Raw genomic sequence first — 72,089 nt, 5'->3', positions numbered from 1 at the left:
GCGCCCATGCACACATAGACCAACCTAAATATAGGCAGCCATGGGCACATAGACCAACATACATGAAGGCAGCCATGCACACATAGACAAACATACATAAAGCCACCCATGCACACGTAGACCAACATACATAAAGGCAGCCAAGCATACATAGACCAGCAAACATAAAGGCTCCATGCACACATAGACCAACATACATAAAGGCGCCCATGGACACATAGACCAACCTAAATAAAGGCAGCCATGCACACATAGACTAACATACATAAGGACACCCATGCACATATAGACCAAAATACATAAAGGCACCCATGCACACATAGACCAACTTAAATAAAGGCAGCCATGCACACATACACCAACATGCATACAAGCACCCGTGCATACATAGACCAACCTAAATAAAGGCAGCCATGCACACTTAGACCAACATACATAAAGACACCCATGCACACAGAGACCAAAATACATAAAGGCACACATGCACACATAGACCCGCCTAAATAAAGGCATCCATGTGCACGTAGACCAACATACATAAAGGGACCCATGTACACATAGGACAAAATAAATAAAGGTACCTATGCACACATAGACCAACCGAATGCATTGTGGAAGTTGGTCTTTGTTGTAGTGGGGTCTGCTGAGAGTGAGAGGATGAGCAGAGTGTTGTCGGCATGCAATATGATGTTGATGTTGTGGGAACTGGCGATGTTGGCTAATGCACAAATAGACCAACATACATAAAAGCACCCATGAGCACAGAGACCAACATACATAAAGGCACCCATACGCACAGAGATCAACATACATAAAGGCACCCACACACAAATAGACCAACCTAAATAAAGGCACCCATGCACACATAGACCAACATATATAAAGGCACCCATGCGCACAGAGACCAACATACATAAAGGCAGCCATGTGCACAGAGACCAGCATACATAAAGGCACCCATGCACACGTAGGCCAACATACATAAAGACACCTATGCACACATACACCAACATACATAAAGGTACCCATGCCCACATAGACCAACATACAGAAAGGCAGCCATGCGCACATAGACCAACATACATAAAGGCACCCATGCACACAGAGACCAACATACATAAAGGCACCCACGCGCACACAGACCAACATTCATAAAGGTATCCACGCACACACATAGACCAACATAAATAAAGGCACCCATGCACACATAGACCAACATACATAAAGACACCCATGTACACTCAGACAAACATTCATAAAGGCATCCACACACATACATAGGCCAACATAAATAAAGACACCAATGCACACATAGACCAAAATACAGAAAGGCACCCATGCACACACAGACCAACATACATAAAGGCACCCACGTGCACATATACCAACCTAAATAAAGGTACCCATGTGCATAGACCAACCTAAATAAAGGCGCCCATTCTCACATAGACCAACAAACATAAAGGCACCCATGCAGACGTAGACCAACATACATAAAGGCATCCACCAGCACACAGACTAACATTCATAAAGGCACCCATGCGCACATAGACCAACTAAAATACAGGCGCCCATGCATACGTAGAACAACATACATAAAGGCACCCACGGGCACACAGACGAACATACATAAAGGCACCCACATGCACATAAACCAACCTAAATATTGGTACCCATGTGCACATAGACCAACCTAAATAAAGGCGGCCATTCACACATAGACCAACATACATAAAGGCACCCATGCACACATAGACCAACATACATAAAGGCACCCATTCACACATAGACCAACCTAAATAAAGGAAGCCAGAGGCACATAGACCAACATACATAAAGGCACACATGCACACAAAGACCAACCTAATTAAAAGCAGCTATGCGCACATAGACCAACATACATAAAGGCACTCATGCACACACAGACCAACCTAAATAAAGGCAGCCATGCACACATAGACCAACATACATAAAGGCACCCATGCACACATAGACCAACATACATAAAGGCACCCATGCAAACATAGACGAAAATACATAAAGGCCCCCATGCACACATAGACCAACCTAAATAAAGGCAGCCATAGGCACATAGATCAACATACATAAAGGCACCCATGCACACATAGATGAAAATACATAAAGGCACCCATGTGCACAGAGACCAACATACATTAAGGCACCCATACGCACAGAGACCAACATACATAAAGGCACCCTTGCACATGTAGACCAACATACATAAAGGCACCCATGCGCACAGAGACCAACATACATAAAGGTAGCCATGCGCACAGAGACCAACATACATAAAGGCACCCATGCACACGTAGACCAACATACATAAAGGTACCCTTGCCCACATAGACCAACATACATTAAGGCAGCCATGCACACATAGACCAACATACATAAAGGCACCATGCGCACAGAGACCAACATATATATAGGTACCCACGCGCACACAGACCAACATTCATAAAGGCATCCACGCACACATAGACCAACATAAATAAAGGCACCCATGCACACACAGACCAACATACATAAAGACACCCACATGCACATAGACCAACCTAAATAAAGGCACTCATGTGCACATAGACCAACCTAAATAAAGGCGCCCATTCACACATAGACCAACATACATAAAGGCACCCATGCACACGTAGACCAACATACATAAAGGCATTCACGCGCACACAGACCAACATTCATAAAGGCACCCACGCGCACATAGACTAACCTAAAAGAAGGTGCCCATGCACACGTAGACCAACATACATAAAGGCACCCACGTGCACATAGACCAACCTAAATAATGGTACCCATGTGCACATAGACCAACCTAAATAAAGGCGCCCATTGACACATAGGCCAACATGCATAAAAGCACCCATGCACACCTAGACCAACATACATAAAGGCACCCATTCACACATAGACCAACCTATATAAAGGCAGCCAGGCGCACATAGACCGACATACATAAAGGCACACATGCACACAAAGATCAACCTAAATAAAAGCAGCTATGCGCACATAGACCAACTTACATAAAGGCACTCATGCACACACAGACCAATCTAAATAAAGGCAGCCATGCTCACCTAGACCAACATACATAAAGGCACCCATGCACACATAGACCAACATACATAAAGGCACCCATGCACACTTAGACAAAAATACATAAAGGCCCCCATGCACACATAGATCAACCTAAATAAAGGCAGCCATAGGCACATAGATCAACATACATAAAGGCACCCATGCACACATAGATGAAAATACATAAAGGCACTCATGCACACATAGACCAACATACATAAAGGCAGCCATGCACACCTAGACCAACATACATAATGGCAGGCATGCACACATAGACCAACATACATAAAGGCACCCGCGTGCACATAGACCAACATACATAAAGGCACCCATGCGCACATAGACCAACATACATAAAGGCAATTATGCGCACATAGACCAACATATATAAAGGCACCCATGCGCACACAGACCAACATGCATAAAGGCACCCAGACGCACACAGACCAACCTAAATAAGGGCACCGATGCACACATAGAACAACAAACATAACAGCACCCATGCACACGTAGATCAACATACATAAAGGCACCCACGTGCACATAGACCAACATACATAAAGGCGCACATGCACATATAGACCAACATATATAAAGGCACCCATGCACATGTAGACTAACATACATAAAAGCACCCACGTGCATATAGACCAACATATATGAAGGCACCAATGTGCACACAGACCAGCATATTTAAAGGCACCTGTGCACTCATAGACCAACATACATAAAGGCACTCACGAGCAGACAGACCAACATACATAAAGGCACTAATGCGCACATACAAACAGAGATATAGACACATATACACGTGCACAGAAACGCAAAAGCACACAAGCAATCATTCAGACTTACAAAGAGCTAAACACATACAGACATTCATAAATGATTGTGCCTTGAGATCGGTTTGCAAGCAAGCAACACACATAGAAGGATTAATACAAACACAGACAACACTCATGCAGGTACTCATACAGTGTCAGACTACATGCAAGAGGTATACACTCACTTAGAGGTAGATATTTATGCATGGACGTGCAAGTGAATTATCAGTACATTCACAAGTCTGTGGCAATACCTGGATGACTGGATAAAAACATGACTGTGGGTCAATACATGGATGCTGGGGTAGTATAGGGAAATGCATGGTAGGAAGGGTGCATGCATGAATAAGTGTGGGTTCATGGATGGATGAATATATGTGAGTGGGTGGGTAGATAGACAGATTGGACTGTCATGAATAGGTTTTTTACCTGTCCAGTCTTGCAGTCAACCATTTGGCCATCAGTTTGCCGACTAATTAATCGAGCATGCATTTATTCGCCCATTTCTCCATCCATGCCCCTACTGTAGGAAGGTGGATACCTCACTATGGTTGCCCCCCAACTTTTTGCCTGGTGTTTTCCTGGTTTTCCGACTTAGTTGACCTGGGGCCCTGCCAATCAGGACCCCAGGCCTACTGCTCTCTCTCTAAAATGGATTCCATGTACCTTAGGTACATTTCCAATTGGTACTGGGCCCCCATATCAGACCCTGTAACTCAGGGCATAGGTGTACCCAGGGCCTTCCAGGGGCTGAAGCATGTATTATGCCACCCCTGGATGGCCATCTAAATCTGACACAACTGGCTGCACGACAGCTGGGGCAAGGTGGTGTAGTCACCCTTTGCTTGAGATATAGTATACCTATATCTAACCCTAAAAATGGACACACAGATTCCTATCAGTCACTCCTATGGCAGGCCTTGACAATCCTGAAGGCAGAGTGCTTGGAATCGTGTGAGATGGTGCTCTGGCATGAGCTGAGCCCGTTTGCAGCTTGCGGAACCAAGTCCTAATAGCTGTTCCATGATAACGCATACCATATACTCTTAAGTGCATTATAATCCTCGCGGTTAAATGCTATCTCTGGTATCGCTTTATCAAAACATGTCGAGTAAGGTGTCATACGAATTGGAATACTAACCCCTCGCCAATTCTGGCGACGGGGTTAGCATTCCACCCTTCTAGAGGGACACGACATGTATGTAACTGTGAACCCCGGTTAAAGTTAACTCAAGCCTCAGCATCACAAAATGGATGCTGCCACCACAGACACGAGTCTGACCCCCTGCAGCTGGGAGTCATTCCAGCGAGGGGAGCTTGGACAAAGGGTTTCCTGTCAGGGGCGGTGCTAGCACCATCCCAGACAGGGTTTTGTGTATCCTGGGTAGGCAGGGCTTTACAGGAAGGTGACTGCAAGTGGCACCCCGGTGCTCACTACGCATCTGCCAGCTAGAACCAGTTCCAGGGGCACACCAGCCCCTGGCCTGGGGAAAGTCCGGCATGGGAGAGGGGTGTAACCACCCCCCTTCCTGGTCCCACCCCTAGGGCAGGACCTAGTCACATACCCACCCCTTTCTTTAGGATAAAGGCAGGAGCGGGGACCCTTCCAAATTAGATCATCTTTGAATCAAGAAACTACTTTCTACGAAAGGAACTCTCGACTTCTTCTCAAGATTTCTCCCTTGTGGCTAAGGAGTAGTCACCCTGCATCCGCAGGCACCATCTAAGAACTCTGCGGTTTGCTGCACGTCCTTCCTCCGGAATCCGACTGACTAGCTCGACGAGACCCGGCTTCCCTGGCACCGCTGACCTCTACCTACCTCTACAGCTAAGCTGAGAACCGTAGGTGCGACGAGACCTCGAGGGACAGGCCATCATCAGAACTGCACGACTTCTATCCAGCAAGACCGCCGGGGGATCCTCTGGTGAGTGCTTTGGGGTCCGAGAAGCCCCGACCCTGAGCAGCTCCAGCACCGAAGTCCAGCCCCCCAGCATCCACGAGATCTGCGTGGGGCCCTTCTGCTTTTTGGCTGCTCACCACGTTGTCTGGCTACTAGCCCGCTGGCTTGTGGCCTTCCCGACGACGACCGACGACGACAACACTGCTGGTCTGGTTGCTCCAGACTGGCCCTTGCTAACTTCCAAAAGAGGAGCACCCCGGACCCTCCTGGTCCACTCCAGACGCCATTTTAGGTCCACCGCGTGGGCTTAAATCTGCCAAGACTTGTTGCCCCAATCCTGGGTCCAGCGACGTCGACAGCATCAACCATCGTGGGACAGCTGGCACCTCCATCCTGGTCGCCGACAACGCCTCCTGGTCCGTGAGACTGCAGAGCCCAGCGTCGCCCACTCACCTGGTCGAGGTGACTACCATCCGGTGCCATCCTGGTGCCCATCTGATCACTGGCTAGTGGTTAAGAACTTGGTCCCCTCTGCTTTCAGGTGTCATCCATCTTCGATCCAGGCTTGGATCACTTCGAACAATCTTCACTGGTCGCCTGCCAGCAACTCTTTCTTCAGGCTCCTGGTTCGTCAACGAGGATTCCCGACGTCTTTTCAGACCTATGCAGCCGCAGTCCCTGGGCTAGGTAACTTCGGCATTTGGGTGTCCCAGCATAGCCTCACTATCCAAGGGTCCAGATCCACATTCGTTTTCGACCTACCTTATCGGGTTCGCCCGAGAACACTAACTTTGCCTTTTACTAGCTCCCATAGACTTTGTCCCGCATCCCGCGTGAGAGTGCACACTCTGCACCAGAGGCCTCCTACTAGTAATCTGAAGGTTCAGTAACGTAGTCCTAGCAATTCCAAAGCCTATTAGTACAGTACTTACCTGCTAGTAATTTGGCATTTCACTTTCATAGTATATGGTTATTCGTGCCCCTCGGGCATTTGTGTGAATTGTGCAACTTAAAGTATTTTCGGAAGAGTTTTGTTGTGTGCTTAGTACCCTGTCCTCATAAAGAGTACAGGGCTGTTGTGATTTAAATAAATACACTGTTTATTTTCATAACACTTGTGTGGTGTCCTTTCACTTGGTGTTGAAGGGGTATATGTGATGGTATAACAGCTGGCTTAACACGCCCTCTAGAGTTTAGCCCGAAGACTGCTCTTGTCCATGCTACTAGGATAGCTGGTCTATCGGTTGACTTACAACCAATCACCATAAGGGTTGTTTGGACTGATACATAGTGATCACTAGAATAGTGAACACTGAATATCAGGCCAACTTCTCACACCTACTCCCTTTTCATCCATCCTTCTGCACTCTGTCACCCATCACTCCCTTTTCCTTTCACACACGCACTCAGCCAGCTGTCATCCAACCTTTGATTTATTATTTTATTCTCCCACTCAGCCATCAACACACCTACCCACAGAAACTCGACAACTAATGGAGAAGCATTTTCAGTCATGAATGCAGATCTATTGGCTACGTCATTGGTTGTTTTCCTGTATGAAGGAGAGGTTAATTTGATTATTTGTGAATTGAGGGGAGCTGTAGACTTCCTCTTGGGACGTGCCTCACACACCACCGTTTGACAGGAGAGGCCATCTATTAATTAGTAGGCACTAACCCTGCTCTCTATTCCATTTAATCAGGGCTGAGTTAGGAGCTAAAAGCAACTCACGAAAACATTGAGATACCAATCCCATTTTTCTTTGAGTGAACACAATATCCTACCTAACCAGCTTCCTGGGGAAGTGGGGGAGTCACCCTGAAGTAGTTTAGTTTTGTCTCAATGGAGTAAAACATGCTGATTTCATGTGAGACATTTGCAAATATGTTTGCTAAAGAGCCAATGAATGTATAGATATATCTGATTAGGAATTCATGCAATATTCCAATTCATCGGCACCTTGCGCTGTGCCCAGAAACAGTATTTCTCAATCAGGTGTGTGATGTACATAAATGGCGTGTTCCTTCAATGCTGCTTCCGGTCACCTGCCCCGGAAGCAGACTTTGCTGCCCATCCTGTTTAGGGCTTGCTCTGCGCTAGGTGACGTTGGTCCATATATAATCAGCAAATGTCCCCACTGTGACCTCTCTGTCCCTTAACTGCAAAGCCAGTTCGTTTGGGAGACCAGCAAAAAGAGATGTAGAAGGGGAAATGATAGTGAAAGAGAGAGGGGACCAGACATGTTTCCATTCCAACTGACTGCACAGATTAGTTCTCCCCGGAGCATGTATCTTAAATACTCATGGGAGGCATTTCTGCAGGTCCCTGCATTCAAAATAAGAATCTACCAAAACGAAATATTCAGTACTACAAATTCGAGAATGAAGAGGAAAAAAACGGGACTGGATGAGCTGGTTCTGCACAGGAAACCCGAGAGCTGTGGAGCTGCCTAAACCTGCTAGCGGAAAGCGTGCACCAGCAAGAGCCCTTGAGCACTGCACGCACTGCAGGCAGAGGTCCAGCACTGCACTTACAGGGCGCTCCTGGGACGAGATCCACTCGCCTGGGCTCTTTACACCGGCAGGAAACCTTCACCCTACAAGGGTGGAGTAATAAAGCACCGAGTGCTGTGCTAGCAACTGATGCCAAGCGCACTCACACCGGCCCAGCACTACTTCACGGGAGATGTCCAGCTGCGGATTCAGGATGTGAGAGGGATATAAAGAAAAGAGTGCTATGACAAGACAGACACACACAACACTGACTCAGTGAACACATCTGCAGCTCTATTCATTCACACACACACTCTATGCACATCATTCAGGTCATATTACCACATCCACCATAAAAACATTGTCCACATTTGCACCAGCGACACACAACCCCTTCACGCACACCATTCATATTTAGACATTTACACACACAACATTAACTTAATTTACATAATGCACGCTCAGACTTCTCATACCCATGAAAAGGGTGATTACGGTAGGAATCTGAAGGAGCAGACGCAAGTCCCAAGGTAATTCTGCATTTTGCATGCATGCCACCTGTTGATTTCACCAGCTCTAGCTGGTGAATTGGCTGGGGGGAAAATGATGTTCCCACATGACTTGTCATCAGGGCCACTGGAATTATGTAGCAGGAGAGCACCACATTTATGTATGGGGCAGGTTTGACTAAATAATGCAGCAAGAAAAGGTAAATTATACCGCATAATGTGGCATCTTTATTTTTACACTATTATTACATTATTTTGAATTTTTATAAATGGTAATACTCTCAGCACAAAGATTTCACCTCATTAGTACCAGTTTAATAGCCAAATACAGAATTAACCTATTGAAAGATGACCAATTAATCTGTGCCAAGAGCCTTTCATTCCACTGCCTGCGAAAACATGTCGAAACGTTTTTAGGAACTTTTGATCCACTTGAGCTATAAACAAATTATTTCGTTAAAATCTGCAGATTAAGCAGCAGGTGATGGATTACGTGGTAAAATGTGGCAAATCCATAACTCTGATGAAAAAAAAGCCAATGCAGCAGTATCCCATATTTCCAGTGGCCCTGACTGTAATTCCTGATTTGGCTGGTAACGACGTTTACGCCACCAAATCAGAAATGACACCAACATCAGAATGGAGGCCTTAGTATGTGTGCACGCCAACAAAACAACATTAATGGGCCTGATTCACAGAAATAATCTGAGACGACAGTCTAGCTTTATGACTTTCGGTATTCACAAAGGGCCTTTACGAGTAGTAAAGTCAGACTTTTGGTCTAAGTTTAGACCTAACGTCTAACTTGGCCCAAAAGTCTAACTTTACTACTACTAAAGTTAGACTTTTGGTCTAAGATTAGAAAAGTCTAATTTAAACCAAAAGTCTAACTTTACTACTACTAATGTTAGACTTTTGGTCTAAGATTAGAACAAACGTCTAATTTAAACCAAAATTCTAACTTTAGTAGTAGTAAAGTTAGGCTTTTGGTCTAAGTTGGACTTTTGGTCTAAACTTAGATCACAAGTTTAACTTTACTACTCGTAAAGGCCCTTTGTGAATACCGAAAGTTATAAAGTTAGACTTTCGTCTCAGATCACTTCTATAAATAAGGCCCCATGACTTTCCAGAGTGCGCTCTTGATTGAATAGTCCTTCCTTTCATGCTGGTCTCCTATTGCATTGTCTATCTTTACCTGTTTTGAAGCTCATTCGCTACCTGACATTTGCATTCAGTTAATGGCTTGATAGCCGATATTCACAATCCCAATGAACAATGATAGTGTGATTATTCATGTTTTCTCTTGTGCACACGAATACCATGCCCTCTTTATTAGCCCCAATGGCACTCTTTACTGTAATTATGCAGTTCCAGTTTATGCAATTAAAAGGCAACAGCTCATTCTTATTAGCTATTTTACCTTGAAAATTCCCTCCCGTTACCTATTAAGTTGTATCTTTATTGGCAGTATGTTTATTTATTGCAAACTAGACTGGGAAGTAGGACTCTGCTCTTCATGCTGCTTTTCTGTTCTCAGAATGCTGGCTGAAGCCTTCACATAGCTTCCAAAGAGCATCTGTAAAACAGTTATTCAGGCCCTTGTTACTTGTTCTTGGACTACAGCAATGCTCTACTCTAAGGCATTCCTAAGCAACTGAGCATAGACTTCAGATCACCCAAATCTCTACAGACACGACCACTCTGAATCTTTTCCGTACAATCAGATATCTCTCAGCAGCTCGTGAACAATCACTGGCTTCCGATACACAAATGGGTGCACTTTAGTACTTACTCTGTTTTCCTCATAAATCTTTATTGAAATTTGGGCCTTTCTATCACAACTCTAAGATCAATTTCTACCATATTTCCCACGCTCCAAACTAATCGGACCTTCGTCTATCAAAGGTTTCCAACATTAAGCTTGTCAGGCTAAGCCGCAGATCTTTCTTCTTCTTAGGAGCCAAACACTGGAATCTTCTTCGCAAAACTGATGGCCTTCCCGCGTTTTAGGAAATCTCTTAAAACCTACTAATTCCAGACTTGCTAACCACTTTTGGCTCTCCCTGTCTAGATCTTGATCCTCAGCACCACGACAACTTTAAGAGAGCAGCAGTCACTCGCTAAATAAATAAATAAATAGTTTCATGATATAATGAATTCTGAACAACAGAGGCAACCTGTCTCATTCTTTTTGTCTATCCGTTACCTTAGTCTCTCTTATATAAGAAGTAGCAAGACATCAATACATTTGAGGGTTAGGGTACGGACAAAAGTGTGACCTGAAGGGGCGTGGTCAAGGCGCCAAGCAAGATGGCAGCACTGTGCTTAGCTCTGCAGACGCGGGAGCTTTTTCGTCACTTGGGGAAGGTTTCAGCACTCGCCAGGCTGTGAGACAAGTATACGTCTCAAGCCCTCATTATGGTGAGTTGTGGGAACCCATTTTGAAGGCTCTGTGTTTCTTTTTTTTTCTATCAGCTGGCCTCAGGGGATTTCTCCATGACTTGGAAAGGTCGCACCATCCATTTTGGAATGTGGAGGGCGTATTCCCAGTCAGCTTAATTTTCTCCCCACAGGGGACTAAATTATCCCTGAAATTAACGCTTTCAGCATTCTATATACCAAAATGGTACTTAATACTTTTGAAAAGAGTGTTACCTCTATTAATGAATGCTTGTGTGCCTTCTTTTTCTCATATAATGCATTTGAAATGAGCTATTGTTTTTTAACATTTTTCTTTGACAACCTCAACTTTAAGCTCATGTTGAATAGCTATTACTTAATTCTTTAGCCTTTGCAAATGCTTGATGAAAGGGTTTCCATGGTTTTGCATTTGACTCATGAGGGACATCTAGTTACGAATAGTGGAACTGCAGCTTGATGTAAGAATAATTTTAATGCTTTTCCATTAGACTCGTGAGTGACATCTAGTAACGACTAGTTGAACTGCAGCTCTTTGTAGAATTATTTTGATATTGTATACTATAATATTCACTGACCACTGCTAATCTCGTCCCATAATGCTTTGCAGGACCTTTGGTTGGGATTGTTTTTTTGCCAATAACTGTGCTTGAGTTGGTCCTAAAAGGATGGGACCACTACCGAAGTTCAACAAGATGTGCTTTTTGTTTATGCTCTTTGTGTTCAAGGCATCTGCTTGGTCCTCCGCCTATGTTAGGGGGGGTCCCCAAAACCATCACCTCTCTCATTGCCTTATGTTTTCATTGAAAAAGTTCACTTTTGTGAATTGGTTATATGCTTTTAAGCATGTAAAATTGTTTTATCAAATCATCTGAGGATGTTGATTTAGCTGGTACACTACATGCAATCTATAAATCGGATTGTTGGAAATTATGAAGATGCAATGAAAACAATGATTGATATGTTTTCTTTATTTATCTTATTATTTCAGCCCTGATGATGCCCTTTTAGGACAAAACACGTTGGCTGTTTTATATTTTGGAATCTGGTCTAAATCATGGACACAGCTCAGCTACTGGAAATGAGAGTGTAGCATTTTTAAATGAATTTCAATTGATTTGCAATAAAGAACAAGAACTTTTGTATTGCATTCACTGCCTGAAGACTGATCATTTTGAAGGATTTCAATAATTGATTGTTATATGAACTGATAGTTGTGTAGCTCCTTCTCTCTATAGTCTAGCTCATAGACTAGCTCCTAAAGTTTCAGCGAAACAAGAGGACTTCTTAAATTTTTCTTTCAGTATACTGATTTGTTACAAGTGTTATCTGCTGTTAAATAAAAAAAACAAATTATCGGGGATGGTCATAAGCCGTCTTTGTCTCAGGATGTTGCTAAAGTTACTTCAGATCGTCTGAAACAATTTCTGGATATGTGCCCTCAGTTGAGAGCCATGAATGCACGTTATGGTCTAATTCATCCCTGCTTCTTTAAAGTGAATTATAAGGATAAAACAACAACTTACAATGAGCCTGCTTCACTCAAGAATTTTCTTCAGTTGTATAAGGGGGATGTTATGGACATTTCGAGAATTATTTGACATATTTTTGTATTTTCTGTCCTTGTACTTTGTTTGAGGATTATATATGATCTTGTCTTTCTCTAACGTTTTCTAATCTGATATTGTTTCCTCTTTTATCACAGGTTGTTTGTCCTTGTACTTTGTCCCCATAAATATATATTATTCTCATGTGGTATACCCTGTCGTCTGATGTAGTTTGGATATTGTTGCTGTTGTCTCTTAATGTCACCGACCCCCTCCACCTTGATGTGTTTGTAGGTATGTCCCTCAGTCGTCATTTGTATGGCTTGTACTGACTTTTTGTGTCCTGTTTTTCTGTTTCCCTGTCACTACTACATCTCCTCCTCCTACTCAATTTTCTCATTCTCTCCTTCTTTCCCTCTTTCTGATTATGGGATCTTCCTCTCTCCCCTTTCTTTCTTCATTTTTCTCATTTATTTGCTAATATTTTATTCTCTTTTGCTATTTTGTTCTTTTTCCCTTTATGCATTACACTGCAGACGGAATATTTGTAGGTCCTATTACTTTAATATTCCATTCAAGGTCACTTCATGGAATATTAAAGGGTTAAATAACCCTATTAAATGGCAGAGAGTATTGTCTCATTTAACCAGACTAAACACAGATGTTGCCTTGTTACAAGAAACTGACCTTTCAGAGACAGAATCAGCTAAGTTGTAAAAATGTTGGGTAGGCAATTTGTTTGCTGCAGCTGCTAAGGGGAAGAAAAATGGAGTACTTGTCCTCTGCCATAAGAAACTTCATATTTCTGTTGTTTCTCAGGAGGCTGACCCTGACGATTGTTGGATTGTTGTTAAATTACTGATTGATAAGATACCTTTAACAATTTTTAACGTTTATGGTCCAGTTTCAGTTGACATACTTTTTGGACAAAAATATTGGATAAATTCATAACGTATGATGATGATTATATTATTTTTGGTGGTGATTGTAATCCGTAATTCACTGATTGATAGCTGGAGGTTATGCCACCCAGACCTTCAAGAGTATACCTTCTACTCAAACGCACACCAATCACAATCCCATATAGACTATATATTTCTTAGTAAATCCCTGACTTAACAACTCATTCATTCTGACATAGGGCCTATACTAATTTCTTACCATGCACCATAGTGTACATATCTTTATCTCATTCCTTTCTTCCCCCATGCAGGCAGATGGCGTTTCAATATTTCACTTCTACTAGATAATACATTAACCTCTCAATTTGAATCCTTTATTTCTGATTTTTTTTCTTTTTAATAATACCTCAGATACTTCCTTTGTAATGATTTGGGTCTCTTTTAAAGCAGCAGCCAGAGGATTTATAAATAGTTTTGTTTCACAAAAGATAAAGCATATGCCGTCCCAATCAGACAAATTACTCTCCAACATTAAATCTCTGAAACATGCTTATTATAATTCTAAAAATGATAATTCTCTAAGACAGTTAATCAACGCTAAAATGCAATTTAATAGGCTGACGAGGAATGCTGCTTCCAATTTTTTATTAAAAAGCAGTATGTGTTATTACGTGATCAAAATAAGATGGGGAAGTTCTTTGCAAACGATTAAAAAATTAGGAAAGATAGAAACAAAATTTAATCTGTCCGAAATGTTGCTCGGAGTACTCTCTTTAAGGTAAAGATATTCTACAAGAACTTGTCAATTTTTATACTACATTATTTTTTTCAGAGTTACTACCTACAGAATATGAATGATTATTTTCAGTCCATTCCTTCTCCTCCTTCTCATCAGATTAATTTTGATTTATTAGAAGCTGATATTGCAATTCCAAAGATATCTCATGCAGTTTCATCTTACGTAGAGGGAAGGCGCCGGGCCCTGATGGCTTCACTGTAGAATTTTAGAGTCATTTTTCTAAACTGCTTCTTCCATATCTTCTACTTTTTTCTACTTTCTTTGTTAATGAAGGGGTTTCCTGTGGTTCATTTCAAGAAGCTATGATTAGGTTTAATCCCTAAAGAGAATAAGGACCCCTCTCAATGTAAAAATGATGATCCTATTTCTTTAGTGTATACTGATTACAAAATCTTTGCTAAGATTTTGGCTTTACATATTGATCCTATTTTACCTGATTTAATAGGATATGAACAATCAGGTTGTATTAAGGGTCGCTTGGTTTCAGATAACGAATAGCTATCCCAATGCTTGCACCATGAGTATCTATCCCAGTGCTTGCACCATGAGTAGCTATCCCAATGCTTGCATAAATCTATCACAAAGCATCTTAATCCTGACGTGCAACATGAATTGCTATACCAGTACTATGAATCACACAAACCACTCACATTGCATCTCTATCCTCACTTGCACGATGTATTGCTATCTCCCTACTTAGGGTTGTACTACAAGATGTCTGTAATTAAAGGTTGACCATACCAGGTTTAAAGCAGTGATTGCGAATGGTGTCTTCACCCCTCATAACTGCAACGCAAGTTAAAGTGTCGCAAGGAAAACATGTGATTCTGGGAATAGTAGGTCCTTTGCCACATATGGATTCCTAATTCCGGGGACTTTACAATTTATATGATTTTTCTAATGCTGTGGACTGGTACAACATTTTAGCAGACAAGTAGATTTAGCAGGTGTGGATGTACACAGGTTAAAATTGGGCCTTACACTATTAATTTAGGATTCATTGGCACCAGGCTACTGAGAATGAGACGGTGCAGAATCCCCCCGTGGATATTGCTCCAGCCGACCTGGAATGATAACTAAAACGTTCATGAAGCTCTTGTAATGCATCCATATCTTCACTTGCAGCAGGCATTGCTATCCTAGCTCCAAGATTTCCCTGGATCTCTCGCAATGCCTTTCTAGCATGCCTTGTATTATGCACTACTCTGCTAGCTCTGAGATATCTCCATAGCCTTCACATTGCGCCTCTGTAAGTAGTATTAACAGCATCTAATCTGCCATATGCCCCATTATACTTCTAACCAGACATCTGGTGAGCTTTCCCATTTCACCTCACTCCTGATTTACAGTATGCACTGACATGCCAGTATGGGCATCCAATCAGCTCTCGCAAGCTGGACCTCTTCTGACTTGGACTGTACACTGGGATCACAGCATTGATGCAAGAACAACACTGCTAAACAGTAATTATGCTCAACACCCCTATTGCTTAGCCTAAGCAGCAGTACAGCTCTTTCTGTGTCTGTCTTGTATGGTGGGGGAGGGGCTTACACTCCTGATGCCTCTGCTATGCCCATTCTGTAAGTATGAGGGAGGCCAGCACTACTGCAGCCCATGCTGTCCCTAATCTGTGTACCTGATGGAGGCTGCCAGTTGTAATGGTGCCTGAGCATTTGGGGGCTTTGTTTAGCATGTGAGGCTTTAATTAAGCTGTCTGGCATAAGGTGCCTACCCCTTAGCATGTGATGGCTGCATGTCTGACATAACAAGTTGACATCCTAATGAATATGTGTGTTGTGATTAAAATAGGCTTATACTTGTTTTAACATCTTTGTTATTTTTTTTATTTGAACGTATTGTTTCCTTCTGTTCGTATTTCGGTTTTTTATTTTATTGATGGCACCTCCTGTGATGCCATCAGGGCATAAACTCACATGATATCACTTCCTGTAATACGAGCAAGACCAATGTTATGTGATGTCACTTCCGGTGGTGTCATCACAGGTCAAAGGGCGCATGATGGCACTTCCGTCCATGTTGTTTCTCTTACATTTGTCTCATGTCCATAAAAATAGCTGAGTTCAGGCTGGTGGGTGCTAAATATACACAGCTGTCCTCATCCATTGTCTGCTAGTGTAACAGGAAATGACTGTCTCGCTTTTACAATTTCCTCACTTAAAACTATCTCGGTTTTGAAAACGGAAATAGATATTGCATGTAAATGTTTGTTAATTAATTGGGAAAATATTTGGGCCGGGACTCTCAACACCTGCCCAAAAAGTATACACTATTTTTTTTTATTTTGAAAAAATATATATCAATAAAAGTGGTTCAAAAGTATCAATTGCACTATATGTTTTGTTTTAACCTGTCAGCTTGGCTGGATTCTAGCCCACGCCCTCGATGTTTCGAAGTTTTCATTCTTGCCCCTGCTCCGGGCCCACGTCCCTTGGTTATGCCCCCACTGTCAAGAAATCCCAGTCTCACTGCTGTCTGCAGCCTGTGACTGCAGCATCCGCTCTGTGAACAGCCAGCAGCCGCCATATGTTTGGCCTTTTTCCTGACACCGTTTAGAAGCTTCTCCGGGAACTGCAGCCTCTGGGACTCCCGCCAAGTCTTACATCCTGCGTAGCACAGTGAAGCAGACGTCTGCAGCCTTCCAAAGGGCTTTCAAGCACTGACTCCCCCAGCGCGTGCTTCGCTTCTTCAGCCTGGGCCAGCGCAGAGAGGCTGAGGGAAATCTAGCAAGGCCTGGTGGGGCAGAAGAGGCTCACGTCTGTTTCTTCCAGATTCATCCCAGACTAGTTCTGTAGTTCAGATCTGCAATTAGAGTCCCATCGATCTGAATTTTCAAAGCCGCACAAAGCTGCAATATACTCCACCTCCTTGAGACAATTTGCCGTGCGCGAGCCCTCGCAGACTCATCTGTGGAACTGAAATAATGGCCTGGTCTATTCGACATTGACTTCCAATGTGTCCTTCTGTGAGAGATAGACCCCTATTTCTTCCTAGCAATCCGCACTTTTCCCATAAGTATTTTAATTTACCATCTCTCCAGCGCCCCAGTCACCAACTCTTTTTGTCACATGTTAAAATGACTGCAGTGCACGCACAATTAGATAAGAGGGTGAAACCGCACAGGCAAATCTTTAAGTGTGAAAGAGGCCACTCTACTGAAACGGGTCTGTTCCTACCTCAATATAAAACAAGTTTCTCGCACACATTAAAGCCCACAAACCAGGGCCGCGCTAATACAAAAATACTATAACCCGCAAAGATTCTCCACTACTAATAGCAGTTATTAATAGTTAGTAGAGAGTGACTAGTTGATTAATAGAGAGCATACTTGTATAGAGTAGAGTAGGAGTGAGTTGTAGGCAATAGTAGTTAGTGAGTGGTGTAGATTAGTGGGGAGTAGTATAGAGTGAGTAGTAGATAGTGTGTAGAGAGTGTGTAGGATTTAGTGAGTAGTAGAGACAGAGTAGTAGTGAGTAATGAAAAGTACTAGATAGAAATAGATGTAGTGTAGTGAGTTATAGATAGTATGTGGAGTAGTATATGTATTTAGTAGAGTGAGTAGCGAATTACTTTTAAACTAGAGTATATATTAGAGAGCAGTAGTTAGTACTTTTTAGTATTAGAGTGTAGTAGAGAGTAGTAGAGTAGTAGAGAGTGAGTATAAAATTGTGGATAGTTTAATTTAGTGAGTTGTGAGGAGTGTGACTTGTATGTAGTAGAGAGTAGTTAGAGGGTGTATTAGAGTGTGATTAGTTGAGTTAGTAGTAAAGTGTGAATTGAGAGTATTAGAGAGTAGTAGAGATTGAGTAATGTGTGAGTAACTTACAGTAGTAGTAGTAGATTGAGTAGTTAGTAAAGTGTAGTAGAGTATTAGATAGCTATAATACAGAGTTTTATAGTGAGTAGTAATGAGTGAGTAGTATTTTTTAGATATTGTTTTTAGAATAGTTTGAGTAGGGTAATATAAAGAGACACACACACACACATAGAGCCCCACACACTGAGCCACACACACACACACAGAGCCACACACACACACACAGAGCCACACACACACACAGAGCCACACACACACACAGAGCCACACACACACACACACACACAGAGCCACACACATACACACAGAGCCACACACACACAGAGCCACAATTACACACACAGAGCCACAGAGACACAGAGATTCACACACATACACACAGAGCCACACACACACACACACACAGCCACACACACATACACAGCCACAAACTGCCATCCTTCCCTCCTTAAATATTTAAGATACAGCGTCACCAGACAGGCTCCAGTATCCTTCTTCAATAAAGATTCACGGATCCCCTATCCTCAGAGGTATGTGGGGACTTGCTATTTATCCTCGGAGTGGGACCCTTTCCCCTCAGGTAAAGGTCAGGCTCGCCATATTTTCATAAAGTACCCCCCTGCTCGCTTTATCCTCAGAGATAGAGAGAGACCTGATTATTTATGGAGACAGATCCTGACACGTTTTCAAAGTCGCTCCATTTCAAAACAGGGCCCTCTTCTTTTAAAGAAGTCCGCTTGGCCTAGGCGTTATATTTCCTTAGGCGCTATTGCCAACCCATTACCATTAAACAGTGGTCCTAGACCTATTGATCACAGTAATTGCCAAAATCAATCCTCGTTCAATCATTTAAACATTCCAGAGCAATTCAGCCGAATCTGCTCCAATTCTAATCAATAGTCTTAAGTGAAAAAACATGAACAAGCCACTACAACCCAAAGCAGAGATACAATGTATTTAATTCATTGTCTCATATTTGGAATACATTTTATACAATAATATTTCAATAAATAAAAACCAACAGATAGGATGCCCAAATGGAGCGTGCAAAAAGAGAATGATCAGAGTGTTAAGTGAATAAGGGAAGAAAGGAAAATTCATAGCAATACATATCACAAATCCAAATTGTTTATCAATCAATAACGGTGTTCTAGTTTTGCCGTATTGAGTACCTGGCCATATAGAAATTGCTATAGAACTATTACATTCAAGATTTTACAGGGACATTTATGTCCTTAGTGAGCACTGTATTAGGTCAAGAAATGTGGTCCCAAGTAAATGGGGGGTGAGCGTCGACGTTTCGACTCGACTTAAGGCCGACCAGTCATTTGAACCTGGGGCATGCAAGTCTTCATCAGGACAAAGAGATGGGCAACCCAGGGGATGTCGATGTCCCCTAAGTTGGAGAACCAACGAAGTATGTATCCTTTATATAATAGTGTGTGCTCCTTAAATGTAGATTCATCAATCATCCAAATAAGGGGTGGGCACAACTTCCATATATGTACCAAGGTGGGGTTGATATTACCTTATAGTCTTTATAATCTTTTGGTACATCCAAAGCTCCTGTCAACACAGTTCAGGTAGCATTAGGAGGCGTAATCAGAAGTCGCAAGAAGTCAAGCCTGAGCTCTATCTGGACGCAGCCACGAAGCGCTTACATCCCAAACTCCTGTGAGTACAATTCAAGTCGCGTTTAGGCAGCGTTATCAATCGTTGCAGAGGACAAAAATCTAAGTTCCACCAAGACGCAGCATCCAGTGGCAAAGTGAGAAAGGGACTCACATCTGAGCATACCCTGCCACACTTATGGCGGCCAAAAGTGGGTGGCCGCCATAAGTGTGGCAGGGTATGCTGAGACGTGAGTCCCTTGCTCACTTTGCCACTGGATTCAAGCAAGCCGGCTGGAATGCCTGAAACCGGTCCTCAGAAGCTTGTTTCCGGTCCAGGAAAGGCATGGCTTAGCAGTTCGGGCTGGACTGTTCCCATGAGGCACAGGGTCAGACTGATTTGCATATAGCCATGTCAGAACTGGGGTGGCAGAGTGGGCTAAAGAACGATGATGGATTAAACCCAGATCTTTTGACTGGGTGTGAGTGTTTGATTGGTTCAGATGCTCCGTCCATTACCACCCCCTTTTGTACCGCTTTTGGCCGCCATAAGTGTGGCAGGGTATGCTCAGACGTGGGTCCCTTGCTCACTTTGCCACTGGATTCAAGCAAGCCGGGCTGAAGACGGCTGGAATGCCAGAAACCGGTCCTCGGAAGCTTGTTTCCGGTCCAGGGAAGGCATGGCATGGCAGTTCGGGCTGGACTGTTCCCATGAGGCACAGGGTCAGACTGATTTGCATATAGCCATGTCTGAACTGGGGTGGCAGAGTGGGCTAAAGAACGGTGATGGAATAAACCCAGATCTTTTGACTGGGTGTGAGTGTTTGATTGGTTCAGATGCTCCGTCCATTACCACCCCCTTTTGTACCAGTCGAAGAGAAAGAGCAGCACCATCAGAACACAAAACCTCCTAAGTGAAAGTGATAATGGAATAGGACATAGCAGCCACCACACTCTTGAAAGCAGCCTGCCCCTTACCATGTGAGCTCTCTCTTTCTGAGAGAACAACCCTTGGTTCAAAAGGAAGAAGCCTGGGACTGTGGGAGCCCAATCTTCATCCTGTCATTGACAGTCCATCTCTAACCCGTTACTGTAAGACTCTTCTTCAACACGTAACCATTTTCCAATCTTCCCTTCTTCTCTAAAACTCACCCGCCTGTAATTCCCACTGCGTTATTTCAGAGTAGAGAGGGCAGCAGAAGCCGCTCATACCCAAGCAAGAAAAGCTTTGCGCGTGGCCCATCATGCCGCCGGGCTGTGGATACACGGGGGCAAACATGGAGTCCCGCACACAGCACGAGCGGGTGGGGCCTCCGGTCCCCTACCACCCCCTCCTGTGGGCCGGGGCTGCCTGGGAGCGGCGCATTCCTCCAGGGCCGCACTTACAGGTGTTGACATCAGGGCAGGTGTCCCACCCCTATCCGCCCTGAGCCTCCGAACGTGGAGAGGGCCCGGGGTGCCGTAAACCGCAGAATGGAGCTGGCGCGAAGAATGTGTCACCGGCACTCTGCTCGCCCCGAGGGCGCACGATCCGCAGACGCCTCCCTGGCGAGGGCTGGCGCTAGACTGGGGGGAATAGAGGGTACTAGGCGGCACGTGGGCACCCAGAACCGGGGGAGGAGGGCACAAGCACCCCTGGGCAAAGGTTTCAGGCTGGCTCAGTGAGAACCAAGGTCGCAAGGTTTTATGAGGGATGGACCATAGCAGCAGAGGGGACCCTGGACGCGGGTTCCTGATAAACACGGGGGTGTATAGGAAACAGGGGGCTTGGAGAAGGTTCATGATGGATGGACTGAGGCATCAGGCAGTACTTGGGGGGGGTGCTGTCAGTGAAGGTTCAAACTGATCAAAGACCCGTGTCTTGTGCCCGCCAGATGCCGTCTCCTCGGCATGCCCCGTCTCCTTGGCACGCCAGTGGTGATGCTCCATCGTTGGCCTTTCCTGCTCAGTAAACAGGCTCCACAGGAGGGGGCCAGGGAGGTGTGTGGCTCGCTGCCGGCGTGTGCTTGTAATTGCCGAGCCTCCTGCCTGGCTGTCTGCCCCCCACCCCCTTGGCGGCACCTCGCCCTAAGTTTTGGGCCACGTTCAAGCCATGCTGGCAAAGACTCAATGAAAAGAAAAAAAAGTGGGGAAAAGAAAAAAGCTCCAAAATCCTGCTGCTGGTCCTCGCCATTTGTCTCTAAGCCCTGTCCTTTTGCGATTGGGGGGGCGTGTTTTTGACATTCTTTCTAGGCTGTAAACAACAGTCAAAAACACGCCCCCCAGTCTGAAAAGGACAGGGCTTACAGACAAATGGTTCTTCTTTTTATCTAAGCCCCTTCCTGATCAGACTGGGGGTGTGTTTTTGACTGTTGTTTACAGCCTAGAAACAATGTCAAAAACACGCCCCCCCCAATCGCAAAAGGACGGGGCTTAGATACAAAGAAGAACGTCATCCGCTGCTTCTTCCTGTATGCCTGCCTTCCTCCTCCCGCTCCCCTGGCCTCGGGGCTCTGCTGCAATGCCTGCCAAGCTCCTGCCTCACCTCCTGGCCGCAGGACTGATCTTCCCCCGGCTCAGTGCTCCGGCGTGCGGCATCTTCCCGCCTGCTGCCACTCATCCGTCCTGCCCGGCTCCTTTTACCACCGCAGTGCCGGGAAGCGCCTGCCCCCGACCGGCAGAAAGGCTGTGCCACGTCTCCATTGAGGGCCTGGCAGGGGAAAGTATGCTCCTGACACAGATACATGCTATTAAATAAACAAGCATGGGTAACACTGCTCATGACGGGGACCGCAGCGCCGGGAAGCGCCTGCCCCCGACTGGCAGAAAAGGCTGTGCCACGTCTCCGTCGAGGGCCTGGCCGGGGAAAGTATGCTTCCGACACAGATACATGCTATTAAATAAAAAAACATGGGAAGCACTGCTCGTGACGAGGACCGCAGCACCGGGAAGCGCCTGCCCCCGACCGGCAGAAAAGGCTGTGCCACGTCTCCGTCGAGGGCCTGGCCGGGGAAAGTATGCTTCTGACACAGATACATGCTATTAAATAAATAAACATGGGAAGCACTGCTCGTGACGAGGATGAGGTGGAATACGAAGGAACTAAGCCCCGTCCTTTTGCTATTGGGGGCGTGTTTTTCTTTCTCCCCTCTTCTCCATTGGCTGGAATGTAAACAACGGGCGTGCTTTTGACTTGCAGTTTACATTCCAGCCAATGGAGAAGAGGGTAGAACAAACTTTAAAAACGCGCCCCCCAATTCGAAATGGACGGGGCTTATAGCGAGAGAATGACATCACTGAGACCTCTTCTCCAATGGCTGGCCGCTGTTCAGGAGGCCAGCCAATTTGGAAGAGGGGCGGGGTTAACACTCGCTACTCAGAATCATTCATTCTCGCCAGCGAGACTGCGCATGTGCGCAGCCTACTCTAGCCGAGACCTAAAAATGGCACCCCAGGGTTCCAAAACCGGACCCCACCCTGGTGCCCCACCGGGGAAACACCCTGTGCCCGCTACAGCCAATCTGGCCCTGAATACTAACAACCCACAAATGAGGTGTGGTGCAGGGGCTAGAGAGGCTGACTCTGGAGCGCAGGCTCATGGCTCGACAGCAGTGGCAGCTCAGCTCAGCATCATGTGACTCTGGGCCGTAGAAAACTTCATCTCCCAACGGACCGCAGCGCCTGGGTATCCTTAGGGGTAATAGGTTCACACTTTACAAAATATGGAATTAATTACCCATTAAATTCTTTTTAATCTTTCAACCCAAACTGCTGGAAAAACAAATTGCCCTTAAACTCCTTCCCATAGTAACTAGGTCTCTGCCCCATCCTAGTCTGTTTACCTCATCTAATCTACCAATTTACCTCCCTTTCAGGGCATCGCAGTTCACCTATGCCTCTTCTCTCCACTGAGGTCAAGTTTGCCCATCCTAGAACCTAGCCACCCCTTCTGCAACCCCTCAAAATGCCCATACCTCCGCTCGCAGGAAAACGTGCACCTTTTTCTGCCCCATGAAATACCCCTTTGCATATCTACCATTTTACTCCTTACAGAAAATCCTCCCATCTCTAACCAGCATTGCCTGCCTAACTATCTTACTCCTGTATCCATAAACTCTAGCGACTAGGCACTGTTACCAAGAAACTAACAGAATTACCCAGCCTTCTGAGCACCTCATAATCCACAACTTTTCTCTGTGCCTGACTTGTATTGAAACCCTGTTTTACAAAACATGCATTTATCTGATAACCATCCATCAAGACACAAGATCTGTCCAACAATACCTGTACCTTCCCACCTCTTGCCTCTCCATGTTGTGTGTCTTCACTCATTCGCCCATCCATTTACCCCAGTACACCTTCTGCATATGGGAATATGAAGAGGAAGTATCATTATCCCTGAGATGTAAAACATGCCAATGCAGCACACATATTCCTTCTTCTGTCCCACCACAATGCCCCCATCTACTGGCTTCCTCTTGCACTCACCTCCACACTTCTGTGCACCACACATAATAATCCGTTTTCACCTCACCTCATACCTCCTCGCTGTTAAACCATCCTTGTATTTCACATCTATTGCATGAACGAATCCTGCATCCGTGCCCCTTAATATGGCAAATCCCTGCAACAATCTGCGATGCTTGTCTCAAAACTCCTTAGCCCTACTACTCTCTCATTCCTACCTTATACATACAATACCATTTGAAGACTAGCGCCACCTTTTTACCCCAAAGACCAATTTCGCCTACCTTCTTAAATCCTAAACCTCTACCACCTATCATCTCTAGAACTCTGTACATTATTCATCCCAGGCTCCACCTGCATCCTTCTGGCCTTAACACAACACTCAAAAAACTCTTTCATTTCGAAAGTACAGGTTTCATACTCCTCCTCACTCTTTTTTTTCTCTCTCTGAATCTGTCTCTTGTTTACGCTTGTATATGTATGCCCCCTGGTCCTTGCAGTGCATTCGTAACCCAACAAACATCAGACCCAAGAACCTGTGCGCCAAACACTTTACCCGCTATGGTTACTGAAGACAAACCCTTTCTGCTCCAACTCCATAAGAAAAGCAGACTATCTCTTCTCAACTCCTGCTCCGAGCTGCTCTTTCTTCCATCATATTAGGGCACCACCTTCCCAAATCTGCTGTCCGTATGGTTACCTAGTACCCCAGTAAGGGCTCTTTCCTCAACAGCAATACCCAGGCTCACTGAGTTCCCTACGATCATGTTGCAGTCTCACCCTGGAACACCTACCTCCAGTGCTAGCCCTAATGCCTTCCAAGCAGCCCAAAGCTTCTGCAGCTGAATTATCTTCACTTCCCAAATACCATGCTTTAAAACTGTTATTTGCCATCATTCTTTCCTTTCCTCATCTGAAAATAACTGGGCATTCTACATCTGTCTCTTTACTAATAACCTACCTTGACACGCTGTTGCACTCACCTCCCACACTCTAAAGTCCACTTTCAACTCCATCCTCAGCCTAATCTTGTAATGTGCTACACCGGATCCTACATAGACCCATCCCCTCACCAAAACACACCCTTCCTTTACAAAACTACCACACTACTAATTATACTTGGGTCAAAACATTTTCATTTTAAGTCCTCACCATAAAGCACCTCATCAAACATTTTCTTAAAAACCTCTCTTCCAATCTCTCCTGGTCCACTCAGTCTCCCAACCCACAGTGCATTTGATTGATATTTCCACCATGTGCGGTGCAAGGATCGCTCCAACTGACACTGCAATGCCTCCACACACTCTGTACTTGGTCATTCCACAATGAGAAATCATCCCAGTTTTGCGTCATGCACCCTAAACCTAACCCAGACCTACCCTACTAAATAAGTTAATCACTTGCACAGTTTCCTTCCCATACACGCATCAGCACCCAGCAAAGTACCTGCTTTATATCACTGACAATCTCCACTGGCTTGCTGCCCTTTTGCACACAGCACCACTTCCGTTACACTGTAAAAATGCGCATAATGACTTTTTCATTTTCACAATCCTTCAGGCCCACCTAAATGATAAGTTCTACTGAACACTCTCACTGTGTTCACACCCACTGCGTACTCACATTTTGTTAATAACCGTGTTATGCCTGGCACCCTTCTCGTGGTTTCCCCTTACTTTTTGTCTTTAGACCTACTGTTTTTGCTGACTTCATTTGTGCTGGTGTTAGGACTCTGGGCACTTTACCGCTGCTAGTCAGTAAAAGTGCATGCACTCTCTGCTCAAAACATGGTACAATTGGCTTATCCACAACTGGCATATGTAATTTACTTATAAAGTGCACTTCCTATGCCCAGGACATGTAAATTAAATAATACTAGTGGGCCTGCAGCATTGATTGTGTCACCCACCAGTTTAAACATGTCTCAGGCCTGCCATTGCAGAGCCTGTGGGTGTAGTTTTAAACTGTCATGTCTAACTGGCAAGTTAACCCTCTTGCCAGGCCCAAACCTTCCTTTTTAATACATATCAGTCACCCCTAAGGCAAGCTGTGGACACTGAAAGGCAGGATGCCATGTATTTGAAAAGTGAGACATGTATGTTTAAGGTTTAAATGTCCTAGTAGTGAAAAACTCTTACATTTGTTTTTCACTACTGCAAGGCCTATCTCTCTCATAGGATAACATTGGGATTACATTATTACATTTTATAAGTGTAATTTCCAATTGGGAAGAGACTAAACCCCCAAGCTTGGTGTCTCTGGAATCACAATTTAAAATCTCAACTTATGGTGAAGTTGGATTTTAAACTGCAATTCTGAAATAGCCACTATTAGTAAGTACAATCAACAAACAACACGCCAATGCTGACTCAAATTCTATGAACCTTGCTTTGTGTTTGTGGTCACTGTATATAATATCAGTGATCACCTTTAATTTACTTTTCTTATTTCACAATAATGCATAACATGATCTTTACATAACAACCATTGAAATACACAAGACAAACGATACAACATTCTCAATATAGTTCAGTGCATTGTATTAACACCCACCCCACATATACCATTAAAAAAATTATAATAAACAAGACAAATCATAAACCTACATTTGACAACAAACAAAAATGGGCCAGTTCTGAATTGTAATGCCGTTGAGGAAATATATTTGATCTTTACTGGTTTCTAATAACTTCCTCCTGACTGGGCTTAGCCCCCCTCCCCTCCCCCGTGCAATTCTAGTTGGAAAACAAAGGAGTGGCCTTGTATTTAATCACTCTCATCTGCCAATGTCCCAGCAAGCAATATTCCAATGCACTTTGGGCTGAGAATGCATTAACGCGTTTCAAACCTTTAATATTTTACAGGTTTTCATCAGGACTCAGAACTGGAACAGAAAGATATATATGCAAACATCAGTAGCCAGAACAGACCTGCGAACAAACCAAACCCCACGGTATTCTTCAATTAGGTCCTACCAAACCAACTGAGTTAAAAAAAATATTCAAGTTAGCTTGTTTCAAACTGACAATAGTCTTAGCTTTTAACCCAGTTTTTCGTTCCAGGGTAGAATCAATTAGAAACAGGAGAATGAATCACTACCAACGAAAGGTTTCTTCTTCTGCTCTGAAATACACGAATAAACTCAACCCGAACTATGCCGACAACAGCTTTGTATATTTTCCACACAATGTGACTTATTGGAATGCCTGAAAAAACGTACATCATCCATTCATAATACCTAAGTGCCGGGTCGGTGCTCCCCGAGTGCTGTTGAAAAAAGATCAAAGCTTCCCACCAATTGAATGAAAAAACCTTCCCTCAAGTGCACCCAAACGTACACGAAATAGATGTAACGGATGCACCGGTTTGTGAAAATGATCACCACGTACTGTCAATGCGTCCGATAAGGTAGAAGAGGGTTGTACTTTGAAAAGCATACAAGTGCGTCTACTAGAACTTAATGTGACCGCGGCACGACATTCAAATTTCTGAAGTAAACTTGCGGAGCGCAAAGCCGCCCTCTCACCAGATGTTGAGATTAGCTGCTGTGCACTCGAGTTTGTAACGTTATCATCAATGTACGACTATGTTTGTGAGGTGAGTCTCCAAAGGAATTACTCTCCGTCGCTGCTTGTGTCCAAAGACTCTTACTCAAGCCTCATAGGCCACAGCCCATGTGTACACTTCATTATTTTCAGAATCGTGAGTCACTCTTAAATCAGTAATTATCCCAGATTTATGGAAGAAGGCATTCCGCTGTAGTGTCTGTAGTGTCCACTCCTTGTCATTTACCTGCACCCTCACCAACAGACAGGAGGCTGATTTCAAGATAAAGGTGGAACGATGAGTCAACAGTGATGTCATGGGAGGTGAATTGGTGTATGAGGTGTCTCCCCATATCTGAGAGCCTGGTGATGGTGAAGGATTTCTACAGGGCGGTCCCAACAGAGGCTTCTCCAGCGAAAGCATGACAGCATGACTCTACCCTGGCACAGTGGCAATAGTGGGAACATTCACCTAACGTCATAGCTTGCAGCCTCATCCTCGATCCTTACCGGGAGCTTGGCGGACAGCGTAGTCCACCACACTTTTGGTAGCATAGCCTGTCCGCAAAACTCTAAATAACGCCCGAAGTCTACATTGACATATACATTGAGGATCAGCCTGCACGCTATAACGAATGTTCTTCTGACACTACTTGGCCAGTATTGCTAATGTATTGCTATGGATCCAGAGGGAATAGTACCATGATATGACTGAAGTGTGTGGCAGTTGTTGCCACCCCTTGTTGCGCCTTAACCATAATGTAACTGCCTTCGATCCGCATGACATGTGCCAAACAATTCACATGGACTAGCACAGAACTCCTTTCATAGAAACTTGAAGACGCGCGTCACCCAAGGGGACATGTGCAGCTAACTTACCTCTGACCATACAAGGAAGTTATATGTATTACGACTGGCACACACGTGTATAAGCCATTCTATTGCACTATCCTCAACCATGGGCTGACCATGTCCACCAGTCTCCAGGTACTGGGGACCAAGTGAGAGCACTCTTCAGAAGCTCAGGCGCCCAGGACTGGTGGGAAGGACGCAGCAGTGTGACCTGATGGTGAGAGCGGACACATTGTAAATGGCCTTCAGGCCGGATGCACATGCCGTGCCTTCGTGAAGCTGGGAACTTACATGAGGAGGAAGATGGGCTCAGTCAATGGGCTGTCCCAGTTTAGTGTGGGGCGGCCCACACCCCCTCGGCATGGTGACCACAAAGAGACAAGCAACATCCGTCCCAGGAGGGCTAGCCCAAGGGTGCATGACTGAGAGACCCATTCAAAGATGCTATGGCACAATGATTGAAGCACCGTGATGGAGATGGGCGGTTGGCACACAAGACAGCAATGGCTCATGCTAGGCAAAGCGCCTGAACCATTGGACAGGTGGAGAGTCCAACCAGAGGTAGACAACATGGCTGAAACAGCTGTTATATGTCAATACAAGACAATGCTACATGAGTGGGCAGCACTGAACATCTCTCAAAATTCCTGAAAGAAACAGTGCCAAAGCATACAAGAGGCAGTGTGGGCAAGCACACATGTCATAGCCTGGTTCTTGAAAATGCAGAACGAGAACATTCTTCTGTTGAGGAGATATAGAAGGTCTTGCGTCATCAGATATTTATTTTATTTATTTATTTTTAAAATTTCTAGAGCGCGCAAATACCTTCCGGTGTCTCGGCGCTAGTGTGTACAGATTACATGGTTGTGAGAAGATGTTACTGGTTAAAAAGCCATGTTTTGAGATGTTTTCGGAAGGAAAGCAGCGAAGTATGTTCCTTGATCTGAGAAGGGATCTGGTTCCACAGTTTGGATGCAACCACTACAAATCGTCTGTCTCCCCAAGTTACCTTTTTTGTTGGGGGAATTTGGAGCTGTTGAGCTGTGGATGAGCGTAGAGTTCGACTGGGTTTGTAAATTTTGAAGGCGTTTTTGAAGAAGTCGGGACCGTTATTGTTCAAGGCCTTGTAGGTTATACACATGGCCTTGAACTTTATCCTGCTTCTTATGGGTAGCCAGTGAAGCTCTCTAATTATAGAGGAGATAGAGGCGTATTTTGGTATCCCCAAGAGGACCCTTGCAGCAGCATTTTGAACAAGCTGTAGCTTATTCACCACTTGTTCCTGTGCGTTAAGCAGTAAGCCATTACAATAATCCACCTTGGATAATACCAGGGAGGACATCAGAGTTTTGCCAGCAGTGGGAGGAAGAAACGGGAGCAGTTTCTTCACCATTCTCAAGGTGAAAAAAGAGGCCGAGACCACGGCGTTAGCATGGCCAAGGAACGTCAGCGTACTGTCGAAAAGCACGCCCAAGTTTTTCACCTTGGCAACTGGCAGTGGAGGTGTACCCAGTTCAGAAGGCCACCAGACCGGAGACCAAGACGGAGTTAGTTCGCCAAAAACCAATACCTCCGTTTTGTCGGAATTTAGCTTTAAGCAGTTCCGATTCATCCATGTACTGATTGACTTCATGCCTGCCTGAAAGTTAGCTGCCACAGCTTCTCCGTTTTTATGTATCTCCAGGATCAGCTGTGTGTCGTCGGCGTACGATGTAAGCCCTATGCCGAATGACCTTATTACCCTCGCCAAGTCCGACACATAAATGTTGAAGAGTGTCGGACTTAGCGAGGAGCCCTGGGGGACACCGCACGGAAGAGTGAAGTCAGGGGAACTGAAGTTTCCCATCTTCACGGATTGTATCCTATTGGCCAGGAAGGAAGCAAGCGTTGCTCTGGCCCTGCCCTGGATGCCAAGGGCGGCGACACGGTCGATCAAAGTAGAGTGATCGACCGTGTCGAAGGCGGCGGATAAGTCCAGTAGTATTAGAATCGCTGTACCACCCCTGTCCATGATAGTCCTGACCTCCTCAGCTGCTTTGATCAGGGCCGTCTCCGTCCCGTGACCCTTCCGGAACCCGAACTGCGTATTGTCCAGCAGGTCATTCTGGTCAATAAAGGTCGACAGCTGTTGATTCATCGCCTTTTCAATAATTTTGGAAGGGTAAGGGAGGGAGGCAATTGGACGATAGTTTTTGGGCTCTAGGGGATTTAGTGAGGGTTTTTTCAAGAGGGGTGTTACAGTAGACTTTTTCCAAATTTCGGGAAATATGCCTGTCTGAAATATGGCTCTGCAGATGTTAGTGAGTACTGGGGCTATTAGGTCAGAGACTGATTTAATGATGCGCGGGGGGCAGGGGTCCAAAGGGGATCCCGATTTTACCGTGTTTATCAGCTCTGTCATGGAGGTCGGCGGTGTGAAGACCTCTAGAGTTGGTTTAAGTGAGCAACGGGAAGTCTCCCGACAGACTGTATTAGTGATCGATGTTGTGGTAAATTCATTGAAGATGTCATTGACCTTGGCCTGGAAGAAGTCTGCCACCTTGTTGCAGAATGATTGAGATGGTTCAACAGAGGGTGGGGCAGGGGGATTGGCTAGGTCTTTTACCACCTGATACAGCTGTTTGTTTGAATTAAGAGCGTTTGTTATTTGTGTGCTGTAGAAGGCGCATTTTGCCGCAGTGATCATCTTTCTGTAGCTAATCAAAGCGTTCTTATATGTCTCTTTGTCGAGATCCGCGTAGTTCCTACGCCATCGCCGCTCTAAGTTTCTGCAGCGTTGCCTCTCGAGCCGTAATGACTCCGAGAACCAGGCCGCCGAAGGTTTGGTGCGGTTAGGCTTTGTTTCTTTTTGAGGGGCTAGGTGGTCTAATGCCTTAAATAGCCAGCATTGATAGTTTTGGGAGGCTTCCTGGGGGTCGGGCCTATCCTCGGGTATCGAGGATTCCAAGATGTTATGCAAAGTAGTGACGTCAATATTTTTCCAGTCGCGACACGAGATCGGCGGACAGGTGCTAGTGTGGGTATTTCTGTGAGGTTTAACTAAAATTGTGAATTTGACAGCTAAATGATCTGTCCAGGTAAGAGGGAACACTGTGGGAACGGTAATGTAGGGGTTATTAGTAAATAAGGCATCCAAAGTGTGTCCTGCTTGGTGAGTAGCTGAATTGACCTGCTGTTCTAGGCCAGCGGCCAGAAAGTCTGAAATCAGCGTGTGCGATTCCTTGTCTTTCTCATTCTCCAAATGGAAGTTAAAATCTCCCAAAATGGTGTAGTCTTGATTGGCAGCTACTGGTTCTAGTAGCGGGTTGAGGGTTTTTAGGAAGAGTGTGGATACAGGCCTCTGCGATCCGTAAAACAGTATGGCAGTATCTTTCTGTATACAATGACATCTCCTGCACTGCAACATGGACAGCTCACTGTTGTGCATGTCAATCCCAAAGTCTAGGCCCTTCTCCTCTCTTTTGATCTGGACTTGAAAGCTGCCAGTATCTCTGACAGGACCATGTCTCCCTCCAGAATCAATCCTGACACCACAGTGTCATCCAGAGTGACCACCTGCGTCCAAGTCATTAGGGACATTGCTTTCAGGCCTGAATTTGTGTGTCATAGCCTGGGCCATTCTGGGGGTTCTAGTGTTCTTTTGCTTCTATTGCATCAATTGGATTAACATACCTGTAATCAGTGATTTCTAGGTAAAAAGTTCAGGACGAGGAATAGTGTCTGTTATGATCTGAAATGAGGTGGTCACCCAATTGTCATATGTGCACACCACCTGAGATAACCGTCCCTTTAAATGGGTAAGAGTGGCTGTGTGGTGGTGGACACCATGGTCCCCATCAGAGGTCACCGGCATCGTATGACAGTGCGTCGGCTGGCAGTGGACAGGCAGCCTTTAGGGATCCCACTATTCCGTGTGTTCATGGTGTCAACCATAGGCAGCTGTTTTACTCACTACAAGCAGAGAAGGAGTTTGTATGGGTCTCAGAAATGCATCCCCCGGGGCTAGTGCAGGTTTCTTCCGTTCTCCAGGAATTCCACAATGGTCTTGCTGTTGTATTTGCCTGCCCGCCCATTGCCTGAGTAGATGCAGTTTCCCTTGAAGCAGACCAGTGGAAGCTGATCTGAGGGCCTCAATGCCTTTGATGGCTTACAGTGTCCAGATATTGTCGCTGTAATATCTTTGCTGTTCAGGGTTGTAATAGGGTGTGAGCAACCATGTGTTAAATGGCTGTGCGCTCTATCCTTTTAGAAGAGGACAGAGTCTTGAGTGCTTTCTATTGTGATAACACGCACAGTACTCTGTGCAGAGGTGCTGTGTGATTTACCTGCAAGGACAGGGCCTCTTATCTGTTTTTCTTATTTGCTAGACACCCATCTGGTGCCCAGACAGGGCACAAAGAGTTGATATACGGGTTTCTCGATGGTATGCAGTCATTGGCACCTATAGTAATGGTAGAAGTACATATATCATAGAAGCATCCCTTTACATTTCCAATGTCCAGTGATGTGCAAGGAAAAGACACAAATTAACAAGTATGGCTTGTGGGGTTTGCGCGCCCTTGTAACTTGCCATGTTGCCTTGCTGATGGATAGTTGTGTAAAAAGGAAAGTTAATTAGCAGCACTGGTCTGCACAGTGTCCTTTTCTCGGCAGATATGTCTGCTGTGTCCTCTTTTGGGATTTAATATGGTGTTTTGTCGTGTTTGGTTGGATGTTGTTGATATCCTCCGTGCACACTGCCATTCAAGGAAGCCATGCAGTTCCCCTTAGTTTGAAAGTGTGTGTGTTGCTTTCAGGGCTTGAAGTGGGATAAAAAAAAAACTGGGGGCCTCTCAAAGGGGCGTGGCCAAAGTAATTAAGGGCGTGGCTTAAACGCGTAAGGTACAAATCTGTGCTTAGCCTTGTGTGCCGCCTGACTTGTATTTTGCGGTGTGTCATTGCATCCAGATATATGATGCAACAAGTAACATCATACCTACAACAAGTCAGGACTATTGGCTTTGTTTAGTAGTTGTTAGTTGCATAGGATAAATAAGCAGCAGCTATGGCTTGTATATAATATTGGAAAAGCTTCCACTTAAAGCCCTGGTGACACCACAACAATCTTGCTGCTCCTGAGTTAAAAAAAATAGAAGGGAAATCCAGAGACAAATTGACTCTCTCTAAAGGATTTCCCTTTCCCTACAATGCTCACCTGGCATGACGTCATGCCGTAACTTCTTCACTAGTGAGAAGTGAGCAGTGTAAGCACGCGCACATCGATGTGCCTGTTGTCACTGCAGTCTGGAAAAAAATGGACCGCCTGTGCCCGGGCACAAAACAGAGCCCCATGAGACCCATTTCGAGGCCCCCTGAAAAAAACTGCCGGTGCTCAGCAACGGTGAGACCCGGCCCACTTAAAGCCCTGGTAGCTTCCTTCCACTGACAAGGCAAGTGAACATGTATTGCAGGTGCACTTGATGTCCCATGTGCTGCAGCTCCTCTCACAGGATGTCCTCAGCAGGACACATTGTTTGAGGTGGTCAATCATGTCTGTGCACAAGGGTCGCTGTGAGTACGTGTGCTGTGGCTTGCGCATAGATGGGTCTAGTGAGCCTGCGCGTAGATGGGTCTAGTGAGCCTGCGCTTAGATCGGTCTAGTAAGTCTGCGCGTAGATGGGTCTAGTGAGATGGGTGAGGACCTGCACAGGCAATACTTAATTTGAGCAGGTGGTTTCCGATGCTCGGAACCTGCACTTATTTGTCAACACCGGCACTTTTGACAGGTACCACATGGTGCACTGTTTGTGTACTTTAGAGATGAGTAGAACAACTGCTGTTTATTAATTCAATATACAATAAACAAAAAAGCGAAGTCCTGACGCCTGTAGTATCGTGGATAGGCCCTGGGTCAATAACTGGACACACACACAGATTGCTTAAACTGGTGGCCAGATCTTCACTGAACCACGCCCAGAGCCCTGGGCTATTTATTAACACTCCTGCGTGCCAGCCCACGCGGATGCAGGGTCAGCCCACTTTGGTCACGCTAGTAGGGGATGGGGGCATGCATCCCCCAAGACACTTTAACATGGGCTTGCCCGATCCCGGGCAACATTACATTCCTCCTTTACCCACAAATGCAAAACATTACAAAACCATAGAACGATGCATCAATGACTTAATAGCACCTTACAGTCTCTGCAAAACTTGTTAAACAGTTGGAACAGTCTTACTTGGTTCTTGCGAGTGCCCAGGTTTGTCCCTCTTCTATAGCTGGCAATGGGCAACAAAGTCTCGATACCCCTGTGATGGTCTCGGATGGGGACGCAGGTGATACCTCCCCTGGTCACTCCTGTCCGGAGGGGTTTGGAACAGGTCTTCGGAACAGTCTGTCCCAGACGGGTCTTGGCTGCTCTGGGCCCCTTGCGACGGTAGACCTTCAGGGTCCTGGGTGGTTCGGTCGCTCCTTTAGCCTGAGGCCAGTGTAGGGGTGTCGTCTTTGGCTGTTTACACTGAGTCTCGAGGAATGTCCGGGTCGGCCGCTCCTAGTTCTTGAAATTCTTCCCAGTCGTCCATCGGGGCTCTTTTGAAGAACAACACGTTCCTAGTGACCCTCTCTTCTCCTCGGGACGCAGTGATCATGGTGCCCTTGACTCTTGTCACGGTCCAGGGATCCAACTCAAAAGGTAAACGGAACTTTCCTTCTGGGTGGCGGTCCCGTACCAGCACTATGTCACCAGCTGTCCACCGCCTTCCTTCTTCGGTATGCGTCCATGTTTGTCTTTGTTCTCCGTTTCATGGACTGTTTCGGAGGAGCCGGTGATGCTGCCCACGTAGGGTGGTGTGGGATGGTATCCGTTACTACCCTGCCGAAACAAAGGCGGCTTGGTGGGACTCCAGTGGTGCAGTGGGGGGTCAGACGATATTCTCGCAGAAACTGGTAGAGGGCTAGTTCTAGACCTTGGCCGTCCACCAGAGCTATTTGAATGGTCTTGTTCAATGTCCGCATCAGCTGTTCCACCTCCCCATTTGCCTGGGGCCACCTTGGGGTTATTGAGCAGTGTTTGATTTGGTGGGACAACAGATACTCGTCCAGTTCGGTGCCGTTGAAAGGTGGGCCATTGTCCGTTCGCAGTTCGCCGATGAGGCCATGGGTGGCGATTATCTTCTCCAGCTTCGTTATGACCTCTGAGGCTGCAGTAGAGAACAGGATTTCCAACTTGGGATACCGTGAGAAGTCGTCCACCACTACGAACATGTACCTTCCGCCTGGGAGACTACCGAAGTCAGCACTGGCTCGTTCCCACAGGGACGTCAGTCCATCTTCAGTCATCACTGGCGCTGGGTGACATGGCAGGCTGGTTGCCAGACACAAGGGGCACCGATGTACTACGGCTTCTACGATCCGATCCAGGCCTGGGAACCAGAGTTTGCTCCGAAGACGATTTTTCGACTTTACTATGCCTTGATGCGCGCCGTGCGCAAGGAGGGCCGCTTGGTGAGTGAGGCATTCTGGTAGCACGAGGTGAGGGCCCCTCAAGAGGCAACCTTCCGTGGAGACGGACAGTTCGTTGCGGACCTGGTATAGTGCCTTCAACGTGGCTTGAGCTTCGGGAGTGCGGAATGAGGTTGGGCTTTGAAGAGGCCTCCAGTTCCCTGATGCGAGGGCTTGAATGGCTATTTGAAGGCAGTCATCGTCTGTGGTGGCTCTCACTACTTCGTCCAGGGAGATCCGGAGTGGTCTGGATCTCTCTACAATCATCCAGACATATTCCTCTGTGGCGGCAGCTTCAGCCGCCTCCGCCTCGGTGACAGGGCGGGCATGCCGTAACAGGAAGTCCGCCGGGTTTCGGGTGCCGGGCCAGTACTCAACGGTGAACTGGAATTCTTGGAGCTGGAGCACCCACCTCTCGATTCGGGGTGGAGGGAGCATGGAGGAGCCCTGGAACAGCGGGACTAGGGGATTGTGGTCCGTATAGGTAGATGTGGCAATGCCTACACCCCCACAAGATGGCAATGGCCTCTTTTTCTATCTGCGCGTAGCGCTGTTCCATTGGTGTGAGGGTTCTGCTCGCGTAGGCAACGGGGGGCCCACTCTCGATAGGCTTGTTGTTAAGGTAAGATGGCCCCAAGGCCTGTCGGGCTAGCGTCCACCACCAGTTGTGGCTCGTTCCGGAGGTCAAAGTAGGCCTGGGTCGTGTCCGCGGAGAGCGTGGCTTTGGTTCTCCGGAATGATTCTTGTTGCTCCGGGCCCCACTCCCAGGTGCTTGTGGCTTTGGTTAGGTCCCGAAGGGTGCCAGTGAGGTCTGACAGGTCTTTGATGAACCGCCCGCAGTAGGTGACCATCCCTAGGAAACTGCAGATGGCCGTCACTGATGTTGGAGCAGGAGCATCATAAATGTCCTTGACCTTGTCTGGATCCGGGCCTATCCCTTGATCCGAGAAAGGGTAGACGAAGAAGCTAATGTCCTTGCGCAGAAACTCGCACTTCTCCCGGTGGAGGGTGAGGCCTCTGTCTTGAAGTCGGGCAAACACTGCATGGAGGCGTTTGATGTGTTCGTCCAGTGTGGGTGCGTGAACTAGAATATCGTCACTGACGTTCAGGACACCCTCCAGCCCCTGCAGGACGTTCTGGGTGATGTTCTGGAACACCTCCGCAGCGCTTGATATTCCGAAATTGAGCCGGGTGTATCCCCACAGCCCAGCGTGAGTGGAGAAAGTGGTGATCGGGCGCGAATCCGGGTGGAGGGGGATTTGGTGGTACCCCGAACGTAGGTCCATCTTTGAGAACCACTTCGAGCCGGACAGCTCCCCAATGATGTCATCTATGGTCGGTGTCAGGTGGCGTTCCCGCTTGATGGCGAGGTTGGGGATGCGCATGTCCATGCATATTCGGACGGGATCGGGCTACTTTGGTTTTTTCGCTGCCACGATGGGCGACAGCCACAAGGTGGGACCGCTTACTCTCTCAATGATTCCTGCCCTTTCCAGCAGGCGGTGCTCCGCTTCAAACTTAGGCCGTAGGTGGAATGCAATGCGTCGGCGCCGGAGGCCTACGGGGGAGACTGAGTTGTCTATATGTAGGTGAATGGCTGGTCCCTTCAGGCGTCCAATGCCCTCGAACAGGGTCGAGAATTCTTGCATCAGATGGTCGAGGCCGTGGACTTGGACCGTGAGGGCAAATTTGATTAACCCGAGGTCCTGCGCTGTTCTGCACCCCAATAGGAATCCCGAGCCTTCTTGAGACACATAGATATTGGTCTGCTGACGGGTGGTGTCATGGGATAGGTCGGTCCGGAACATCCCGCACAGGCGAAGCGGGTTTCTGGTGCCATAGGCGTACACTTGCACCCTGGTGGGATGGAGTGTTGGGGCGTCTACCAGTGTCCGGTACATGCTGGCCGCCATCAAGTTGATTGTTGCCCCTGTGTCGATCAGGGTTGCTACTGCTTGGTCCTGCACGTTGATGGTGCACATGGGCGCTGCAGTCGGCGTGGCCACAAGGGTGTTTAGCATCCGGACTGCATGGACAGAGGCGGCGTCAGCCTCGTCGTCGTCCATATCGCTGCTGCTTGGGCTGCCGGGGGTTGTCCCACCGTCCTTACTCTCCTGGGTGGGCCATTCTGCTTCTTCCTCGGCGTCGACCGGCACACACTTGCGAAGTGATTGATTTTTCCGCAGGCGCTGCAGGTCTTGCCCTGCGCCGGGCAGGCTCCGTCGTGGGGCGTGGGGCCTCCGCACCATGCTCAGGCGCGATTACTGGGCAGGCTTGGGAGTACCTCTTCGGGAAAGCCTTGGACGGGTGTCTGGGGCGTCAATCTGTAAAGCACACACTGGTTCTGTCTTGATCGCGACGGCAGGCTTGGCCTCCATATGTGCAGCCCTGGCCTTAGATAATTCCTTTGAGCGCCCGAGCGTGAGGATGTCTTGCATCTGCATGTTGTCTTACTGCAATACTCTCTCACGCAGTTTCGAGGACGCACAGCCCCGGATGAACTGGGAACGGATTTCATCATCTGCAACAGAGAGCACGTGCTGGCCAATCTCTTCAACCTCGCGTAGAAGACATCGACGGACTCTTCTGGGAGTTGGCGGGCTTGGCAGAGTAGGAACCGCTCGTAGTCGGCGCTTGCGAATTGTTCAAAGTATGCGTGATCGCGTCGCACATTGAAGCGTAGTTTCTGGGTGGGACGCCCTCCCTCACGTCCTTGGAGATCTCATGGATGTCTGCGCCTCCTAAGTGTAGCAGCATGGCGCGCCGCCGTGGAGCCGCAATTTCAGCCGCTTCTAGGAAGTTCTCAAGCCGCTCAACCCATTTCTTCCTCCTTGCAGCTTGTCAATGGGGGAGGGCCGGAGACGGTGAAGGGCTCCAGGGGGGGCACCGTGGTCATGGTTGCAGGATCCTGGCGTGGGCGATTAGGGCGAGACTTTCTCTTCAGGGGGTGCACAGGCGTGGGGGCCATAGCCGGTGGGCATATCGTAGGACCCTCCGACCTGGGGCTCCTAAAAAAAGTGCTCAGGGTGCTCGTGCTGCAGGCCAGGGCGGTGTTTATAACCATGCGAGATGCGTGAGGTATGGCACCAGTCTACTGTCTTCAGGGAGTCCCTATTTCATGTGCCCCCCATGAGCCGCGTAAAAATGTTGGCCTGGTAGTTGGGGACAGCGTGTGGGTAAGTCACTGTGAGGTAGGGGAGGCCAGCCAAACGTTGGTGCGCGGAGCGCACTCACCTTCTGCGATGCGGCCCTTCCGCGGGCCAAGGGGTTACGTTGGCAGACGTTGCGCCGGGAGGCAGGCCGCAGACGTAGGCAGGATGAGGCCGAGCGCTCCCGGTGGGAAGGCAGCGCTTTGTGACAGGGCCTAGCCGGAGCAGGAGACGTGGCGGGGCCAATGGACCCGTGAACAAGGTCCACAGCACCGCGTGGGAGGTGCGGGGGAGCCGGGCGGATGAGGTAAACCACTGGGGGTCACGGCAGGCTGCACTGCGGGTAGCGGTGATGAGGCACGAGTGGGCGTGGCGGGGTGCGAGACCACCTCGTCGCCAGAGTAGTATCATTGATAGGCCCTGGGTCAATAACTGGACGCACACACAGATTGCTTAAACTGGTGGCCAGATCTTCATTGAACCACGCCCAGAGCCCTGGGCTATTTATTAACACTCCTGCGTGCCGGCCCACGTGGACGCAGGGTCAGCCCACTTTGGTCACGCTAGTAGGGGGTGTGGCCATGCATCCCCCCAAGACACTTCAACATGGGCTTGCCTGATCCCGGGCAACATTACAACGCCCAAGCCTTTCTTATTGCTTTGGGGGCCTCAAATAGTCTGAATTGTCCCACTCAGGGGCGTAACACAGGCCCCTGCAGCCCACGCGGTGCGGGGGCCTCAAGCTCCAAGGGGCCCCCTCAGCACTGCACTCTGGCCGGAGAGCTCATGATTGAGCCCGGAGGGGGCCCCCTCTACGTACCATGCAGGGAGGCCCCCTTAGTTTTCGTTACGCCAGTGGTCACACTTGCAGCATTGTGATGGTGCTAAGTTGTGCAGGTACTGTCATTGTGTCTCCCGACGAGGGCCCTGGCCCTGGGACTTACTCTTTTTTTTTTACAAACTAAGCACAGTGAACGGGTGATTGCTGAACGACGTGAAATTTGCTTTTTGTATTGGCTTGTTTGCTAGTTCTTTATCAGTTGTAGTTTACTCCGTATTTTGCTGTCAATACGTGTTGTTTTCTTACAAATAGGCCAGGTATGGCACAAGCTGTTCATTCTATTCATTCCTGGGTGTGCTGTAGGGCAGTGAACATGTCGTAGAAATGATTTGCATGACTTCTATTTTTGTGTTCTGGAGATTTTCTTGGTATTTTATGGATTCAGGTGTCCTTGTGGGCAGGTGTGCAGTGCTTTTTTTAACTGGTTGCGTGTTACGTCACATACATTGCAGGACGTGGCAATAACTGACAGGCTTGACCTCCCATTTCTATTTGGAGATTGCAGTGTATTCCGCGCCCCTTTGCGTGTTAAAGCGATATTCCCCAAGAAACACCATCTGACGGATATTTCCTCTATTTTTCCACTTTGTTCCTATTATGAGTTTGCTTCACCTGACTCTTTATGAAAGAACAGCGCCAACGTGTTCTACCGAAGCCTGCACCGGACTTAAACTCGTACCCCTGAAGAGGGTTGTGTGTACTGTTCAATACAGTGACATCCTCTTCAGAACTATCATATTTTCTCCCTTTAATTCTTTAGCAGCCTAAAATAGGCATAAAGCTACTCCATAAAACAGCAGGCGCCTGCGCATTAATGCGCGGAAATGTGGCTCTGCGAGCAGTGCTCGTACTCTCAGTTCACAGCCTTTAATAACAGCCGTGGCAGGCAAATAAGCAGGTGTAAAACCTTCAGAAAATACAAGGCACAAAAGCAAGAATTATACCAGAGCATGCCTTGGTGAAAGGCCAGCTTTCTCATTGCTCTTTCATTGTTTATGTCACTGACAGGGTCATTTGAGTCCACGAGCTGCGCTAAAATGGAGGCAGCATTGCGTTTACACTCACTTCAGTACTGACTCACAATAGGTGCTGAGTGCAATCTGCATTCTTTCCTGCGTTTTTACAGGCAGATACTGCTGCCTGTACAGACCCGTGCAAAAGGGGTAACTAGTGAAAAACTCCTGTAGCGCAAGCTGCCCAAATTATCTGTGCGCAGGTTTGAATCACGTGCAGAACACACCAATATCTGGCATTGATATCACTTGCATTTTTCCCGTTGGGACTAACGTTCGCAAGGATTTTCTGGAAAAAAGAGTTTGTTCAGAGCAATTTTAAGAAGGAAAGCTGTTAAATTAGTATTAAAGCTCAAACATATGCAAAAACACGCATTTGCAATGCAATCGGTCTCGCATTAGGAAAGTTTGAGCTATTAGTATTGTAAATGACACATTTTTTATTTATGTGTTGCTTTTGAAAATAGCGAAATTAATAGCTTTGTCATTTACAATGCCAATAGCAAATGTGACACCTATAGCATTTGTCATACAATATGTGTTGTATTAACGTGACTTCGATGTATTGCTATTACAAATAACAATGGCTTTTAACTTTTTTTAATAATTAATACTTAAATAAAAGTTACTGTAATCTATAATGGCAATAGCTTAAACTTTTGTAAATAACTTTTGTGACAATTATGTTCAGTGACTTTTTTTGTGTCGAAAATCCAAGAACAGAAGTAAAATATTAACATCTTTTTGTGACATTTGTAAGAAAGCTTGAAACATTGAGAGAATATATTTGAACCAGTTGTTGTTGAATGGTTGCACAGATTGATGTTGTGGTGCCCCTGAGTGATGTTGTGGTCCCCCCGAGTGATGCTGTGGTGATGCGATAGATAGAGTGAGTGCGATAGATAGAGTGAGGGAGATAGATAGATAGAGGGAGGGTGATAGATGGAGTGAGGGCGAAAGATAGATAGATGGAGGGCGATAGATAGATAAAGGGAGGGCGATAGATAGATAGAGTGAGGGAGATAGATAGAGTGAGGGAGATAGAGGGAGGGAGATAGATAGAGTGAGGGTGAAAGATAGATAGAGGGAGGGCAATAGATATATATAGTGAGGGAGATAGAGTGAGGGCGAAAGATAGAAAGACAGAGTGAGGGTGATAGATAGATAGACAGAGTGAGGGCGATAGATAGATAGATAGATAGTTAGATAGTTAGATAGATAGATAGATAGATAGATAGATAGATAGATAGATAGATAGATAGATAGATCGATCGATCAATGGATCGATAGATAGATAGATAGATCGATAGAGTGAGGGCGATAGATAGAGTGAGGGAGATAGATAGATAGATAGATAGATAGATAGATAGATAGATAGATAGATAGATAGATAGATAGATAGATAGATAGATAGATAGATAGATAGATAGATAGATAGATAGATAGATAGATAGAGTGAGGGTGATAGATAGATAGAGGGAGGTGCGATAGTTAGAGTGAGGGCGATAGATAGAGAGATAGATAGAGTGAGTGTGATAGATAGATAGATAGATAGATAGATAGATAGATAGATAGATAGATAGATAGATAGATAGATAGATAGATAGATAGATAGATAAATATATAGATAGACAGACAGACAGATAGATAGATAGATAGATAGATAGATAGATAGATAGATAGATAGATAGATAGATAGATAGATAGATAGATAGATAGATAGATAGATAGATAGATAGATAGATAGATAGATAGATAGATAGATAGATAGATAGATAAATAGATAGATAGATAGATAGATAAATATATAGACAGACAGATAGATAGATAGATAGATAGATAGATAGATAGATAGATAGATAGATAGATAGATAGATAGATAGATAGATAGATAGATAGATAGATAGATAGATAGATAGATAGATAGATAGATAGATAGATAGAGTGAGGGCAATAGATAGATAGAGTGAGAGGGCGATAGATAGATAGATAGATAGATAGATAGATAGATAGTTAGATAGATAGATAGATAGATAGATAGATAGATAGATAGATAGATAGATAGATAGATAGATAGATAGATAGATAGATAGATAGAGTAAGGGCGATAGATAGAGTGAGGGCGATAGATAGAGAGATAGATAGAGTGAATGCGATAGATAGATAGAGTGAGGGTGATATATAGATAGATAGATATATAGATAGATAGATAGATAGATAGATAGATAGATAGATAGATAGATGTAGATAGATAGATAGATAAATAGATAGATAGATAGATAGATAGATAGAGAGAGAGATAGATAGATAGATAGAGAGATAGATAGATAGATAGATAGATAGATAGATAGATAGATAGATAGATAGATAGATAGATAGATAGATAGATAGATAGATAGATAGATAGATAGATAGATAGATAGATAGAGTGAGGGCGATAGATAGAGAGATAGAGTGAGGGAGATAGATAGAGGCAGCTTTGATGTTCTCAGTGAGCCGCGTGGCCACTGAGAACATCAAAGCGGCCGTGACATGCTCACCATTTGCCATCCCCTCCCTTATCCCACTTCCTGCTTGTTTTCACTGGGATTCCCGAATTAATTTATTTTGTGTGTACTTGCTAGCGGCAGCTGAAGTCCATCTTCAATGCACCGACACACTTGAGTCATTCTTTTTCAACAGGCAATCTCTGACTTTTTTATATTTTCTATACAGGTTACAATTGGTTTTAGGGTGTTACCTGTTGTCTAGTTAACCTCTTCACTGCTCATGACAAGGTCAACTCGTCATGGGTTTTACCTGCCCTGTGCTTATGACGAGTTGACCTTGTCATGAACAATGGTAAAACTCAAACTCCAGCACACAGTGGGAAAACCCCTTAGCAGCCAAGGTGTTAAACATAGTTGAGTTTGGCTATTGAGGGGCTGGAGCATTTTCAGTATGTGAAACAATGGCAACAGGCATGACTGTCATGCGCTGCATAATAAAAGCAACTCAGGCAAGCTCATCGTGCCCTTTTAAGCCCTTTTAAATTCAAAAGGCAGCTCCCAGCCGAGGGCTTCAGGTGGAATGTGTTAGACATGAAGTAAATATACATTACCTATGCAGTGAATAAACATTAGGAAAAACACACTCTGAAACAACCGCCGACTCTCTCTATCCCAGACAGGCACAGCCCCTCCCTGCCCCTGAACGGCAGAGCCAGAGGAGTGCAGCAGCACTGGAGGGTTGTGTGCCTGTGATGTAGCCCACATAACAGCACTCAGCAGACCCTCACCATTTTAAAATGAGCATTGACAAAGTTCTCTTATCAATCACAAAATAAAATATTTTACACTACCAAGTTAGTGTTAGAAATTAGACGGTCACCCAGATGAGGAACCAGGTACGTGTGAGAAGTTTAAACAGGTCTGTCTTTGCATTCTGGTACTTGAAGTCGTACATTTCAAACAGGCAAAGCAGACCTCGGAAGGGCTGTGCAACATTTTTGTTCCTCTGTCCCACTGTCAAGTGTTTTCAAAATCTTTGCAGCATTTATACCTTCTGCAATGATCCAAAAAAACCAGATGATGGTAGGATTTCCCACGAACTGCAGCAAACACTCAATGTTAGTGTGACATCTCTCGGGGGGGGGGGGCTTCTCATGCAAATGAGGGAGAACCTTCTCCTGCAAACGAAGATGGATGCAGCTGGTAACATCGTCACAAGGGTGGAAATTAGAAGTATGCTATGAGAAGGAGTCTGGGGTTGGTGAATTCTAGTCTAACATTAATGTCCCTGCTTGTAGTTGTTTCCTAGTGATTTAGTAGCTCAATCCTAGTGAACTGAATGACTCCGCTGACAAAAACAAGCCTATATTAGGAACACTCGTAATAAAAAACATCTGATTTAATCATAATGCTGAGACTATCTGTTGTATCACTTTCAAAGAAACATGCCACCAGTGTCAAGATTCCATTATCTTTTTACCTGCGTGCTTCATAAACGTAGTAAATGTTCCACTACTTAGTGCTGCATTTGAAGCGCCTACGCTCATGGTTACACTGTAATTTCGGTGACGGGCTGTGGCGTGGTGGAGAAGCAAAACAGAGACGGCATTGCATGGCGGGGTTGGGGGAGCAGCTTCCTTTGAAATCTGATACCGTGACTCACAGGCTGCCAAATGGTGTGAAGCATCAGACCTGTAAAAGCTCTCTGCATTGCGTGGTGGGGGTGGGGGAGCGGCATTGGGTGGCAGGGCGGGGGAGCAGCTTCCTTTGAAGTCTGATGCTAGCGATGTGCACGCGCACGGCACACATGAATTGTACCCAATCCGCAGTTTGGGTAGACTTTTGAGAAGCCTTACTATAATCTCGCCAAGCATCCCTACAGGATGGCTAAGGCGAGACCTAAAAATGAAGGGGCATATTATGAGTTTGGCGATGTGGGTCCGCCCCGCTTTCGAACCTCCAAACCCGTGTTTGAATCGCCTGCCAGATTAGGAGTTTTCTCCTGTCTGGTGGGCGGGTTCTTTGGCGTTACCACAGCCGTGGCTATGAAATAGGCATGGCAATGGGAATGTCAAAATCAGTACCTGCATGACATGAACTGCTGCAGTCCATGACGTGGAGGTACTGGGATGCATGCACACAGGGGAGTACAACATGTACCCGTCTTCATGCACACATTGGCGCAGAGGCACAAGGTTGCATCACCATGAAAAGTGTGGCGGTGAGGAAACTCTTAATATGCTTGGTGGGGCCGTGGTGGCCTTGCCATAATATTGCAGCCTCAAGACTACCGCACAACGAGAGATCCCGAGCGGTTGTCGTGGTCCCAGTGTGGTCTGAATGCTCCCTGGTCGCAATAGAGTGGCCGGAAGACCACCAGACTCGTAATAAGCCCCTTAGAATAGCAGATCCTTTGGGTTGGGGCCTAGTCATCTAGGTTTTTGGGTATAGATCCAAGCACATGTTTAGTGGCCACACTCCAATAGACTAAATCAGCATGGCTTTATTGCTAACATTAAAATTGCAGACTTTTGTAACCCAAAATCCAATGACCTAATACATTATGGCCCTTGTAGCTCTTTGTTGGGCCTCCTGGTATCCTTGGCGCGGTTTTCCCTAACTTTTTGCTTTCAGACCTCTTCTTTTTGCTGACTTCATTTTTGAAGGCCTTAGGATTCAGCGCACTTGATTACTGCTAACCAGTGCTAAAGTGCTTGTGCTCCTTCCCTAAAATGTGGTAACATTGGCTTATCCCTCATTAGTTTACTTATAAGTCCCTACTAAAGTGCACTACAGGTGCCCAGGGTCTGAAAATCAGATGCTACTAGTGGGCCTGCAGCACTGATTGTGCCATCCACTTAAGTAGCCGTTTAAGCATGTCTCAGGTCTGCCAGTGCAGAGCCTGTGTATGTTGTTTTATACTGCTTTATCGGCCTGTCAAGATAAACCTCTTGCCAGGCCTAAACCTTCCTTTATAATACATATTAGTCACCCTATTGGCAGGCCCAGGCCAGCCATGAGGGCAGTGTGCAGTGTATTTAAAAAGTAGGACATGTATTTTTAAGTTTTACATGACCTGGTACTAAAAAACTCCTAAAATTTTTTTTTACTACTGCAAGGCCTATATCTCCAATAGGATAACATTGGGATTCCTGTAGTACCTTTTATCAGTGTAATTTCCAAATGGGAAGATATAGCTGATTCATGTCTGGTATGTCTCTCGAATCCTAATTTAAAATATTCATTTATGGTGAAGTCAGATTTTAAATTGCAATTCTGAAAACAACACTTTTAGAAAGTTACAGTAACAACAAGAAACCTTTACTGATAATGATTTCGCCAACACTTTTCTGTAGATCAAGAAATTGAATTAACTTGACCTCGTTATTTTTCCACAATTTCTTATACATTTATATGAGCTCATTTGTGCATAAACATCTAATAGATATTGGATAACATTCAACAGATTGTATGAACTATGTACCCCACATCGCAATATATATATATATATATATATATATATATATATATATATATATATATATATATATATATATATATATATATATATATATATATATATATATATATATATATATATATATATATATATAATGTATATATACACATACACTCACATACATGACATCACTGATGACATTCTTGTGACAGAGTGGCAGACCTCTTCTCACCCTAATATAACCTTTGATAAACACACTCATGGGCCTCATTATGATGGAGGATTTTCCGCCTCCTCCGGGCCGGGGGAAGCCACCTCCGGCCCGGAGGAGGCGGAAAATCCTCTGCGGACTCACCAAAGACCCATCGCCGCATTACGATGGCTGGTGGGTCTTGGTTACTGTCCGCTGCTTTTCCGCCGCGGTCAGATTACAACCGCGGCGGAAAAGTTCTCAGTTGGCTGGCAGTGTCTATCAGACACCGCCAGCCAAATTAGGAAGCATTTGTAAACATGCTTTTCCGCGGCGTTTTTTCCGCCGTGGAAAAGCATGTGTACTTTTGATTTTGGGGGCCCGTTGCGGGCCCCCAGGGTGTTGGCGGGTGGGGGTGCACATGGGGGGTACCTATGGTACCCCCCAGCATTAACTTGCACAAAGCGGCAGGCAACGCGCGGTGCCTGCCGCTTTGTGCATGTAAATGTTTAACATGCACTTTTAACATTGCGGCGGGTGCTGCTTGAAGCAACACCCGCCGCAATGTTAAATATCCAGGATGTGACCGCCAGGGTGGCGGTCACATCCTAATCGCACATGAGGGAACGCCGCAGCCCATGCGGACGTTCCCTCATCCTCTGGGGTCGCGGACGGACGCAAGTCCGTCCGCGATCCTAATGAGGCCCTAAAATTCAAAATACAATTTTCAAAACAATGGACACACCAGTACCAGTTACAGCATAAACATTCTCTAATTCCAAGATCTACATACACATCCACTCATTCATCAAAATTCCTATACAGTCATTCATACATGCACTCACTCATCATATGTACTCATACATCTATACATACACTTACACACCACCACTCATCCATAGTTACTCACACATAGTCACACATGCAAAGAAAGTATCAAACATCCATTTACTTGCGTATACAGTTATACACACACCACCGCACTTACTTGTACAGAAACTAACAAAAATTTACTATCTTAAACAATCACTTATAGAAACACATACTTATTTATACAGGTACTCTAACAATCTCTCACTCTCACATATACTCACTTACATACACCGATAATCACTAATAACATATGTAGTTACTCATAAAGACACTACTGAGACAGTCATTCACACACCAACACACCCATACACACACTCATCCACCCATACAGTCCTGCACACATGCTGTCTTCAACACATACAAACAGTAACTCACTCATTCATGCATCTATGCTCAACGTAATACCCCCAACGAACCACATAGACACTCAGACACTCATACTGATACTCAAAAAACCAACTAATAACCCATATAGACACTCATGTAGCTACTCACCAACCCATGCTGCCACGTATACACAAAGTGAGAGACTGATACAGATATTTACACATTTAAAGATTACTCACTAACCCATGTATTCACTAAGATACACCTAATCAGTCAGTTATACAATCAGTTTCACACAAACAAAATCATCCATATAGACACTTTATACCCACTTATTCTTCCATCGACCTCGACATATACATATATAAAAAATATTTAAATTTCACAAAAACACACATTCACTGGATGATGTCATCAGTGATTTCATTTGAGATGTCATCAGTGATGTCATTGACTATGTCATGAGTGATGTAATATGTGATGTCATCAGCAGTGCATTGCGGGGGCGTGAGTTATAGTTAGCTGAACTAATTATAACAGGGGAATTTCTATGGTTCTGTATGAGTGAAATGTCCAACTAACTATATCGCACCTGAAACTCGTTATAGTTAGGAATTAGCATTTAAAAAACCTTTGCAATTCACTGAAAAAACCATAGGTTTCACACCAGTTATAGTTAGCCGGGCAATTTACTCATACAAAACCATTGAAATTCCCACGTTATAGTTAGTTGTACTCACTATAACTGGCGCGCCCGCAATGCCCTGTTATTGACGTCACATATTACATCACTCATGACATAGTCAGTGACATCACTCATGACATCACTGATGACATCTCAAATGACATCACTGATATGGTGGGGGGATCTCTGAATCCGTGGCAAAATTAAGAAAAAAAAGATGTACAGGCTCCTGTGAGTTTTTTAAGGCCCCAGGGTTGACTAAATCTCAGGGGCATGCTGGAGGGGTGCTCATGGGGCCCCCTGTTAAGCTTATAAAAAGACCTGAGGACCGCCACCTCCCCTGGGTTGTAAACAACAAAAATGCAAGGGGCCCGCTCACCCCCCAGCCCTGGGATCCACCACCTCACCTGGGCACACTGTTTTTTTAAATTAAATACGGGAGAGGCACTACGCTATGGCTTGGCGGGAACACCACTCCCGCCAGGCCATAGCAAACCTTCTCTGCTTTCAACAATAGTGTAGTCATTTGAGATGTCATGAGTGATGTCACTGACCATGTCATGAGTGAAGTAATATGTGAGGTCATAAGCAGTGCATTGCGGGGGCACAAGTTATAGTTAGCTCAGCTAACTATTACATCTGAATTCCTCCTGTTTAGTATGAGTGAAATATCAGTTTAACTATAACATCCAAGTAACCTTTGTTTTTTTTACTGAATATATGTATATATACTCACACACATATAAATTCTGTTACCTGTGAAATACATTTTAATTGTAAAGTTGGACGTGGTAAAAAAAAGTAGTTGTAAAGACGTTCATTCTAAAGATGCATTTGTTGTTCAGGCATCGTTGGAAAGGCATGTTGTTGTTCCGGTGTCATTATAAATGCTGTTTTGCAATATTGAGGTATACATTACCTCATATTTTTCCTCAATGCAACTCCTAATGTGTATTTTGCTTTGTTTGAAGCTCATCAGGGACGTGTAGCAGTGCTGGTTGATAAGCAGTTTGCAATGGAAAGGAACATTTCCCCTCAGTGTGGGCCATAATCCTTAGCTTTGTGGACTGTGCTACTGAATATTGGCTACCAGAATATTGTGGTGCAAGAATATGGAGGACAGAATATTGAGGGACAAAATATTGAAAGGTAAGTGAATATCGGGTAGAATAGATTTACTACTCTTATTTCACATATACATTACTTGAAGATATATGTACTGTGTAGGTACATATATGTGGAGTTAGCTACAGAAAATGTAGACTTACGGACCTGTTCATATTTTTTGTTAAATAGTCTGCCCTCGATATTTTGTCCCATCAATATTTTGGGATTGATATTCACGGTGCATTCTGCTTTTTTGTCATACAGGTACTATATTAGCAAAAGCTAATAGTCATATATATATTTTTTTGGCTATATGGAAGACAATAAACAAACAATATTGTTTTTCATTTATAACTGAAATATGAAATATTTTGGGGCATACCTAAGCTTTCACCATTGAATTGGCATTGTCAGAAGTGGTAACTCATTAGATAGGTTGCAATGGTCGTACAACAGATTATGTAGTGAGTAATTATAGAATCTCCCATCTTTCTGAATCAGATTCAATCAACAGCACAGCATGTATTTGTATTTATAGTTGTATTTTATGGCGTTTGAGCATTCTAACCAGAAATGGCACACATATGGTCATATTGAGAATGGCACATAATGTCTTTCAGTTGATAGGTGGTATTGGACAGAAGGTAGTTAAAATATACCACAAGTGAAGGAGTGCTGAGAAAAATGAAAACCTGCGTGGCAATACAGAGCGCAAATTATTAATTTGTGCACTTTATTTTTGGGGGTTTATATAACATAAACTCAGGTTCAGAGGGGATCATAGTGTATGGCTTAAGAATAAAAGAAAGAACACATAAGATAACTTAGCCTAATGTTTTTAAAGAACAGCATACAGCTAGGGGAATCAGACAGTAGCATAATGACAATAGGAGCTGACAAAGATATCACAGGAGCATGAACATTATCATGTAATAAAAGGAACAAGAACGTTCAAGGAGAGTAAATGAGAATATAAGTAGAATCAGTCATTAAAAGTATGTGTGGAGTTTGGGGGGGTCAAATAATTTTGATGGAGGAGAAATTTGGCGTCAATCTAAGTTTCTGGGAGAGGGGGGGGGGGGATAATTCCAAATCCTTGTGTTGGCGCCCGGGAAAGAGAAAAGATAAAGTAGTAAGCTTTTTAAAGCATTGAGTTTTATGTAGCAGTGTACATTTGATGTTAAGGGATTTTGCCACCAGAAATTATGTTTGTTGGAAAGATGTTCTGGGGTGTTCCGTTTCAGAGATTTGTAAGTAAATATTTTGAAATAATAATTTGAATGTGCAATAGACCTTAATGAGTAACAAATTGAGGGGTTTTAGATCAAGTGCAATGCAATGTTTTTTTAGATCAAAACCTGGTTTGCTAACAACATCTTGGTGACAATCGGAAAACTTCCCTAGGAATACATTCTGCCCATTGCTTACCATTGGCTTTGTGGATTTTTCACTCACATTTGCTTGCTTTCTATTTGCTGGCTCTATTTGTTTTAGGCTGTCCAGCTTGAGTTTTTACCTTCCATTGCCAAAATCCTGTTTACTGTATTCTTCCACCAATACTAGATTTCTATAAGCAGGCCTTTAAATCTTGTTCTTATCTTGTCACATTTGCTGTGCATTCAAATACAGAAAAAATGTCAGGATCTATCTTCCAGGAAACTTGGGGCCAGATGTAGGTAGGCCGTTACCGATCGGTAACGGCCGAAAATACCGATTTTGGGCCCTTACCGATCGGTATACAGCCATCGAGATGTAGGGCAAAGAAAAAAGTCCAAATCGGAGCGAAAACCGATTCGGAATGAGTACCGAATGGAAAAGAATCCGATACGTACATACCGAAAATCGGATATGTAACGAATCGGTAACACACCCAATCGGATGCAAACACCGATTCGGTCCATGTACCGATTCGGTAGTGACACCGAATCGGAAAATAACCGATTCGGTCCATGTACCGATTCGGTAGTGACACCGAATCGGAAAATATCCGATTCGGTCCATGTACCGAATCGGTAGTGACACCGAATCGGAATCAAGCCGATTCGGTCCATGTACCGAATCGGTAGATACACCGATTCGGACATAAGCCAAATTGGAGAACCTACCGATTCGGTTGAATCACCGATCGGGAAATTCCCCGAATCGGACAGATGGGGAGATGTAGGGAGGCACAGAAACACCGATTTCGGCTCATAATCGGCAGAATTCACTCGGTATTTACCATGGATTACTATCAGGTGGTAACCAACTCCAACCCATAAAAACAGCCCCAAAATGCATTGCAACTTGCAGGATGGCAGCTTTTTATGTCATTGCGAGGCGGCTACGGCTACAGCAGGAAGGACAGAGGGAATGGCAAAGAAATGAACAGGTCTACAGACAGAGGATAACCCTGTTCATGCTCACAGAGGCAGAGATCCTACAGAGATACAGGCTGGACTCTGACACCATTCTTGAGCTCATCAGGGACCTCAAACCATTCTTGGACCACCCCAACCCAAGAGCACACGCCATCCCAGCACACGTCCAGGTGCTATGCAGCCTACACCTGCTTGCGTCTGGCAGCTATCAAAGTGGAGTTGCAGCGGCAGGAGGGGTGACCCAGAGCAGCCTGTCAAGGTTCTTCCACACATTCCTTGACGCCATGATACACAGGATGGACCAATACATCTCTTTCCCTGCAACCCACGCAGAACTGCTACAAACTAAAGCTGACTTCTACCAGATGGCACAATTTCCCCAAATCATTGGCTGCATAGATGGCACGCACATTCCGATTTGCCCACCAGCGGACACAGAATACATATACCGCAATCGGAAGTCTACGCACACCATCAACGTGCAGGTGATCTGCAATGCGAAGTGCACCATCACAGACCTGGTAGCAAAATTCCCAGGGAGTACCCACGACTCCTATATTTTCCAACAGAGCGGCATCTATGCACGGCTGATGGCTGGCGAATTTGGTGAAGGATACCTCCTAGGTGAGACACATCATCAGACCCCCATAACACAAAGTAGCTAGGTGTAATACATGTATGCATGTGTGTAATGTTACCCCTTTCCCTTCCAGGTGACAGTGCATATGCCCTCCGCTCATTCATACTCACCCCCTACCTCAACCCCTCCACACCCAGCCAAAGGAGGTATAACCGGGCCCACAAAAGCACAAGGAATGTCGTCGAACGGACCTTTGGCATCTGGAAAAGTAGATTCAGATGCCTGCACAAGAGTGGAGGTGCAAGGCAGTATACCCCCATCACCTGCTGCAAGATCATAGCTGTATGTGCAATGTTACACAACCTTGCGGTGAAGAAGGGCACTGAGGTGGAGTTGTCTGACTACGAGGACCATGACGACGACGAAGCTGTGCCACTAACACAGCCATCTGGGGTGTCTACGCCAAGTGATGGCAGATACAGACGTGAGGAGATTACAGAAAACTATTTCTGAGTGAGTACAGATGCACAGACAGGTAAATGGTTGTGGTGAAAAGCAAATTTTAATACTGTTGCAACACAGTTACTGCACTGATGTGCAACAAAAAAAAATGTAATAGCTAAGATAACAAAAGTCTAAGGTCCAGGTTGCCTCACCCGCCCTTGCAAGCCTACTTCTTTGAGCGCTTGGCAGCCCCACTGGGGTGTCCCTCACCCCCTTCAGAATGTCCTGCGGCTTCTGCGGAGCGCCTGGTGCTCCTGCGCGGCTCTGACGCAGCGCTGGCCGGGCTGCTGCGACTGCTGCTGTCCCCAGCATCCCCCAGGTCCAGGGCAGGATTGGCGGCAGTGTTTGAGATAATCATGGCCTCCATTGCTGTAGTGATGCGGGCCATTCCCCTGGTTATCTCGGCGGTGTTTTGGGTGAGACTTGACTCCATATTGGCACCGCGCTGACAGAGTTGCGCCGTTGCAGCAGCAAGGCGGCTAATGGAGCGGTTTTGCACCCGGGCATCCCGCCTGCGCGAGAGCTCATGCTCCTCTAGTCTGCCGCATAACTGGGTAATGGCAGTGGTTAGCCTGCCTAGACCTGCTGCTACCTCCTTGTTGGTATCTACGAAGGCCTTGAAACCTTTCACCATCTCCCCCATCTGCAGGTTGTGCTGGCGGAGCTGGCGTTGGCAGGCCATGATGGACTTTGCCTGCTGCCTTTGGATTTTCACCATATTCCCTTCAAGGCCCTGGAAGACACTGCCCTCCGGTGCCGGCGCTGCAGTGCTGGGAATGGCACGGCGCCGGGTACTGCTGCTGCCGGCCTGCTGAGTGGGCTGGGGTGCCACTGGTGTGGGTGTGGTGCTGGCCGGGGCCTGAGCCCCTGCTCCCAGGATGGGGTTTACTGGAGCCACAGCCATAATCGTGGCAGGAGCTGGTGTAGGTGCATGGTGGTCCCTTGTCGGGGAGTTCTCTGGGGAGAACAGCAAGGGGGGTGTGCTCGGCATTTGTGGGGAGTGAAGTAAATCATAGTCAATTGCCAGGTCTCCCTCAATACCCAGCCCAATGGTGTTGTCCTCCTCCTCCTCGGCAGCCTGACTCGTGCTAGGCCCTGCGACTGCACTGGTCGTTGGTGCTGCTGCCTCTGTTGCCTGTGGTCCTCCACCTGATGGTGCCCCTAGGTATAAAGAAGCATTTGTAAATTGAGTGCCGATGTATTACAGTCAGTACAATTAAAGCATTGCACATGTCCTTGCATCTCCTTAGAATGTGTTCCACTGTTTCCTATCTTGTGATTCTGCACTGCCATATTTTGCTAACTTCTGCTGACTACATATACCATGATGCTTGTCTCTTGTATGTTGGTTACAGTACTGGGCTGGGGTTTGGCTGTGCATTGTGTCTAATGGGGAGGTGTCTGGTAGGGTGTGTCATGATGCGCATGCTTCTTACCTGTAGCTGTAGCTCTGGCTGAGCTGTCCAGGGTCCCAATTCCGGTCACGCTCTCCCTCTCAATGGTGCTGGACACCAGTTCCTCGAGGTCTGTGGGGGGTGGCGCCGGGTTCCTGCCTCCACCTGTCACTCCAGCTTGCCTCTGGATCTCAGCCATCTTACGTTTGGTCAGGCTGCGGATATCATAGAAGCGCTTCTTCAGCTCATCAAGGGACCTGGGGGTGACACCTACAGCATTGACCTTTTCGGCGATTTCACTCCAGAGCCTCCTCTTGGTGCTGTCCGGCACAGTGAGGGACAGCTTCCCGAATAGCTGCCTGTGCACCCTCACCACCTCCTCAACCAACACCTGCAGCTCAATGCTGCTGAACTTTGGCTCCCTCTTCTGGCTGGACTTCTGGCTCTCACTAGGGTTTGCCATCTTGCTCTGAACAGTTCTCTGCCTCCTGCTACAACTGCTGCTCACTGTGAGTGTTCAGCTCAGGCTGGCTCTCCAGAAAGTTCTTAATTAGCTGCACCTGCCAGGGTTGCCACTCCCTGTTTGGGTGGGGGAGGGGGGATCCACCTCATTGGCTGAATCGGCTTTTACCGAATCGGCTTTTACCGAATCGGCTTTTACCGAATCGGATTTTAACGAATCGGTAAAATCCGATTCGGATTTTACCGATTCGGTTTGTTCAATGCATTCCTATGGGCTTTTTGCCCATGGGTGTGTTTTCAGACCTCCGATTCGGTAATTGCCGAATCGGATTTTACCGATTCAGCTATTTCCGATTCGGTGGTAGCCGATTCGGCTATTTCCGAATCGGTGGTAGCCGATTCGGTACTTTCCGATTCGGTGGTAGCCGATTCGGTACTTTCCGATTCGGTGCGTGCCGAATCGGTACGTAGCGATTCACATTACCGATGCCGACCGATTCGGTATTATTTCGCTGTTTTTTTGCTACATCTCGTTTTCCGATTTCAGAATACCGATTCGGCCCGCCTCGGTATTTCGAATTCGTAAAATCCCTTTTACCTACTTCGGGCCCTTGGTGTTTATTTTTCTTTCTCAGACTTCAAAGTGAGAGGATTGATGTGACAATCATGCTGGCTGCTGAAGGGGTGCTTGAGGAAGGCTACACACTGTTATTTGTTTTATAGCACACAACTACACTTAAATGTCTGTAAATTAACTGTGCCAATATTTTAGAAGATATCAGTATTACAAAAGCACAAATGAAGTCAATATTTTGGTCAGTCTGGTGGAAACAAATATTTTAATATGCTCAAAACTAATCTATACAGTAGCTGATGACATTTCCACACATTATCGTTTCTACACTGTACACTTTTATATAAATAAAACTGTATGGCTGTGCAAAAGTAATGGTAATTTCAATTGAAGCTGTGTTGTCTATAATGGCAGTGCCCTACCACACCATGCATACCCCACTTTACGCCAATCCACTCTATTCTGCACCACTCCACACTATGTCACTCCACTCCACTCCCACACTGCGTCACTGCACTTGACTCTACCCCACTTGACTTTACGCCTCTCTACTCTACAACACTCTGCTCTATGCCAATGCACTCTACACTAAACTACTCTACTATGCACCACTATTCTCTTCGCCACTGCACTCTACACCACTCCACACTGCGCCACTGTACTCTATCCCACTCTACTCTGCAACACTGCATTCTATGCCACTGCTGTCTACGCCAATGCACTCCATGGCAATCCACTCTCCGGCACTCTACTCCACTGCTTTGCAGCCTATGCTACTCTACTCTACACCACTCTACTTTACCATGTACCACTCCACTCAGTGCTACTCCACTTTATGCCACTGCACTCTAATCTGCATCACTGCACTCTACGCCATTGCACTCTACACCAATTTACTCAAAACAAATGCACTTTATGTAACTGCACTGTACGCAACTCTACTCTTCTCAACTGCACTCTACTATACTCTACTTTGCAACACTTTATACCACTGCACTCCACACCATTGTACTCTAGGTGACTGCACTTTATACCACTCTATTCTACTCTACAGCAGTGTACTCTACGCCACCGCTCTCTATGCCACTGTACTCTGCACCTCTCTACACTACTGCATACAATGCACTCTACACCACTCTGCTATACAGAATTGAACTCCATGACAGTCTACTCTACAACACTGCACTCTACACAACTGCACTCTAAGCTACTGCACTCTATGCCCCTGCACTCTATGCCACTGCACTCTACTCTGCACGAATGTACTCTACCCCACTCTACACCAATTCACTCTACACCACTATACTCTACGCCACTACACTTTGCACTACTCCATTCTATGCCACTGCACTCTATCCTGCACCACTCCACTACGCCACTTCACTCTGTGACACTCTACTCTGCAACAATGCACTCTCTGCCACTGAACTCTATGCCATTCTTCTCTGCACCACTGCAGTTTATGCTACTGCACTCTGCTATGCACCATTTGACATTCTACTACACTCTACACCAATGTACCGTACGCCACTACACTGTACTTTGCTCCAGTCTACGCCAATCCACTCTATGCTGCTTTAATCTACTCTACAACACTGCATTCTAAGCCACTGCACTCAACGACACTGCGCTCTACTCTGAAACAATCTATTCTATGCCACTGCACTCTCCGCCACTCTATTCTACTCGGCGCCATTCCACTCTATATCACTAAACTCTTCGCCACTGCAATTGACCCTGCACCACTACACTCAACACCATTCTATTCTATGCCAATGCACTCTACACCACTGCACTCAACACCAATGCCCTCTACACCACTTTACTCAAAACCAATACACTCTATGCCACTGCACTCTATGCTAATCTGCTCTGCACCACTGCACTGCACCCTACGCTACTACACTCTGCTCTGCACTACTCTACTCTGTGCCACTCTACATCAATGCACTCTGCGCCAATGCACACGACACCACTACACTCTACGTCACTCTAATCTACTGTGCATCACTGCACTCTGACACAGCACTCTACGCTACTTCCCTCTTTCTACTCTACTCTGCAAGTCTCTTCTCTATTCCAATGTGCTCTACCCCACTCTACCATGTACCAATGCACTTTTCGCTACTGCTCTCTACACCACTCCAGTCTAGGTCACTCCACTCTAATCTACACCACTCCACTCTACACCACTCTTTTCTGCAACACTGCATTCTGTTCCAGTGCACTCTATGCCACTGCACTCAATCTTGCACAACTGCACTCTACCCTGCACCACTCCACCCCACTCTACTCTGAAACAATCTACTCTACACCACTGCACCCTACTCCCCTATGCAGCATTCCACTCTACTTTGCACTCTACTCCACTACTCAGTGCAATTTCACTCTACTCTACTACTCTATTCCACTGCACTCTACCCTGCACTACTCCAAAGTCAAAGTCAAAGTCAGAAAGTCTTGTATAGCGCACAGATCACTGTTCGGTGTCAAGGCACTTGCAGACAATTCCACTACCTTTCATTTACTCTACTATGCACCACTCCACTCTATGCCACTTCATTGTACTCGGAAACAATCTACTCTATGCCACTGCTCTCTATATCACTGCATTCTATGCCACTCTACTCCACTCTGCGCCACTTCACTCTATGCTGCACCACTCTACTCTACTCTGTACTACTCTACTCTACACCACTGCCCTCTATGCCACTCTATTCTAAACCTCTGTACTCTACACCAATGCACTCAACACCACTTTCCTAAAAAGCAATGCACTCTATGTCACTACAATATATGTTGCTGCACACTACGCCACTATATTCTACTCTACACCACTGTACTCTATGCCACTGCTCTCTGCCCCACTCTATTCTGCATCACTGTAGTCTGCACCACTCTACTCTGTGCCACTCGACTCGACACCATTGCACTTTACGACACTCTACTCAGCAAGACTGCCCTCTCTGCCACTGAACTCTAGGCCACTCTACTCTGCACCACTGCACGCTACACCATAGTATGCAATGCCACTCTACACCATTGCGCTCTGTCACTGCACTCCTACACCACTCTATTCTACTCTGCACCACTTTACTCTATGCCATTGCTCTTGAACCAGTCTACTTTGCGTCATTCTATTCTGCACTCTGCACCACTCTACTCTGCACCACTCTACTCTGCGCCACTCGTCTATGCCACTGTACTCTATGACACTGCACTCTGCAAGACTGCCCTCTCTGCCACTGAACTCAATGCCACTCTACTCTGTACCACTGTACTCTATACCACTGTACACTATGCCACTGCACGCTACGCTACTGTACACCATTGAGCCCTATGTCACTGCACTCTACACCGCTCTATTCTACTCTGCACCAATGTACTTCATGCCACTACTCTCTGAACTACTCTACTCTGCATCACTCTACTCCAGGCCACTGCACTCTATGGCACTGCACTCTACTCTGCACCACTCAATACTACACCAATCTACTGCACTCTGCTCTGACACTCTATGCCACTATACTTGCATCCAAGCCACTTAAATTTAATCTGCACCACTGCACTCCATGCCACTGCACTCTACACCATTCTACTCGGCAACACTGCACTCTACTCCACTCTACATCTACGCTCTACCCTGCACCACTCCATTCTACCCTGAACCACTCCACACCACTTTACTCTACTCTGAAACAATCTACTCGATGTCACTGCACTCTACACCACTCCATGCTACTCTACACCATTCTACTCTATGCCACTGCACTGCACTCTATGCCATTGCACTCTATGCCACTCTATGTCACTGCACTCTATTCCAATGCACTTTACACTACTTTTCTCAAAACCAATGCATTCTAAGCCACTGCACTCTACGCCAATCTACTCTGTACCACTGTACTTTCTGCCACTTCATTCATTCTAGGCCATTCTACTCCACTCTATGACACTTCACTCTGTGACACTACACTCTAGGAGACTCCACTCTATGACGCTCTAGCCCATTAAACTATATTACACTCTGACACTCTGCTCTACTCCACGCCAGCCTGCAACGCTCCACGCAACTCCCTCTATGCCGCTCCATGCCACTTCACCCCACTCTATTCTACAACACACTGCCCCACTCTACTCTTCTCCACTCTACGCCACTCCACTCTATGCCACTCCACTTATGACACTCTATGCCACTCTACTCTACGACACTTGACTCTACAAGACTCTACTCCATTCTATGTCACCAACCCGCCAGATGTGGAGTGACCTCCCTCAACACATCAGAGCCTTTTCCTCACTTTTTGAATTCCACAAGAAGCTGAAGACCTGGCTTTCTTATACTCGCCTTGGGGGACAGGGCGTGGCCAAGAGCCGATCATGGTGGACGTGTAGCTCCGGAGCTCCGTCCTTAGCCCGCAATACCAGCGTATCATCCTGCAATCCTAACCTGCAACCCGTCTACACACGGTGCCCAGAAACCCCGGGAGCGGGCGGCGTGCGGCGAAGAGGTGCTGCTCCCCCCCGGACCTTGCCGGTGAGGCGCCGTGACCGTGGTGACTGCTGCAGCCTGCTGTACAGAGTGAGGCCTCGGCCTCGATTTGTGGTCTGCCCGACCCACCCCCTGGTCGCTGACTCGCTCCGGGTGGGACCCCGGTTCCCCCGCTCCACCGGTGGCCTCGCTGCTTCTCCCGCCGGGCCGCTGGACACCCGCTGGCATACCCCGCTGCGGGACCCGCTTGGCCGCGGGGGACCAGGGACCTGCCGCCGCCCGACTGGCTCCTGCTAAGGCGTCCACGCCCTCGACCCCGCCGGTGAGGAGGACCGGTCTGGAGGGGTGCAGGACCCGCCGTCAACACTGTGGACCCCACAGTCAACTCGCTGCACAGCGCGCCGAGGGGCGCGGGGCGCGGGGCGGCCCGGCATCAAGGCGGACCTACAGGCGCCATTTTCTCTACACTACGGAGACGTGACCGGGACCCCGGGATATCGGCCACGGCAACCTGCTCACTCCGGGCTCCAGCTACAGCGGGCATTGCGCTGCGGAGAACACGAGGCAGCGCACACCCACGGCCAGTGTAAGTTTATATTGCGGTGGGGCCGGAGACCCCACGTACCCTGGGAAAAACAGACACGAGGGGGAGGAAGAAGTCGCGCGCTGCGGAGCCCTGATGCCACGCTGAAAGCCCGGTGCCTCTTGCGATCCCGGTCCCTGCAGTGATTCCTCCTCGCCTTCACCTGCAGCCTGTGGGCTCCTCCATACACCTTGCAAGGCCGGGTCACTACCAACTGTCAGGCACACCAGTGGAACGCCACTCCGCCCTATGACAATGCCGCGACGAGCCGGCCAACGCCACCCCTGCACAAGCTGACCAACGTAGCTCCTAGCTGACCTGGGGCCTACAACGCAATTGTCTATACCCAGCGGAACCCGGATACGCTGCTACTACAGCCCTGCACCCCTGAGTGGACACGTGTGGAGGGGGAGACCGGTGACTGCAGCTACTCCGGCGTCGCCCTGCTCACCAGGTCAATGGGTAGGCACAGGGGCAGGAACCAGGACCTAGGCGCTCCGACAGACATGCAGTCCACGGGCTCCGAGGACCCACTGGCCTCTTCAAACGCGGACATCATCCCGCCGACTGGAAAGGGATCCCAGGACGCCAAGTTGGACCTCATCCTCAACGAAATACGCGCCACATGCGAGGCGTTAGAATCACGCATAGACAGCATGGCGACTGGCCTATCCCTACTGCGGGCTGACCATAACAAATTAGCGGAGCGGGTTTTGGAACAGAAGATAGCGCTGAGCGACCTCATACCCCAGCAGACAGAGCATTCCACGAAGCTAGAGACCGTAGAGAAACAGCTTAGACAGCTATGGGACAGGGTGGACGATGCGGAAGGACGTGCCCGCCGCAACAACGTCCGCATCCTGGGTATTCCGGAGAGAAGCGAGGGGAGGAATCCCACCCAATTCGTGGAAGACTGGCTACGGAAACTGGTGGGCCAGGAAGACCTTACGGCCCTGTACAGTGTGGAACGAGCGCACAGGATGCCATTGCGTTCCCACAGCCGGGGGCGCCCCCTCGACCACTGATTGCGCGCCTACTCCACTACAAAGATCGGGACACTGTTCTTACAGCGGCAAGGGAGAAGGCACCAATACGCTTCGAAGATAAGAACATTTCGGTGTACCCCGATTTCACGCCCACGGTGCAAAGAGCCAGATCCACTTTCATGGGGGTGAAGCACAAACTCAGAGACAGAGATATGAAATATGCGCTTTTATTCCCTGCAAGACTCAAGATATTACATGGCAACAAATCTCACTTCTTCGACTCGCCAGAAGAGGCGGAGGAATGGATGGAAGTCACACTCACCCCTCCGGCCTCCCAAGACCCATTCGTGGACGGCCACAACGAGAGCCGCAGAAACCCGCCGGATCAACGAGACAATCCTTCCACCTCCAAGCTACACTCCTCACAAGGCGCGCCGATGAACACTCAACCGCCGGGGGACCAGACAGCAGGTCATTCATCGCCACGGATGCGACTAACGGAGGAGGCGCTGGCCGCTCACGACGCGGGAGCAACCGGGGACAGGATCACCGTCACCACCGACACCCACACTGAGGTATCCGGGTCAGTGGACAGTCTGCAACTGTTCCCGAAGATCACAGCCCAGATGGCGGCGGAGTTCTGATTGGCGACACACTTGATCCTCTCCGGGTGGTAACGTATAACCGACCCCCTCCCTCATAAATGGTGGGTTGCATGAGGGCTCACCCTGTTAAGGGCTACCATGCCAAAGCGGGCCATCAAGTGACAGACACCGGTGGTCTACCCCCCCCCCGTTATGAACATGGAACACACTGACTTGTGCCCACGTTGGGCACCCTTGTTTGGCTCCCGAGCCCGTTGGCCTGGGGACCTTATAGTTAAGGGGATATCTGTTCACAAGACACTCTCACCTAGTACCAAGACCAATCTGACATGGTCGCCCATATGCTCCGCTATATCACCACACACAGAAGGTTATGGGACCTCTTAATGTCTATCAATTGTGCACCTGGAATGTACGGGGCCTGGGCTCGGTACACAAACGCCACAGAATTCTAGCCCAATTCAACCGTAGAGGGACACAGATAGCTTGCCTACAAGAGACACATTTGAACAATGCTGAAAACGTAAAGATACGCAAAAAATGGAGAGGGCAGCTCTTTGCTACCTCCTATTCAGCATTCTCCAGGGGGGCGGCGATCTGGCTTCGCAACTCTGTCCCCTTCAAGATGTTGGAACAAAAGATTGATAAGGAGGGACGATATGTATTTGTGCGGGGTTTACTGGATGGGGATGCCATTGTACTAGGTTGTGTATACTCACCAAACACAGGTCAATCGGAATTTTTGCTAACCTTGAATGGGATCCTTGCTGATTGGGCTGACCACCATTGGATCATTTGGGGGGATTTCAACGCGGTACTCGATCTCACACTGGATAGGTCACACCCCCCCCCCCCTCTTGGCCACTGAGAGCAGGAAACAGGCAGACGCTCTGACACGTTGGGCAGAGGGCGGGGATTTGGCAGACGCATGGCGCAGCACACACTCACAGGAGAGGGAATATACCTTTTTCTCCCCGCCCCACCAGCTCCACACCAGAATCGACCATGTCTTCTGCTCCCGCTCCCTGACAACTTCAATTGTCCGCACCCAACACATGGGGAAAACCCTGTCCGACCACAACCCTGTTGAGCTCACTTGGCAGTGGGGCAAGCTGTTGCCCCCATCCCGGCTTGGCGACTACCCCCCGACCTCCTTGAAGACACAGTCTTCCGTTCATCCCTATCCGACACTATAGAAACCTACTTCACCACGAATGCGAACACAGCCAGTACCCGTCAGATAGAATGGGACGCATTTAAAGTCTGTCTCAGGGGGGAGGCGATGGCCGCTCGAGTGGGCAGAAAGAAAGAGGTCATCAGTCAATTGAAGGAAGTGGAGGGTTCCCTAGCGTCCCTGGAGAGTGAGGCAGCGGGCACCAATGCACGTTTCACACCACTACAGGAGGCTCATATTAGACATGCAGAGCTACTAGAAGACTTGAGGCTCCTAGATTACAGAGAACACACGAATAGACAACATACGCAAGCAGACCGAGCTGGCACCCTCCTGGCCCGGCTCCTGCGTGATTCCCCACCTTGCCACCCAATCTTAGAAATATTGGACCAAACAGGCAGTCCGACCACCACTTAAATAGGGATTAATACGGCGTTCAAGGACTATTATACCACGCTGTACAGCCCCCACCCCGCCCCTGTCAGAGACAGCCTATGAGGCCTTCATGGGGGAACTGGACCTGCCCCAACTCACTGACATGCAAAGCAAAGATCTACAGCGCAGCATCTCTCTAGCGGAAATTAGACAGGCGATACGAACCCTCCCTAGGAACAAGGTCCCTGGAACCGATGGCCTCCCAGCCGAATTCTATACAAAGTTCATTGATCTCCTGGCCCCACGCTTACATGCTGTCTATTTGGAAGCCTTACGGTCGGCCTCCCTACCACAATCATCCATGCAGGCATTGATCACATCCCTCTTAAAGCCGGGCAAAGACGGGCTACAGCTGGGCGACTACAGACCCCTGTCCCTCCTTAATACTGACTCAAAGATCTTGAGCAAAGTGCTAGCGACGAGACTGGTACAATATATACCTCAGTTGATCCATCCAGACCAATGTGGTTTTGTACCGGGCCGGAGCACGGCCATGAATCTCAGACGCTTGGCCCAGCTGATGCTGGGAAACGTGATGGGCGCGGGCTCCGAGGGCTGCATATCCCTGGACCTGAAGCAGGCGTTTGACTCCCTTAGGTGGGACTACATGTTTGCCACACTTTTGAAATTCGGGATACCGCCCGAATTCATCGCCTGGGTCAGGCTCCTGTACACTCTCCCTACAGCGAGAGTACGCACTTCCAGACATATCTCGGGACCTATAGCTATAGCGAGGGGCACCCGACGGCTGCCCGCTCTCCCCTCTCCTGTTTATCCTTGCCCTCAAACCATTGCTCTGCAGACTCAGGGCGATGGCCCCCCACTATGGTATTCAGAGGCATGGGACGGCGCACATTGTGTCCGCTTATGCCGACGACATCATATTGTACCTTCGGGACTTACGGGGTGACATGGGCCCTATACCCCAAATATTTGAGAACTTTAGGGCGATCTCAGGCCTTACCATTAGCGAACCCAAGTCTTATGGATTCACCTTCAGGAATGCAGACTCTTCCACTCCCCTACCCTTCGCTCCACACGAATTCCAGATAGCGGGAACCACTTTCGATATCTTGGGATGCACATCTACAGGGAAGCTGACATGATGATTGACGGCAACCTTGGGAGGACCATGAGAGCACTGAAATCACAAATTCAGTTCTGGCTGACGCTGCCCCTCTCTGTTGCTGGCAGAGTGGCCATTTCTAAGATGGTAATGCTCCCTCGCCTCGTTTACCACTTCACCAACTTGCCATTCCTGATCCCAGCTGCGACATTTAAACATCTCGACACACTACTCACGGAACTTGTGTGGGGACACGGGCGCAGACGCATAGGCCTCGCTAAGCTGCAGCTCCCCTCAGGCTCTGGTGGTATGGGCCTACCGGATTTTAGGGCATACAACTATGCGTGCAAGCTACAATGGCTGGCCTACTGGGTGGCAGGACGCAACCTTCCTGAGATCAACATATCAGAGAGGGAACATGAAAGAGGGGATATACACAAGTTGCTTCTGCCCCGATCGGACTTGCCGAGAGATGCCCCACCGCTCCTCCGGCTAGCGGTGACATATTGGCGGAAGGCAGTGAAATACACTTCCCCCGCGACATCTTATGCCCCCACGATCCCGCTTCTGGGCATCCCGCTGGGCTCGGGTACACTCACGACGAACAAGCTAACGCCTTGGCAAGACGCAGGTGTGACACATGTGGGCGACCTGTTCGCAGAGGGGCGCCTACTGTCCTTTACAGACTTCAGGGCGGCGCATAGCGTTCCTAGAGGCTCGTTCCTCCTGCACGCAGGCCTCCGTCACTATATAACACACAACTGGGCACCTGAAGGACAAGAGCCAGCTACAAACCCCCTGATAACAATGCACTACCTCATGGGCACGGGCGGCCATCTGACCAAGTGGCTCACTGCTAGCATCAAAACGGGGAGGGCGGTCCCCCTGTCCTCACTCAGGACAACGTGGGAAGGAGACATTGGTAGACCACTGAGGGACAAAGAATGGGAACGCATCCTCCAGTTTCCCAAGAAGGTGGCTAGAAACTAAGCATGGGCGAATTTTGCGAATCTCGCGTTTGCGAATTTTGCGGATTTGCGAACTCGCAATCCGCAAAAATCCGCGAATTCTCGCGAATTTGCGGATTTTTTTTTGTGTGTTCGCGCGGGTTTCTGCCAGTTCGCGAGGGTTTTGTACAATTTCGCAAACGCGAACTTACCTGTCGGGTCGCAAGTTTTGCGAACTTGTTGTTTCTACGTGTCAAGCCTGTTTGGGACACTCTTCTTCATCACTGCCACCCTCTATCACCACTGCCACTCTCTGACTACTCATGCCACCCTCTGGCCCACCCATGCCACCTTCTGTTTCATCACAGCACCCTCTGGTTGTCCAGTGTACATTATTGTGGCAAAGCAAAGCACACCTTCCCTGCCTCAAGTGACCTGAATTAATTTGGGGCTGATTAATGTGTCACAGAATATTTTTTTTAGCTGGCACCTGCTTCCTTAGTGCTTCCTGATTAGTGATCTTTTGCACTTGCTAAGTGCTTTCATTGTTGCAAAATTAGTTACAACACCTGCCCTGCCCCAACTGACAATAATGAATTAGGGGCTGATTAATGTGTCACTGTTGGATTTGAACTTCCAGCCTGGCTCCTGCTTGTCTCCCTTAGCTGCAATTCAGGACCTTTGTGGCATATGTGTAACTATTCTGAGGGTCAGAGCAGGGTCACATAATAGTTGCAAGTGGGCAACTGAACTCTGGAGGGGCCCCTCAGGAAGCACTACAGGAAATGGCTACTAATGATGAGCTTGAACTTTTGAACCTGGTAAGTAGTTTCAGTTTTGCTAAGATCGTATTTCTGCAATTTAGCGCTTATTCGCGGGGCGCGAAGTTGAACTGGGAAGCCGCGAACTCACGCGAACAGTGCGAGCAAGCCATAAAATCCGCTGCTCGCGGATTTGCGGATTTCGCGGGAAATTCGCGAACCTCGCGGATTGCGAATTTACCGAAAATCCGCAAAATCCGCGAGCGGAACGGATTTTCCGCCCATACTTACTAGAAACCCCAAATTCAAGTTTATTCAACTGATGTTACTACATAGGGCCTACCTGACCCCACATCGCATACACATGATGTTCCCCGACGCGAGTAGCAACTGCCCCAGGTGTGATATTGACGATGCATCACTAATACATATGCTATGGCAATGTCCCAAGTTGGGTCATTACTGGGCCACCATTGCTGACTCGCTTGAGAGTGCTGGCACCCTGTCCCAATCGCTCACCATAGAACGTGCGCTATTGGGGCTGGGACCGTCAACACGCACGAGGACAGTGGCGACACGTTTCACAGACCTGGCCCTATTACTAGCGAAGCGAGCAATCACGATGAGGTGGAAATCCCCCAGACCCCCTGACCCGGATTTATGGAAAGCAGAGGTAACACGGTGGGGCAAGGCAGAAGGCGAAGCACTACAGCGAGAGGAACACAGAGGGCTCAGGAAAACACTGATTTCCATGGACTGGTTCACAGTACTAGGGACCTTCGAGGCAGGGGATGAGAAGGATGATGGGGATACCGATAACTCAATACATACGGGATGAATGGGTCCAGCCCTTCGGGACATTCATGATGTAAGGTGCACTGTGTTGGGGTACGGAGAGCCCCGTACCATTGACAATTCTATCCCAGCCTGCCTGTGTGTATAGGAAAAGCTACAATTTACGGAGCAGCAAGAGACCAAGATGTACATATCGCACTTATACGCATGTGGGAAGAGTGTCGGGAGGGTTTCCAGAGGGTGGGGGAGGGTATGGGTATGTTGAGGGAACGTTAAGTTGCAATGGTTCCGGAAGAAAATGAAAAATCAATGATACTACGTACCTGTAAATACTGAGCATACATATAACTGTGACATTCTGATTATTGCTATGCCCAAATGTGTATGTATCTGCTCCAATTACTATGCTAATAAACAGATTTAAAAAAAAAAAAAATACTCGCCTTGGGGACCACAAGCCTACACACCTGCCCAAGGACATGGATACCCTCTCAGGTGGTGGATGCGCAATACAAATTAATACAACATAACTTGCCATTCCACTCTTCTATACGACACCACTCTATGCCACTTCACTCTCTGACAATCCACTTTGCAACACTCTACTCTACTTTACGCCACACCCTCTATGCCACTCCACTCTGCTCTACACCACTACATGATGCAACTACACTCTACGGCACTCTTCTCCACTCTGACACTCAACTCTGCCCTTCTCTATGCCCTTCCACTCTACAACACTCTACTCCCTCCACAACATTCCATGACGCTCCATGACACCCTACTTCACTCTACACCACTCCACTCTACCCTGCACCACTCCACGACCCTCCATTACACTCCACTCTTTGACAATCCACTCCACGTCACTCTCCTTTACACCCACTAACTTTTAGCCATACTGAACATCAGCCACGCTGGTGTACAAGATAGCTAACACATATTGGCAATGCCAAAAGCTCTTGCATAGGCAAGAACTATTGACTTCACCAATGCTTGTTTATTCTAGCCGCAGAACATAGGACATCTTTAAGAGGGTCAATCCTAGTTGATGACATCCGGCAAGGAGAAAATTACCCTAATCAGTGGGACTAGAGATGACTAGAGCTTGCACAGCAGCTTTGTAAGGGTTCAATAGTTCTGCAGTAAGTAGGGAGGTGTCAAGAATAACGGAGTTCTTGATCTCTGGGGGTCATGTCTACTTTCGCCGAAATGCGGCCATATTTATCAGACTTCACGACTCAAACTAGATAATGTGACAGATGATGCAGTGCCAGGAGGGGAGGCGAAGGAGGGCGGAATCATAGGGTAAAACAGATCACACTTCTGGAGCAAGGTGGAACAAACCAGAACATTCTTTCTGTAAGAGCTGGGACATTCCGGAAAATCCAGACCAGCCTGTAAGGAACCAGAAAGTTCCAGATACTTCCGAGTTTGCAAGAGCTTGGAAGATTCTTCTTACCAGTCACAGAATTACACTTTGTCTAGCAACAGTGGTTAATGGGTTCTCTATTTCTGTCACATAATTTGCAGCATTTGTATCCCCTGTAAGGTTTTTGTTTTACTCCTCTTGGGTTCCCTCGAATAGTTAGAGCATCTTAGGCTAGCCCTTTCTTCCAGAGACACTGAGCTTTACTTGCTGCCATTCTTAAACACCTGCTCCAACAGCAAACACTCAAAGCCATTCCAGCTGCTTGCGGCCATTGGAGGCAGACCTTCATATTGTGTTCTCAGACTGTATCCTGGCTGTATGGAGCTAGTCATGGTCTCTTCGCTGCCATACCCTGGTAAGGCAATCTATTGAGACTCACAAGATATTGTATGCTGTTGTACACAAGCATTCTTAGATTTATGGTACCTAGTCTTGTAGAATTATGGGGGTTACCAGATAGTCCACTACAGATTGAGAGTCCAAGCCTCACAGCAATGTGCGGTCCCAAGCTCAAGGCGTATCTCTCTATCTCCCTTACCTTTATTATGCTGTATAGTCACTTCAGATTCTGGGATTCATTACAGATCTTATTTGGCTGAAAGGGAAAAGAGTGGGGTCTGCATCAGAGTCCCTGGCCTGAATTTCAGTGAAATCCTGCCAGGCTTATACACTTCATGGATTCCATTGTTAGCCCATTATAGGAGATTGAATTAGAAGAAAACATTTAATCCAGGGTTTTTATCTGTTCACCCTGGTTATGCGAATATCTATGGTTATTTCCAGGGATACAGCACTTGTGATTATTTTGTGGCAGATGACAGTATATGTTTAAGGATAGTGATCAGAGCTTCTTGGTTGGAGGTAGAGGGGCCTGTTCAGAGGAATAGAAACTCCGTATTTTTTGAGGATTCATCTTATTTATCTGAGGAGTTTTTTTATAAAGCGAACATGAGTGGATTTCATGAGGCGGGCAGTCAAATACAGGCAATCAAATTGTAGGTATAGTTCGATATGAACTATGTGTATTGTTGACAAGTGACACCCAGTGATTTGATCAGGGCTGCAAAGGGTTCAGTGCAGAGTTAGAGAAATAAATAGACTAAAACTGAGTGTGCTGGATCGGTAGTGGTTAGGCTGACACCCACTGTACTCGGCTTAATCCAATCAACCACTGTTACTTCATGCAAAGCTTGCCGCATGTTCCTTAATAGTGCTCACTGTGAATGAATATTAATTTCTGGGATTATTCCTTCATTTGAAGGGATTGGAGATGGCTACCCTCCCCACTAGTTGAAGCATATTGAGGACACTATAGACTAATGTAATACTTTTTTTATTTTTAGCCAACATTTACTCTGTCCACCTTTGATTTGATTCAAGCTTACTTCTACACCAACTACCCTCCAATCCTCTTTAAAATACTACTGAACATCTGTAATTTCCCCTTTCCAAAATCCTAACCCACCCCAAGCCTACCAACAACCCCTCACATTGGATCACGTCATAATACACATGGAAGTCAACATGACTCTTGCTCTCTCTTCTCCTACCACCACCTCTCCAATGGAAAGCACTTTCTATGTATCCTTTTGGGGAAGCTCTGGAAGCTATGCTGTACATCCAGTAGCACTTATGCATTGGGAATGAGCATACATGAATGGGCTCCACATGGCATCAAAGACGTGTTTGATGTAGGAGTGTATCTGTTATTTTCCCAAGGTCTGTTGCTATTACCATGGCTTGCAACCAGTCAATATGGGTGGGGGGAGGGTGACACAGGTTCTATTGTCTCAACAGGCTCATTTTGGCCACAGCAAGTGTTGTATCAATCCATCTTTTCCTGTGCCAGGTATAGCCTGATATTTATATATATATATTCGGTACGTTGTCGTCCCATCAACCAGTAGTTCGGTCAAAAGACGAGGCAAAGCCCGATTTCTGGTGCGTGTTAATTTATTTTAAACCCAACACCACTCTGCCATGACGCGTTTCGGCCTGGCGAGGCCTTGATCACATGACAACGTCATGGAGGCGGACTAGCAAATTTAAAGTGCACAGTGCCATTGGTAAACATAGACATAGAGAAAAAACTTCGTGACTTAATGTCTGAACATCGAATGGCAATTGTTCTGGTCACAATTTCTCACTATTGCACATAATTTACACAGTGTATGGTTAAATTGATTATCATTTGCAATTAAGAATAATGATAAAACATAACAAATACTGTTTTAAAATGCTTTAAAATATAAATATTTAATTTCATTGCAAAGATAAAAGACTTAGCTTCCCTAAAACCATCGTAAAATGTGTATAAAAACTTGTCCAACCAATTTAAAACACATATTTACAGGGATGCTAGAAACCAAAACCGTCACTACTTCACAAGTGACCGGAAGGTCCATAGAGCCCAAGTGGGCTAACCTTAAGTTATGTGCAAAATAACGCAAGTCATATCACATACATATATATGTCTATTAGCAATGGCATATGAATAAAATAATGTGAAATACATTCTTGTATAGTGAAAATAGAAA

This window comes from Lissotriton vulgaris, chromosome 4_1 (assembly GCF_964263255.1).
Source record: "Lissotriton vulgaris chromosome 4_1, aLisVul1.2, whole genome shotgun sequence".
NCBI lineage: Eukaryota > Metazoa > Chordata > Amphibia > Caudata > Salamandridae > Lissotriton > Lissotriton vulgaris.
This window is presented reverse-complemented; position numbering follows the sequence as displayed.